Consider the following 72,089-nt stretch of genomic DNA (forward strand, 5'->3'; position numbering starts at 1 on the left):
AATTACATTTATGTCCCTAACATTTATTATTAGCTAAAAGTAATCTATCGAGGACTGAACAGTCTTTTCCTTTTAAGTCGGTTTCATCCTTCATCATCGTTCTTGCATTGAGCCGAAGCTTCTCCAGCCACAGCTTCGGAACTGGTTCATCCTTCTTCCAGATCGCGCCTTTCATACTATGTTCACCTTCAACTCAAAGTCGAAGCCACCTGTGATAGTATATTATACTGGAAAATATGTTAGTCGTGTTTTTGAGAACCTTCGGAAGCCGAAGGCCCCCAACAGTAGCCCCTCGCAGCATTAATTTGTTCTTGTATCTAACAAATTCAGACTGCAACGTGAACGATGGCCTTTAGCCGAAGCTCCGAAAAAACACCTTCCCTTCGCTAGAATAGCGAAAGTCAATGACAAATGGGGCCCACCAAGTTGCAATGCAGTAGACATATAAATATAAACCCACAGCGACAACATCTGCTGCGCCATTTCAATTGCTTGTGCTGTTTTCTCAAGTTTTAAATTTCTTGCTGTCAGATTTCACTTGTTTTTCGAGCTTCGGCATTTGTTTGATTTTCCACCAAATGGCTGACGAGAAGAAGGTTTCTGATCCTGCCCTGGCTGGTTTTTACAAGGCCATGGAAAAAACAAACACAGAGAAGATTACAAACGAGATACTAGCTGATTTTTTTGAAGATTCTGATGATAGCGGGAGCTTTGATATGGAAAGTGAAGACAAAGATGCAGAAAATCAGCCCTGGCGACCAAGTCACACTATCTTCGGAAAATCATCCATTAAGCAAAGTCAAATAGATGCTATGAAAGGGAGGTATTTCTGAGATATTTCAATTGTGAGAGCTGGAGGAGATAGCGCTGCACCTGCTCTCGAAGAGGATGAGGTGGTAGTTTACAGGAGTTTTATGAAGGCATTGCTTCGTTTCCCATTAAGCAAATTCCTGGTCGAAGTGCTAAAGACCTTCGAAATTTTCCTACATCAAATTACCCCCGAAGCCATTATTAGAATGGGGGTTTTTATTTGGGCTGTGAGGAGCCAAGGGCTGGAGCCGAGCGCGAAGTGCTTCTACAACATGCACGAACTACTGTACGAGACAAAGACCACTGGTAAAGAGCAATATCAGAACAACTTCGGTTATTATGGCTTCGTTCCTCGCTCCGATGTGAGTTATCCCGTCCCAACCTTTCGAAAAAGGTGGCCCGGGGCCTAGATGGAAGGAATGGTTTTATGTCAAGAATAATCTAATCGAAAGAGAAGACATAAAGGGGATTATCCAACGCCCCATCTGGTCTTGCTTCGGCATCAGGATGCCAGCCACCGCTCTTGGGAACGATATCGAGACATGCCAGAGAAGCTTCAACATTGTGTGTACTTTTATTGGTACAAGAGACCTGGTTGAAGAACATATCGCCTACAGAGTATGGCCGCTTGTGAATGAATGGGAGATGCCGAAGGAGGCTGCTGCCGGGTCTAGTCAGTGTGGCTTGGTCTATTTAAAATATACTTTAAGATATAGAGGCGAGTTTGATGAGCCAAATGATGAATGGTTAAGCAGTATTGAGGCAACTAGTGATGAATTGCTTGGGGCCTACACAAGGGCCGAAGATGATGCAATGGCATTATCCTTCGAAGGCCGAGGCAAGAAAAGATTGAATAGAGTTTTTGATGTCATAGGTTTCGTATACCCTGATTATTGCTATCCCTCGTGAAAGCAGGGAAAGAAAAGGAAAATTGCCGCTTCGGCCATCTCTGCTTTGCCGAAGGGCAAAAGGATTAAGGTCTTAACTCACCGGCTGAGAAACATTGAGACGGCCATAGTGCCGAAGCTTGGTGAAGGGACATCCTTCGCTGCTGCCGAAGCAGAGCAACCTGCTCCCACCATCCCTGGGGAAACCTAACTAAGTTGCCGAAGATTCCTGAAGCCGGTCTAGCCGAAACAACAGAACATGATGCCGAAGCCAAAGATAAGGCGGTCAAAGAGCTAGAGCCAAAGCTGCCAAAAATCTTGAGCCCGCCAGCAGAGGCGGAATTGCCGAATGTTGCAAAGGCTCCCACAACAACTCCCAAGAGGAGAAGAATGGCTAGCGTACTAGACGCTGTCATGGAGACAACAAGGGCGCTGACTCCTGCCCCTGTGAAAAAGGTTGCCGAAACTGCTATGACTCGTGTTGAAACCAAAGTTGTACCCTCAGTGCCCACAGGGACAGAGCCAGCTGCCACTGAATAAAGAGCTGAGCAAGAATCTCCAGATACTGGCATGGCTCTAGAAAAGAAGGATGCGCCTGAAAAAGCTAGATCTCCTATTCCCGAAGCACCGTCCGAAGATCCTGACTTTATTATTCGACATGCTTCGGGAAAAAAGCTATCGGAAAAAGAAATTACGGAAGCCAAGCACTACGCCTGGGAACTGAAATACCTGAAGGGGGCCTTGGTGTACAATGGCACGGATGAATATGATTTCCTATACTGCCTTCTAGACAACAAGGAAATATCCGTCTCCCGAGAGATGGCCAGAAATATGGGTTTTCCAAAGCTTGAAGCTGGCCTCTCCGCCATGTCAAAAGATGATCTCGCAGACAGCGTTGCATACAACAGTCTGAAGGTACGGAAGTGATGAACTTAAAAATAGATTATCTTGTCTTGTATTCTCATGCTGATCCTATCTTTTTGCAGGGCTTGATTATTAGCAACGATTTGAGGGCGCAGAAGATTGATGAAGATGAAAGCTACATGATAGCCCTCAGCAACCTTCGATCATAAGTTATCGAGCTGAGAAATGAAGCCTTGGAAAATGATAAAATTCTACTTTCATTGGTGGATAAAGTGAAGGAAGGTGAAGTGAAATTTAACGCTCAATCTGAAGCTCATAAAGCCGAAGTTGAAGACCTTCGGAAAAAGCTTGCCGAAGCAAATGAAAATTTTGAAGTTGCAAAAGCTAGTCGAGAAATAAGTGAATGGTCTAACACTAAGCTGGAGAAAAATGTTGAGGAGCTTCTTGAATCTAAGGAGAGATGCTTCGAGAAATCCTTGGATTGCGTGAGAAAATTGAAGACCAACTTTGCCAGGATGGGTGCATTTTCTTCTGAAGAGAACTTCATTCGAGGCGACCCTGAGGGTGTTATTGATTGGATAAGCGGGGAAGCCGAAGCTTTTGAAGAGATTCTCAGCGATCGTGGGGATATTTGTGCTTTCACCGGCGCTCGAGGGATTACGACAATTCTGGAGAAGGCTGGTTGCGACCATGTTAAAGCTGCGGCTCAGACTGAAGCCACCTTTTCTACAGACGACACGAGAGACCCTTCGGCCGAAGCTACTTTAGTGGGTGGAAAGTTTTACTCCGATGTTTGGGTGAACGATGGCCGAGAATTGGCCAACGAAATCATAAAGAAAAATGAAAAAGAAACCCATGATGCCCGAGAAGAAGCTAGGCGAGCCGAAGAGGCTGCCGAGCGCGCAAGGCGTATAGGTATTATTTTTGAATTTTAGCTTCGGTGTTTATTTTGTCTTCGAACTAACAGTTTGCATATTACAGCTGAACTGTCACCGCTGACCGAGCCATACAACCCCCTAGCCGATCCGGTCATGAAAGAAGCGCTGGATATAATGAGCGTTGCTAATCCATCGTCGACGAAGTCATCGATAAGCTGCTGAACGAAGCCGCCGAGAAAATCCTTAAGGAAGATTAGACTTTTATTGTAATGATACAATGTAACATTTGGTGTATGGAACAATTAATCAGACATGTAAATTATTGTAATATATTTCTTTACGATGCATGAAATTTACTGACATACCGTTTTTTAGCCTTCGCCGAAAAAACACCTTCCCTTCTTTTCATGCTTCGTAAAGAAAGAAGCCCCTTTTTATGGCAAGTCTGTTGTGATAAAATTGTATTGGCCGAAGGTTTGCTTCGTGCCTCAGCACAACAAATCATTGCCGAAAATTTGCTTCGTATCCAATCTTTTTGCCGTTGATGCGATATGATGTAATGTTATGTGAAATGATGCAATGATATGATGCAATATGATGGTTATGTCGATCACACACACACACACACTGGAACACCCAAGACTCTGCATCCCCTTGAGGACGTCTTTGGAGTCTTTAAGCTCGGCATCCCCTTAGGAATGACTTTGGAGCTTCTTCACCTTATATTTCACTGGTATCTAAGCTCTGCATCCCCTTAGGAACGACTTTGGAGCTTCTTCACCTTCTATTTCGGTGGTATTTAAGCTCTGCATCCCCTTAGGAACGACTTTGGAGCTTCTTCACCTTCTATTTTGGTGGAACTTTTGGCTCTGCATTCCCTTAGGAACGACTTCTGAGCTTCGGAACTTACTCTGCGCTCCCTTAGGAACAACTTTTGTATCTTCGGAACTTACTCTGCGCTCCCTTAGGAACGACTTTTGTAGCTTCGGAACTTACTCCGCTCCCTTGGGAACAACTTTTTAAGCTTCGGAAATCTGTTAGGAAGGCACATCTTACTCATTGATACCGACATAATTATTACATGAAATTAAAATTCAATCCTTCGTGGCTTGTTTTTCATACAAAAAATAAAATGGCAGGAAAGATAAAAATACACCAAGAGTAGGATATTCTTTTAGTAGATGTTCTTGGATTCAGGCACAGTGCTATTAACTGTGCGAGCTTCGGGCTCCTCACGGAAGTCGCGCTGCTGTTGAACATGCTGGTGCCCTTCTGGCTGCTAGCTCCGGGTTAGAGTAGGTGGTAGTGGTGGTGGTGGTGGAAGTTGAGCCCAGGAAGCTTGAGAATGGCTCGCCGAAGCAATAGAGGTCGTAGGCTGTTGATTACCCACATTTTCTGGGACATAGGGAGAATAGCATGAGGCAGTGTGTAGGACCTGCTTCGGCTGATTCTGTCGTGCCTCAGCTTCGACAATCTCCTTTTGCTTTTGAATTGTGACTTGGCATTTTCTTGTGGTGTGGCCCTTGTCTTCGCAACAAAATAAGCAGTATAGTCTTCTAGGCTAATCTCTGTATCTTCCTCTGAAGCTTCTGCCACCTCTACCCCTTGGGGCTGGAGGCCTGAAGGAGCTTTGCTCTAGCCCTGAAGACTGGGAGCTATGTTGCTGCCTTTGAGGTTGACTTCCTCTGTCATCACATGGGTTGGAATTATGAATCAATCTGACATGCCTGGGGTGAATTCTTCCTCCGAAGCCGTAGTCATCTCAGAAAACATGTATGCTTCTTCCATTCTTTGGCGGAAATCATTATCAGCCCGGATGTATCCATCCATCTTTTGAAGAAGCTTCTCCAGAGTTTTGGGGGTTTCTTGTCAAAGTACTGAGCTGTAGGTCCTGGCCGGAGCCCCTTGATCATGGCCTCAATGACAATTTCGTTGGGCACTGTAGGCGCTTGTGCTCTTAGACGCAAGAACCTTTGGACATACGCACTCCTCATGGTCCTGCGTGCACTGAAACAAAGCATGAGCAGTGAATGGCTTCGTCTGAAAGCCTTGGAAGCTAGTAATTAGCATATCCTTGAGCTTCTGCCATGATGTGATTGTCCCTAGCCTGAGAGACGACTACCAAGTTTGAGCTACACTTTTGACTGCCATGACGAAGGATTTCGCCATGACGAAGGATTGCCCCCATATGAAGATATGGTTGCCTCGTAGCTCATTTCGAACTGCTTCGGGTCTGAGTGCCCATCATACATAGGAAGTTGAGGTGGCTTGTATGATGGGGGCCATGGGGTAGCCTGCAACTCTGCTGCTAGAGAAGAAGCATCATCAAAAGCAAAATTACCATGATGGAAATCATCATACCATTCATCGTTGTTGTACGAATAGTCTTGACAAAGCTCTCTGTGTTGAGGCCTTCGGTCTTGGTCATCTTGGGTGAGATGACGCATCTCCTCAACGGCCTCATCAATCTTCCTCTAAAGATTGGTGAGACGAAGCATCTTTTCTTTCTTCTTCTAGACCTATTGATGAATGGCTTCGAGGTTCCTGATTTCTTGGTCCAACTCCTCCTCCTAAGGTGTCGGATTGGTAGCCTTCCTTTTTTGGCTCCTAGTTTCGCGTAATGTTTCTTGATTAACATCCAGTGGCTGCAATGCAGCCCATGGCTCTGATGACTGTAACACCCCGGGATCCACAGACACCCCGGAATGCTACTAAACTACACATCTAACATTCATATATAAAATTTCGACAGCATCTCTTTTGAAAATTTGCATAAACGTGGAAACAACAGTGTATAAATAGATATCATGATAAGAAAACATACTAGACATTAGTAATCTGCTAGCAATGGGAAGATAACAATAATGACATGAACTGAATTAACCAGTGTGCACAACTAGTTAAAAACAAACATCCTTTGACAAGAAGTTTCTAATTAATTCATGATTGTACCTGGACAGCGTTATTATGAGAGTGAAGGTGGACGTGCTGCTACTTCCCTCATTCACAACATGAATCAAGCACCTGCATTGAGTAATGCAAGAGTGAGATGAAACATCTCAGCAAGCAAATTGTTTTGACGAGATATTTAAACCACAAATTGAATTAATCAACATTTTAAAGGAATCACAATTAAGATCAGAAATACGTGTAGATATAGAACTCAATAGTCCCAATATAACCAATACCATCTTATTTCCTCGAGCAACCACAATAGGTTGTATACCACTTCCCTGCGTCAACAATACCAGCAAATGTCACTTCAATGTATGCATAGGAATGCAATGTGTAGGTCCTCTACCTTCATACCTCTGGGAGTATAAAACCACATCATATGCAAATATCACTTCAATGAATGCATATGAATGCAATGCATATGTCCTCTGCCTTCATACCTTTAAGGGTATGAAGCCGCATCGTACCCCTCCTCGGGCAACGTACGATGCTAAGTTGTACCAGTACGGTCGGACCATAGGTCATGACAAAACTTCAGATGCAAGTGAATCATGCAATGTATATGACACGCTGCATTTGTCAATATACTTCACTTCCTTCACATACAATACTAACCTCAAACGATACTTCGTTTACCTTTAGATACAATACAAACCTCAAATAATACTTCATTTACCTTCAGATACAATACAAACCTCAAATAATACTTTATTTACCTTTAGGGGTGTGAATTAATCTCATGGGTCATACTCGAATCATCATCATCATCAATATATGATTAAGCATCATTATAATACAATCAAGTAAAGCATCACCATAGAGTTCAATTATGAAAGAATTCGATGATTCTGAATATTAGAGTGTAGGCGATAAAACAAGTCAAAACAGTAGCAACCACCGCTACATTCACTTGCCTTCATCGAAGAAGAAAAATGTACTAGGCATGATCAGAGTGTAGACACCTGCTGCGGGGCATAAAACTTAGTATAAATATCTCACAAGCATTTGCCAACAATCAACAAATCGTTCCTACACTTGAAACCAAGACTCGGTGGAATGACTCTCACCCTGAACCACATGCCAAACAGCAGCAGCGCTGTTTGTTAATTTTGTATCTTTAAAATTACAACAGTGGTGATATCAAACAAATACTCTAGGAGTTTCTACACAAAATACTCTACAACTTTGGTATTCAATGGATAATTAAATTTTGTCATCTATAAGTTCTAAAACATCTGACAAGATAACTGACTGAATCTGTTTTAGACAGCAGCATAGTTAATTAAAAATTTGATATCTCCCAAACTACACAACCAAAAATTATTAAATTCTGCTGGAAGTAAGAACTTTTATCCCTCTACAAAAGTATCCATAGTTGGAAGAGCCAATTCGGCCATTTACTAGATGAAACCCACCAGTGAACAGACCCGCTCATTTTTCCTAGGGAAACAGAAACAGCCACAGTAAAACAAACATAACTGGATTTTAAAAATTCATATGAATACACTCTTTATCAATATGGAAAGCTTATGAAATTATCTACAAGTTTTCTTACAAACCCAAGGTTTAATTCTGTTGATAAAATTGCCTAAATCTTAAGAGAATAGATTATGCATAGAATTATGAGACTGAAAAACTGCTATAATCAAACTGCAATAACTTTCTGATCTGATGTCCGATTGAGGTGTTCTTTGCGGCCACGGAAAGATCTACAAATTATCTATGACTCATGTATAGACTTTTTAATTTTTTGAGACCACTAAGACTACAGAAAACTGGCAGGAACAGAGACTGTCAAATCTGCCATTCTGCAGATAACTAAATTCGAGATCAAAACCTAACCCCACATCTAATCCTTTAATCCCCATGATCCACAACCTCCAAAAGCACATAATTATAGGGGGAACAAGGATCCCATCCATACCTAGGGTTTTGACCAAGAAAATCTGCAAGAAGAGATGGGGAAGAACATGTCCATGATCCTCTCTTCCTCTTCAATTCAACGTGCTCCTCCTCTTCTCGATCCTTGCTGCGTAGGGGGAGATATAGGGAGGAGGTAGCAATAGAGGGCGGCTGCCATAGGAGGAGAGGGGCGGCCAGCCAAGGGGGAAAAAAGGGGGTGGCAGCCAAGAGAGGGGGGAAAGGAAAAAGGGGTGGCCACCTAGGGTTTTGTGGGAGTAAGAAACGACGCCTCAGATGACTTCTAACTTTGCATCCAACGGCCCACAACCCTTTCCCTCATCCACGCACCAAAGATCAACTTTTGGTCAACATTTTTTTTGGGATATTACAATGACTTCTTCGGTGGCATGACGATGGTCGAAGCTTGCAGAAGGTGGTTAAGTGAGTTCACCGGAGGTGGGCGCCAATGTTGGCCACTTATTCTCAAATGCTATGAGTTAAGAACTAGGCAACACAAATGTTAACGGTTAAAGACCTTCATCCTTCGAAGCATTATCTCCCTTAGGATATGATCTTCAGACGAAGGTCATGAAGGACATACCTTCATCATTTCAATGTGCAAGAATATAAACAGGGACATATGAAACATAGAAAGACCATGAATAATTATATTAAATCATTAGATTATTCATATTATCATTATATAATCATGAGCAAACATTAATGATATTAAATTACATTTGTACCTTCGGATTGACAGAAGGTAAAAATCCGAGAGTAACGTGCAAGGGATTACCAGTCAGCGTGAACAGTACGGTGTTACTGTTCATCTATTTATAGGCACAGGACGTAGCCTGGGTAAAATTACATTCATGTCCCGGACATTTACTGTTAGCTAAAAGGTAATCTGTCGAGGACTGAACAGTCTTTTCCTTTTAAGTCGGTTTCATCCTTCATCATCGTTCTTGCATTGAGACGAAGCTTCTCCAGCCACAGCTTCGGAACTGGTTCATCCTTCTTCCAAATCGTGCCTTTCATACTATGTTCACCTTCAACTCAAAGCTGAAGCCACCTGTGATAGTATATTATACTGGAAAATATGTTAGTCGTGTTTTTGAGGACCTTCGGAAGACGAAGGCCCCAACAGTGACAGAATTGGTATCAGAGGAATGTTGACTGTAGGACGTGACATAGATAGAACTGGTCAAACCCTTACATACTTACCTTACTCTGATTCTTTTAAACTTTCCTCAATCTTTTCTCACCTATTGCTGCTTTACTCTTACTATTCTTATCTCTTCTTCTCTAAAGACAAAAGAGGATTTAACACCTTGGAATCCTATACCCAAATTGTTCCTTAGGAATAAGAGTCCTAATCATAGAAATAAAAACTATTTTTATAGGTATCTATACACTTGCATGTTTGTTCATTATTCTTATGATACCTGCTTGATTTGGTTCTATGATTGAGTGTGATGAGTTGTGGAGTAATGTCCTCAGTTGCATCTTTGTATAAATCAACTAATAAAATAAAATAAAATGGCTATTTAACTTAAAATTATTCTGATTATAAAGAGATAGATAAAAATGACTTGCCTTAATAATCACCTTATCTTAATAGATCTATCTATTCCTAATAGATGCATCTTATCTTAAAGGATTCTATCTCATCCAAATAGGTCTATTTTACCATGATAAACAGACTTATATCACCCTAGAGTAACAACCATGATCTAATCCAAATTAATTAGATCCTTTCTCGTCTAATCTAGTTATACCAATCTAATCTAGATCCCATCTAATCTAATACAATCTAATGTAAAGTAATCTAATAGATTAATCTAACCTAACCAAGTCTAACCTTAAGTCGATCTAATCCAATGTGAGCTACTTAACAGGTTAGTTAATACTGATGAAATAGATAAGACCCTATTTCTATAAACATGTCTTATCCTAAATTGGTGCCTTCGACCAACTCGGCCATGAACAAACGACCTGACCAACATGTTCATGATGACCATCCATTTCAACCTAACAACAAACTAGATCTTGACCTACTTAATGTAATCTATCCTACTCACAACTATCTTAGCTATATGTCCCTAAACTCAAATGGAAAACACCAAAACCAAATGTTCCTAACCCCGATGGAGACACCAAGATCCAAGAAAGAAGAAATCAACCTCGTCAAGGAAGAAAAGAGTCAAATCAGATCTTCAGATGCGTCACCACCCAAAATAGAGTCTTTCCATACCATAATCTTCCTTATCCCAAGATTTTGTTACCCCAACCTATCCATCTCTTATCCCACGTATCAGGTGGCTAGATACCTATGCTCTCCTAATGACACACTAATGATTATAACTCTTGATTTTCGAACCCATTTCGAAACTAAAAGCTAAATCACAAACCAACTTCCTACATCCCTTTTCTTACTAATATCGAGGATGAGATTAAATCTAAGGGGGTAGAATTGTAACACCCAAAATCTTATTTTGAGATTTACAAAAGCTTCTCCACAAGATTTGAGATAAAATGACTTCTAAATGAATTCTTCCTTATAAAGTATATCTCTCTAAATTAAATAAACAATAGTAATTAAGAATTTGGTAGTCAAAACTTAGGTCCAAAACTTAAAACTAAAGGTTGGAGTATTCCTCTCCTAAACAATGTGAATAGAAGTACTTATAAAATATCCAAATTAAAGTAACCATTATTGATGAATGTTATATGATAACTTTCCCTAAAGTAGAAAACAATGAATATTAATTCAAGAGTATGTTATAAGTTTGGCTACACATTCACATAATATTTTCCTAATATGAATGAGTTCTGAAATATTCTTTATTAATTTATATGTTTCGAAGCATGGATAAAAGAATTAATATAAAAATATGAATATAATTAATCCTTGCACTCATGCTGGTTTTGCCCGTGCGCATATAATGTAACCACTAATACAAACTCAACTTTGAATTCAAATTTGAAATTAGAATTGAAATAAGAAAAGAAACAAAGTAGGAAATAGAAAAGAAAAATAAAATGGAAAAGAAAACCTGGGCTAACAACCCCTTTCTCGACCCATACCCTCATCCCTATTCGACCTGACACCCCGCTCAGCCCACCTCTCCCTTCCCTATTTCTCTTTTCTCCATGACACTACCGGGTGGGCCCCCTTGTCAGCCACCCTAGAACAACACGTGCCATCCCTTCACCGCACGAGGACAATGACGCGTGGGACCCTGTAGTCATCACATACCTTGATGCCGAATCAAGCTCATGTTGTGGCCGCCGCAGTAGATCCCAGGACGTTGCAACCATTCGAGGTTTGCGTGGCCGTGCTTGCCATGCACACCTGGGCATTGCCCCTCGCCCTTGGTATAAACTCCATGGCCAGCGCCTCCTGGAACCCAAACCAAGCCACCGTCGCCGGGGGTGGGTGTGATGGCCGCCGCGGTCGGGATCGGGCAGGGTTGTGGCGCAGACCTCGATAGAAACCGAAGAATGTCATCGGGAAGAGTACGGCATGTACGGGAGCATTGCCGAGCACGGAGCCTAGAATCGGTGCCAATTGCTCACCGTGAACCCGAAACCGTTGCGAGGCATCCTTTGTCGTGGATGGATCTCTTGTCGCCTTAATTCATGGTAAGTTGGCTAGACTCGAGTTCATGAGACCATGAATTATGTTTTTGCATGTCTTCTAGAATGATTTGATCATCGGAACGAGAATCAGATTGTCGAAAGCGACGGTCTCCACTGTGGGGGCTATTGGTGTCGCCAGATCGTGTGGCGAGGGATAGGAGATGGGTCCCTGGCCATGGAGCTCTTAGGAAATGGCTGCGATTAGACGATACATACCGCTTCGATAGGATTAGATCAGCGCCGTTGGTGTGATTGGATGATCGAGATTGGATCTCGGCTCATCCAATCTAGGACATTGATTTCTGATCCGATGGCTCACATAGCGTATTGGTTCAGTATTATGAAGATTTAATCCTAGCCATAGATCGAGATTTGGACGGTTCACATGATACGATACCCCTTTAGCTAAACCATCTTTCAAAAGAAACCCCGATAAAACTATCAATCAACCCGCCATCCAGTTACACCTAGAAATAATTAGAAATAGGTCCTTTTATTTATGTTTTAGCCCCTAATCTTTTACAAAATAGCACCCACAATACTGAAGTCTACAGGTTATGTAAATAAAATCAGTAAATTGAGTTTCAATATAAAAATAAATCGAAAACACTAGAAAGTCCATAACTTATTCATTTTAACCCCGATTTACACACCAGTAGATGATCTCTAATAAAGTTATGGTTTAGATTAAAATTGAATTAATGATTTCTTAGATTAGCTTTCTCATATAATTTGTAGAATCAACCTAAGGCCTAGTATTAATTATTTAAATCACTAAAATCTTCTGAAAACCATATCTTCTTAACCGTAACTCTGATTTTAGTGGTTCTTGAGCCTACAATCTCATAGTAACGCATAGAGTTATATTACATAGATGTTTTCTATTTTAGGGTAATGTTATTCTTACCTATTCTTTGCCTATCTATATGCATTGCTACGATAGAAGCGAGGTTGCGGGGCACCTATAGTTTACATTGGAAAAGTACCTGAAGTGGCACCAAAAAGGCAAATTGTGCCCTTGATCACTCTTCTTCACCCAATAATGTTTCTGTTAATCATTATGATCTGCATAGGTTAATTTTGATGGGGCCCAACAGGTCACCCTAGTTTGGTCTTCTTTATACCTTGTTCACCACTGAACTTTTGTGTAGTATATGTTATTGCTCTATGTGGTTTTGGGAATTAAGATACATATTATTCATGATCATGCTATTTACTGCTATTGAGTTGTTTATTGTTCATGATAAGACCATTGTGTGAATTGGAACATGGAGCTTAATTTGAGATAACCGTGCTACCACAAGGGTGGTATGGAACGCCCTTTACTGACTAATTAGGAAATATAGTGGAAGACTACCTTACCCGAAAGGGGCAAGGGTGGTAGGGGGTTATTGGAATAGGGAGGTTCTCGGGTTTATCATGCTGCGATGGCTTTTCAGATGAGGGATTCCTATATCGCTCTCCTCAGAAACCGTAGTGGGTTTTCTAAAGCTAGTGGAACTTTGTAAAGGCCCGGTAGTGCTACCCTGCCTCATCTCCTCGGTAGAGATGAATTGGAAGTCATGATCCCTTGGAAAATGGGTAACACGACTTGTGGGTAAAGGGCGCAACCTCTATACAGTGTAAAACTGGTATATCAGTCGTGCTTGCGGTCAAGAGTGACTCAGGACTCTCGCATGATTAACTTATGGAATTAAACTTAATCTGTCATTTGCATTGCATTGTGGGTTTTATTATGAATTTTGATCTCTTATTTATTTGGGTTGGTATCTACTTAAACTTAGTAACTACTAATAAAATTTTGACCATTTTTAAAAGCAATGCTTAGCTTCAACCATCTTCTTTGGTAAGCCTTATACTTCACATGAGCTCCCACCGTAAGTGAGCTCATGCACATTAATCCCCACAACTTGTTGAGCGATGAACGTATGTGAGCTCACCCTTGTTGTACTCACATCCCTCCAAGGTCAAGGACATGTACCACAAGATAAGGAGCATGAAGGATGTCACGATGAGTTCGTGAGACGTCTAGATCGTCGTCTCCCAGTCAACTATCGTTGCGGAGGATCGTTGTCTTTGTATGATGTAATTATTTAGCTATTTTGTATATAACTTATATTATATAGTAAAGATGTGACATTTGTTTCTATACTATGAGTCATCATTTGTGTAATACTTGATCCTAGCATACATTTGATTCATGCTCGGAATTGCCCTTAAATCCGGGTGTGACAATTTTTGTGCTTTACATGAAGGAATTAAAAGTGAGCGTGAGGAGTGTTATCACATTGTGTTGAGAAAATTAAATTCAATTGAAATGCTTCACAATGAAAATGCAAATGAAATGTACTCACGCTTGAATATTTTTGTAGAAGAAGTGAATGGCTTGGGGCTCACACAACTGGATGTTGTGAGGAAGATTCTTAGTGTGTTGCCCATCAAGAAGTATAGCCATATCGTCACCGTGATTCACCAAATGGATCTTTACACCGACGCCAACTCAAATATTGGGAAAGATCAATGCTCATGAAATGTAAATGCACATCAATGACAAAGATGACTCTTCCTCCCAAAAAAAGATTTGGCGCTCAAGGCAAATCAAGTGAAGAAGAGCAAATCTAAAATTCTAGTAGAAGAAGAAACTACAAGTGATGATGATCTTGATGATGTCAATATTTCTTTAAAGGTGATGAAAACAACAAAAATGTTGAAGAGGCTGAATCTTGAAGGCATCAAATGTGATTAAAAAAGAAGAAGTTTTTTCTAGTAGCAAGAGAAAGCGAATCTCATTTTAGCGCATAAAATGGTATTAAGTTAGTAGTGGTTTAAGTATAAGTTTTACTAATATAAGAAAAAGAAAGAGGTATTGGGCCCCATCTTCTTGGTCATGTTAAAATTTGGATTTTTACTAGTCATGATAAATGTGTTCATACGTATAGCACTTAATTACTTAGAATTAGTAAAATATCTATTTATGTCAAAATAACTATGATTATGGTACTAAAGTCCAAAATTAGTAGTTTATATTAATTCTTAGAATATTAATGTTATGTGATTTATAAATAAATATTTTAGTAATGCGTATCATTTCTGTTTAGAAAGGAAAGGATAAAACCCAAAGGATTATTATTAGTCATAAAGAAAATAATTAATAAAGTTTGATAAGTTATTTTATCTGCGTTATATTAGATAAACTAGCTTCTTAGTCACCTGCTCATATATTTTCACCAATGATAACTCAAAGTGGAAAATCTAGTGGATTAATAAAATAGTTATGATTTATACATTATTTACAAGTATCATTGCGTGATATGTGATTGTTTATGTAATGGTGAATGTTACCCATGTAATGGTGTATGTTTATTTATTTGGCGTACGTATTCTTTTGTATGTACGATACGTGAATCGATGATTAGAAGTTGACAGTGGGGTAGACGAACCAAACTCGTTCGAGGACGACCCACAGGACACGTTCGATCAAGGCAAGTGGATTCTCCCTTTGCATTTCTATTTGTACCCAAATAATGCATATTATAATGTTTACTTTTCGGATATTGTATAATTTGATGGGATTTGCCTAAATAAGGATTTCCTAGAATTACCAACGCTATTCCTTGAATTACCCTGGGATAACTGCTATGCTTAGCAATTTTTTCTATTGCTCAACTTGATAAATATGATGTCACTCTTTTAATGATACTATGTTTCGGAAATGAAGTTTTATTTATGATGTTAACCTGATGGTTAAACAAGAATATTTTGTATTAAATGGAACATGAAGTGACCACCCAGGATAACAGTGCAACAACGAGTGCTATAATGGCTCTGGCTTTGGTAATTAGCTCTATAGACTTAGTGCTTAGCAACCCTACCTGCAAGAGGGGGCGGCAGTGGTTTGCATGGTGGCAGCTCATGTTAACATGGGGTGGTAGTCTTGGCTAAGTTACCTCACCTAGAGGTGAAAGTCGTCTAGAGGGGGGGTGAATAGGGCGAATCTGAAATTTATAAACTTAAGCACAACTACAAGTCGGGTTAGCGTTAGAAATATAAACGAGTCCGAGAGAGAGGGCGCAAAACAAATCGTGAGCAAATAAAGAGCGAGACACAATGATTTGTTTTAACGAGGTTCGGTTCTTGCAAACCTACTCCCCGTTGAGGTGGTCACGAAGACCGGGTCTCTTTCAACTCTTTCCCTCTCTTAAACGATCACTTAGACCGAGTGAGCTTCTCTTCTCAATCAAACGGAACACGAAGTTCCTGCAAGGACCACCACACATTTGGTGTCTCTTGCCTTGGTTACAATTGAGTATGATCACAAGAAGAATGAGAAAGAAAAGAAGCAATCCAAGCGCAAGAGCTCAAATGAACACAAATGTCGCTCTCTCTAGTCACTATTTGATTTGGAGTAATTCCAGAGTTGGGAGAGGATTTGATCTCTTTGGAGTGTCTAGAATTGAATGCTATAGCTCTTGTAATGTGTTGAAGGTGGAAAACTTGGATGCCATTGAATGTGGGGTGGTTGGGGTATTTATAGCCCCAACCACCAAAAATGGCTGTTGGAAGACTGTTGTCGCATGGCGCACCGGACAGTCCGGTGCGCCAGCCACGTCAGCCAGCCGTTGGGGTTTGACCGTTGGAGCTATGACTTGTGGGGCCTCTGGGCTGTCCGGTGATGCACTGGACAGGTCCTGTAGACTGTCCGGTGCGCCAACTGTGCGTGCTCTGACTCTGGAGCGCACTGTAGCGCATTGAATGCGGTTGCAGTCAACCGTTGCGCGCGTAGTAGCCATTGCTCCGCTGGCACACCGGACAGTCCGGTTAATTATAGCGGAGCGCCCTCTAATTTTCCAGAAGGTAGCGAGTTCAGCGTCGAGTGCCCTGGTGCACCGGACACTGTCCGGTGGCACACCGGACAGTTCGACGCGTCAGACCAGGGTGCCTTTGGGTTGTCTTTTGCTCTCTTTGTTTGACCCCTTTCTTGGTCTTTTTATTGGCTTATTGTGAACCTTTGGCACCTGTAGAACTTATAGACTATAGCAAACTAGTTAGTCCAGTTATTTGTGTTGGGCAATTCAACCACCAAAATCAATTAGGAAAAAAGGTGTAAGCCTAATTCCCTTTCAATCTTCCCCTTTTTGGTGATTGATGCCAACACAAACCAAAGCAAATATAGAAGTGCATAATTGAACTAGTTTGCATAATTGTAAGTGCAAAGGTTACTTAGAATTGAGCCAATATAAATTCTCATAAGATATGCATGGATTGTTTCTTTATATTTTCATCATTTTGGACCACGCTTGCACCACATGTTCTGTTTTTGCAAATTCTTTTGTAAATTCTTTTCAAAGTCCTTTTGCAAATAGTCAAAGGTAAATGAATAAGATTTTGAGACACATTTTCAAGATTTGAAATTTTCTCCCCCTGTTTCAAATGCTTTTCCTTTGACTAAACAAAACTCCCCCTTAATAAAATTCTCCTCTTAGTGTTCAAGAGGGTTTTAAGATACCAATTTGAAAATACTATTTTCTCTCCCTTTTGAATGCAATAAGATATCAATTGAAAATTTCATCATTTCAAGATTTTTTTTCAAATTTTTAAAATTGGTAGTGGTGTGGTCCTTTTGCTTTGGGCTAATACTTTCTCCCCCTTTGGCATGAATCGCCAAAAACGGATACTTGAGTGAAATATAAGCCCTATTAACTACTTTCTCCCCTTTGGCAAATAAAATATGAGTGAAGATTATACCAAAGTTGGAGAGTTGCTCGGAGCGACGGCGAAGGATGAGTGATTCAATGGAGTGGAGTGGAAGCCTTTGTCTTCGCCTAAGACTCTTTTTCCCTTTCAATCTATGACTTGGTTTGAAATTCACTTGAATACACATTAGTCATAGCAAATAAAAGAGACATGATCAAAGGTATATTTATGAGCTATGTGTGCAAAACATCAAAAGAAATTCATAGAATCCAGAATATTTAGCTCATGCCTAAGTTTGTTAAAAGTTTGTTCATCTAGTGGCTTGGTAAAGATATCAGCTAATTGTTCCTTGGTGTTAATATATGCAATCTCGATATCCCCCTTTTGTTGGTGATCCCTTAAGAAATGATACCGAATGGCTATGTGTTTAGTGCGGCTATGCTCAACGGGATTATCCGCCATGCGGATTGCACTCTCATTATCACATAGAAGAGGAACTTTGGTTAATTTGTAACCGTAGTCCCTAAGGGTTTGCCTCATCCAAAGTAATTGCGCGCAACAATGGCCTGCGGCAACATACTCGGCTTCGGCGGTAGAAAGAGCTACGGAATTTTGCTTCTTTGAAGCCCAAGACACCAAGGATCTTCCCAAGAACTGGCAAGTCCCTGATGTGCTCTTTCTATTAATTTTACACCCCGCCCAATCGGCATCCGAATAACCAAATAAATCAAATGTGGATCCCCGAGGATACCAAAGCCCAAACTTAGGAGTATAAACTAAATATCTCAAGATTCGTTTTATAGCCGTAAGGTGTGCTTCCTTAGGGTCGGCTTGGAATCTTGCACACATGCATACGGAAAGCATAATGTCCGGTCGAGATGCACATAAATAGAGTAAAGAGCCTATCATCGACCGGTATACCTTTGGATCTACGGATTTACCTCCCGTGTCGAGGTCGAGATGCCCATTGGTTCCCATGGGTGTCTTGATGGGCATGGCATCCTTCATCCCAAACTTGTTTAGAATATCTTGAATATACTTTGTTTGGCTAATGAAGGTGCCCTCTTGGAGTTGCTTTACTTGAAATCCTAAGAAGTACTTCAACTCCCCCATCATCGACATCTCGAATTTTTGTGTCATGATCCTACTAAATTCCTCACATGTAGATTCGTTAGTAGACCCAAATATAATATCATCAACATAAATTTGGCATACAAACAAATCATTGTCAAGAGTTTTAGTAAATAAAGTAGGATCGGCCTTTCCGACTTTGAAGCCATTAGTGATAAGAAAATCTCTTAGGCATTCATACCATGCTCTTGGGTCTTGCTTGAGCCCATAAAGCGCCTTAGAGAGTTTATATACGTGATTAGGGTACTCACTATCTTCAAAGCCGGGAGGTTGCTCAACATAGACCTCTTCCTTGATTGGTCCATTGAGGAAGGCACTTTTCACGTCCATTTGGTAAAGCTTAAAGCCATGGTAAGTAGCATAGGCAAGTAAAATGCGAATTGATTCTAGCCTAGCTGCCGGTGCATAGGTTTCCCCGAAATCCAAACCTTCGACTTGTGAATATCCTTTGGCCACAAGTCGGGCTTTGTTCCTTATCGCCACACCATGCTCATCTTGCTTGTTGCGGAAGACCCACTTGGTTCCTACAACATTTTGGTTAGGACGTGGAACTAATTGCCATACCTCCTTCCTAGTGAAGTTGTTGAGCTCCTCTTGCATTGCCACCACCCAATCCGAATCTTGAAGTGCTTCCTCTACCCTGTGTGGCTCAATAGAGGAAACAAAAGAGTAATGTTCACAAAAATGAGCAACACGAGATCGAGTAGTTACCCCCTTTTGGATATCACCGAGGATGGTGTTCACGGGGTGATCTCGTTAGATTGCTTGGTGGACTCTTGGGTGTGGCGGTCTTCGAACTTGTTCATCTTCCTCATCTTGATCATGGGCATCTCCCCTCTTGATCATTGCTCTCCTCTTGAGGTGGCTCAACTCCTTGATCTTCTCCTTTATCATTTTGAGCCTTATCCTCATCTTGAGTTGGTGGAGATGCTTGTGTGGAGGAAGATGGTTGATCTTGTGCATGTGGTGGCTCTTTGGATTCCTTAGGACACACATCCCCAATGGACATGTTCCTTAATGTGACACACTGAGCCTCTTCATCACCTATCTCATCAAGATCAACTTGCTCTACTTGAGAGCCGTTAGTCTCATCAAACACAATGTCACAGGAAACTTCAACTTGCCCAGAGGACTTGTTGAAGACTCTATATGCCCTTGTGTTTGAGTCATATCCTAGAAAAAGCCTTCTACAGCCTTAGGAGCAAATTTGGATTTTCTAGCCCTTTTGACAAGAATAAAGCATTTGCTACCAAAGACTCTAAAATATGATACATTGGGCTTTTTACCGGTTAGGAGTTCGTATGATGTCTTCTTGAGGATTCGGTGTAGATACAATCGGTTGATGGCGTAGCAGGCGGTGTTGACCGCCTCGGCCCAAAACTGATCCGAAGTCTTGTACTCATCAAGCATGGTTCTTGCCATGTCCAATAGAGTTCGATTCTTCCTCTCCACTACACCATTTTGTTGTGGGGTGTAGGGAGAAGAGAACTCATGCTTGATGCCCTCCTCCTCAAGGAAGCCTTCAATTTGAGACTTCTAGAACTCCGTCCCGTTGTCGCTTCTAATTTTCTTGATCCTTAAGCCAAACTCATTTTGAGCCCTTCTCAAGAATCCCTTTAAGGTCTCTTGGGTATGAGATTTTTCCTGCAAAAAGAACACCCAAGTGAAGCGAGAATAATCATCCACAATAACTAGACAGTACTTACTCCCACCGATGCTTATATAAGCTATCGGGCCGAATAGGTCCATGTGTAGGAGCTCGAGTGGCCTGTCAGTCGTCATGATGTTCTTGTGTGGATGATGAACACCAACTTGCTTCCCTGCCTGACATGCGCTACAAATCTTGTCTTTCTCAAAATGAACATTTGTTAGTCCCAAAATGTGTTCTCCCTTTAGAAGCTTGTGAAGATTCTTCATTCCAACATGTGCTAGTCGGCGATGCCAGAGCCAGCCCATGTTAGTCTTAGCAATTAAGCAAGTGTCGAGTTCAGATCTATCAAAATATACTAAGTATAGCTAACCCTCTAACACTCCCTTAAATGTTATTGAATCATCACTTCTTCTAAAGACAGTAACACCTATATCAGTAAAAAGACAGTTGTAACCCATTTTGCATAATTGCGAAACTGAAAGCAAGTTGTAATCTAAAGAATCTACAAGAAAAACATTGGAAATGGAATGGTCAGGAGATATAGCAATTTTACCCAATCCTTTGACCAAACCTTGATTTCCATCCCCGAATGTGATAGCTCGTTGGGGATCTTGGTTTTTCTCATAGGAGGAGAACATCTTCTTCTCCCCTGTCATATGGTTTGTGCACCCGCTATCGATGATCCAACTTGAGCCCCCGGATGCATAAACCTACAAAACAAATTTAGTTCTTGATTTTAGGTACCCAAACGGTTTTGGGTCCTTTGACATTAGATACAAGAACTTTGGGTACCCAAACACAAGTCTTTGATCCCTTGTGTTTGTCCCCAACATACTTGGCAACTACTTTGCCGGATTTGTTAGTTAAAACATAAGATGCATCAAAAAATTTAAATGAAATATTAGAATCATTTGATGCACTAGGAGTTTTCTTCTTAGGCAATTTAGCACAGGTTGATTGCCTAGAGCTAGATGTCTCACCCTTATACATAAAAGCATGATTAGGGCCAGAGTGAGACTTCCTAGAATGAATTCTCCTAATCTTGCTCTCGGGATAACCGGCAGGGTACAAAATGTAACCCTCTTTATCCTGAGGCATGGGAGCCTTGCCCTTAACAAAGTTAGACAATCTTTTTGGAGGGGCATTAAGTTTGACATTGTCTCCCTTTTGGAATCCAATGCCATCCTTGATGCCATGGTGTCTCCCACTATAGAGCATGCTTCTAGCAAATTTAAAATTTTCATTTTCTAAGTCATGCTCACTAATCTTAGCATTAAGTTGAGCTATGTGATCATTTTGTTTCTTAATTAGTGCTAGGCGATCATGAATAGATCAACATTAATATCTCTACATCTAGTGCAAATGGAAACATGCTCAACGGTAGATGTAGAGGGTTTGCAAGATTTTAATTCAACAACCTTAGCATGTAATATGTCATTTTCACTTCTAAGGTTAGAAATGGTAACATTGCAAACATCTAATTCTTTAGCCTTAGCAATCAAATTTTCATTTTCATTTCTAAGACTAGCAAGAGAATCATTCAATTTTTCAATCTTAGCAAGCAAATTAGCATTATCATTTATAAGATTGGAAATTGAATCATCACATACATTTGAATCAACCTTAGTAATTAAACTAGCATTCTCATTTCTAAGGTTGACAATAGTATCATGGCAAGTGCTTAGCTCACTAGATAGTTTTTCACATTTTTCTACTTCTAGAGCGTAAGCATTTTTAACCTTAACATGCTTCTTATTTTCCTTAATTAGGAAGTCCTCTTGGGTGTCCAAGAGTTCATCCTTCTCATGAATAACACTAATAATTAATTTAATTTTTCTTTTTGTTGCATGCTTAGGTTGGCAAAAAGGGTGCGCAAGTTATCCTCCTCATTTTCACTAGAATTATCTTCATCACTATATGAAGCATATTTAGTGGAGGATCTTGATTTTACCTTCTTCCTTATGTCGTCCTTTGCCATGAGGCACTTGTGGCCGACGTTGGGGAAGATGAGTCCCTTGGTGACGGCGATATTGGTGGCGTCCTCGTCGGAGGAGGAGTCGGAGGAGCTCTCATCGGAGTCCCACTCGCGACACACATGGGCATCGCCGCCCTTCTTATAGTATCTCTTCTTTTCTCTCCTCTTTTCCTTCTTGTCATCGCCCCTGTCACTGTCACTAGATAGTGGACATTTTGCAATAAAATGACCGGGCTTACCATATTTGTAGCACACTTTCTTGGAGCGGGGCTTGTAATCCTTCCCCCTCCTTTGCTTGAGGATTTGGCGGAAACTCTTGATGATGAGCGCCATCTCCTCGTTGTCGAGCTTAGAGGCGTCGATGGGTTGTCTACTTGATGTAGACTCCTCCTTTTTCTCCTCCGTTTCCTTGAATGCAATCGATTGCGCTTTGGGCGCGGAGGGGCCATCTAGCTCGATGATTTTCTTTGAGCCTTTGATCATCAACTCAAAGCTCACAAAATTCCCTATTACTTCCTCGGGAGACATTAGTGTATATCTAGGATTTCCTCAAATTAATTGAACTTGCGTAGGGTTAAGGAAAACAAGGGATCTTAGAATAACCTTGACCATCTCATGGTCATCCCATTTGGTGCTCCCGAGGTTGCGGACTTGGTTCACCAAGGTCTTCAAGCGGTTGTACATGTCTTGTGGCTCCTCCCCTTGGCGAAGCCGGAAGCGACCAAGCTCCCCCTCGATCGTCTCCCGCTTGGTGATTTTGGTCACCTCATCTCCTTCGTGCGCGGTCTTGAGTACGTCCCAAATCTCTTTGGCGCTCTTTAGTCCTTGCACCTTGTTATACTCCTCTCGACTTAGAGAGGCGAGGAGTATAGTGGTGGCTTGGGAGTTGAAGTGCCAGATTTGGGCGACCTCGTCCGAATCATAGTCTTCATCCCCCGGTGATGGTACCTGTACACCAATCTCAACAACATCCAAAATGCTAGTGTGGAGTGAGGTTAGATGATGCCTCATTTTATCACTCCACATATTATAATCTTCACCATCAAACATAGGTGGTTTGCCTAATGGGACAGAAAGTAATGGAGTACGTTTTGGAATGCGAGGGTAGCGTAGGGGAATCTTACTAAACTTCTTGCGCTCATGGCGCTTAGAAGTTACGAACGACGTGTCGGAGCCGGAGGTGGATGGCGACGAGGAGTCGGTATCGTAGTAGACCACCTTCCTCATCTTCTTCTTCTTGTCACCGCTCCGATGCGACTTATTGTGTGAAGGGGATCCCTTCACCTTGTTGGTGGACTCCCCGGATGGAGCCTTCCCATGGCTTGTGGCGGGCTTCTCGCTGGTCCCGAACTCCCTCTTGGCGGATGCTCCCGACATCACTTCGAGCAGTTAGGCTCTAATGAAGCACCGGGCTCTGATACCAATTGAAAGTCGCCTAGAGGGGGGTGAATAGGGCGAATCTGAAATTTATAAACTTAAGCACAACTACAAGCCGGGTTAGCGTTAGAAATATAAACGAGTCCGAGAGAGAGGGCGCAAAACAAATCGTGAGCAAATAAAGAGCGAGACATGATGATTTGTTTTACCGAGGTTCGGTTCTTGCAAACCTACTCCCCGTTGAGGTGGTCACGAAGACCGGGTCTCTTTCAACCCTTTCCCTCTCTCAAACGATCACTTAGACCGAGTGAGCTTCTCTTCTCAATCAAACGGAACACGAAGTTCCTGCAAGGACCACCACACAATTGGTGTCTCTTGCCTTGGTTACAATTGAGTATAATCACAAGAAGAATGAGAAAGAAAAGAAGCGATCCAAGCGCAAGAGCTCAAATGAACACAAATGTCGCTCTCTCTAGTCACTATTTGATTTGGAGTAGTTCCGGAGTTGGGAGAGGATTTGATCTCTTTGGAGTGTCTAGAATTGAATGTTATAGCTCTTGTAATGTGTTGAAGGTGGAAAACTTGGATGCCATTGAATGTGGGGTGGTTGGGGTATTTTAGCCCCAACCACCAAAAATGGTCGTTGGAAGACTGCTATCGTATGGCGCACCGGACAGTCCGGTGCGCCAGCCACGTCAGCCAGCCGTTGCGGTTCGACCGTTGGAGCTCTGACTTGTGGGGCCTCTGGGCTGTCCGGTGGTGCACCGGACAGGTCCTGTAGACTGTCCGGTACGCCAACTACGCGTGCTCTGACTCTGGCGCACACTGTAGCGCATTGAATGCGGTTGCAGTCGACCGGTGCGCGCGTAGTAGCTGTTGCTCCGCTGGCACACCAGACAGTCCGGTGTGACACCGGACACTGTCCGGTGCTTCACCGGACAGTCCGGTGAATTATAGCGGAGCGCCCTCTGGTTTTCCCGAAGGTTGCGAGTTCAGCGTCGAGTGCCCTGGTGCACCGGACACTATCCGGTGGTGCACCCGACACTGTCTGGTGGCACACCGGACAGTCCGGTGCGTCAGACCAGGGTGCCTTTGGGTTGTCTTTTGCTCTCTTTGTTTGACCCCTTTCTTGGTCTTTTTATTGGCTTATTGTGAACCTTTGGCACCTGTAGAACTTATAGACTAGAGCAAACTAGTTAGTCCAATTATTTGTGTTGGGCAATTCAACCACCAAAATCAATTAGGAAAAAAGGTGTAAGCCTAATTCCCTTTCAAGAGGGCCATCAATACTGACGTGGAAACCTTAGCGGGTGGCTTTGTACTAAGGATATTTTGTGAAAGCCTCATAGTGGATCCCTAGCCATTCACCTAGGCAGTGTTTATGGGTCTGATCAACCTAGGCTAGATGGGATACACGACTTGTGGGTAAAGTTGTACCACCTCTGTAGAGTGTAAAACTGATATGTCAGCCGTGCTCATGGTTAAGAGCAACCTGGACCCTCACATGATAATTGAACTTAAATATGGAAAATAAATCATGATCCAATGATCTACCAGTGGTTTGCTAAAGTGATTCCACTTAAGTGTTTTTGAAATAATCTTATGCCTTTGATTAATTAAGATATTTGGGACACACTTATTAGTAAGACAGGTGTTGCTAATAAAATATTGACCAACTAAAATGCTTACCGCTTATCCATAGCCTACCTTGTTATCTTTGCATTATTTCCCCCACTTGCTGAGCCCTGACCATAAGTGAGCTCACCCTTGCTAACATTTTGATCAGAGGGTGATAACGATGACTTCACAGATGACGTTGATGAGTTTTGAGTCTAACGATGCGCTAGTCACCTTCCTGTGGAAGAGTGTCCATGTTTACTTCCGCCGTACTTTGATTATGATACTTGTTAAGATACAATGTTCTAGATGATGTAATAAAGTTACTCTACTGCCTTTTACACCTTTATTGCATTGTCTTTTGATATATTACACTTGTGATGTCAACATATGTGTGGAAAATGGATCCTGGCCCACATATGCTATTCATTAGGTTTTGCCCCCATAACCGGGTGTGACAAACATTGAGGTACTTAATCGATTTAGTTATATTGACAACATTGACTCGGTCCGAAGCTTTCTAAGAGATTTCTATTGCATAAGGCAGTAATTGCTGTTCTAAAGAGATTTAACATATACCTTCATCGACTTACACCAAACGCCATAGTGTGCTTAGGAATTTTCATTTGGGCTGTGTGAAGCCAAGGTGATGAGCTAGATGCCGAAGCCCTTTGCAAGGCCTTTTGTTAGATACATGAACAACACTTTCAAATGGAGGAAACTAGGGGCCTTCACAACAACTTCGAGTGTTGTAATTTTGCTTATCGGAGAGGTGCTATGTTTCCAGCTCTTGCATACCGAAGCAAGTTGTTGAATGAGTGGACGAATGAGTGGTTTTACATGAAGAATTATTTGAATGAGTGACCTAATATAAAGGGAATCATTTAGACCCCTATTCACACATGCTTCGGCTATAAAAAACTTACTTGTTATATCAACTTCGAAGCTCAAGCTGCTATAGTTGCATTCAATGTCGTTTGCACATACATTAGGACAAGAGATCTTGTTCAAGAATTTTTAACATTTAAAATATGGCCACCGAGGGTTGACTGAGAGATGCCAAAGATGTCTGAGAAACATACTTCAGATGCGGAGCCTGGACTAGTTAGGCTTCAGTATAAGTATATGTTCGAAGAGGAGTTTGGGGAACCTTGTGATGAATGGTTAGATTCTATTGAAGAAAAATGCAATGAGATTCTCTGAAACTTTAGCAAGCCAGAGGTCGAAGCTCCGCACCGGGCTTTTGTAGCACGAAAGAGACGTCGATTAAACCGTGTTTTCGACGCTATTGGTTTTTCTATCCTGATTACCCTAACATGTTCAGGATTTGAAGAAAAGGAAGAAGAGCAAGGTGACATGATGCGTCACGATGCCCGATCTTCACGACGTAGGATCAATCTTCAGATAACTAGCTTCAAAGAAGCCAAGATAACTTGCTGCAAGCAGCGATAACTAGTGCAACCTGACAAATAAAACTCGAAGCCAACCACCGTCTTTAACCGGCAGCCTGAATCGAGGATTCGCCCAACCACACTCTCAAAGAACCAACCAACACAGCCTACAATCAATCGAGGAGACCTCGAAGGGAGTAGGAGCACCAATTGGGAGCGGATGAAGCCGCCGCTTCTGCAATCCCGCGAAGGAATTCACAAGAGCAAAGGGATAGAGATCACTCTCAATATTTGTTAGCACACAGCTGAACAAAGGGGTTCTGTTTTAGATTATCATAAGCTGCCTTACATCATAGACATAGGGAAGTATTTATACTAGTAACAACCAGCCTTAGCGAGGTATAAACACAAAACAAAAGTATTTTCACGTGCTAATGTGAAAGGAGCCTCTTCGGGAGATCTGCAGAGCTGATTTCCATGTGGTTGTTTGACTTCTGCGCAGCCTTCAGTATTTTGACAATAACTTCTTCTAGGAATCTTCAAATGACGTGGGACTGGTTGCATTGGAAAGCTAACTTGATAATCTTTCTCACCATATATAGCATGCTTAATGAAACTTCATAGAATGATGCAGTTTAATACGAAAACTTGGTCATCAAGCATACTGTTGACCTTCTGACCAGTCAGCACTAAAGTAGGTCGGCTGCCTTACTGGTAGATGTGGTTAAGTCGGCTGTAGAAGCATTGGAAACTAGACTTCAAGAGCTTTCCAAAAAGTACTTATGGGCCTTCATAGCTTTTGGGAATCAAAAGTTATGACTTTTTCTTCTGGACGGTTCTGTAGCGCTGGACTAACTCGGACGTAGCTCTTCTTGCTGATTCGCCTTTGATATGTTTTGTCCTTCCTCTTGGTGAACCTAAGTAATATAAACATACACGACTTAGGTAGCATAAAGTTTGCATTAGTGTTTAATTGAAATTCATAAAGTAGCGCGTGCACCTCTTGTTGTAGCTTCTTAGCTCGGCTACGTGTAATTGGTCCATCAAAGACTAGCGCGTGCACCTCTTGCTGTAGCTTCTTAGCTCGGCTACGTGTAATTGGTCCATCAAAGACTCGGGTTGGTGACGATGTTGGTTGTACTTGAGTTGATGTAGTATAACTTGAGGGTTGTAATGTGTTGCTTAATGGCGTGGTCGTATCATCCTCCTCCCCTTGAAAAGGAGTCGTCCTCGACTCTGAAGTGTCTTCACTTGTAAATGGTAAGAGGTCAGCAACATTGAACGTGTTGCTCACGCCATAGCTCGGTGGAAGATATATCTTGTATGCATTATCATTGATCTTGGCAAGAACACGAAATGGATCATTCCCTTGTGGCTCCTGCAATAAAAGCAATCTAACCGAAGAATTTGGTACACAAAGTTTGTTAGCTCCAAACAAAAATCCATCATGTATATGATATTTCTCCCAACCTTTTCCATCTTTACAACGAATGTATGGTTCTGAAAATTCAGGATCATCATTATACATTTCTTTCAAATTTTCAAGACCCAAAACTTTTACCTCTAGTTGATTCAACAACACATTCCTTCGAGACAAGGCATCAACAACCACATTGTCCTTACCTTTCTTATATTTCACAATGTATGGAAATGTTTCGATAAACTCAACCCATTTGGTATGGCGACGGTTCAGTTTGGCTTGCCCTTTCAAATACTTAAAAGCTTCATGATCGGAATGAATAACAAACTCTTTTGGCCATAAGTAGTGCTGCCATGTTTCAAGCACTCGGACCAAAGCATACAATTCTTTGTCATACACAGAATAATTTAATTGAGCACCTCCCAATTTTTCACTAAAATATGCTATAGGTTTTCCTTGTTGCATTAAAACTCCTCCTATCCCAATCCCACTAGCATCACATTCTACTTCAAAAGTTTTAGTGAAATCAGGAAGAATAAGTACAGGTGCTTCAGTCAAACGTTTCTTCAATTCTTGAAAAGCATCTTCTTGTGAGTTTCCCCATTTAAATTCAACACCTTTCTTTGTCAATTCATTTAAAGGAGAAGCGATGGTACTGAAATCTCGCACAAATCTTCTATAAAACCCAGCAAGACCATGAAAACTTCTTACTTGACTTACATTCGTTGGAGCTGGCCAATCCTTGATGGCTTTCACCTTGGATTCATCCACCTCTATTCCTTTTGCTGAAACAACAAAGCCAAGAAACACAACATGGTCTGTGCAAAAACTGCACTTCTCAAGATTAGCAAATAATTTCTCCTTTCTAAGCTCATCTAAAACTTGTCGAATGTGTTTCACATGTTCATCAAAAGACTTGCTGTAAATTAGAATATCATCGAAGTAGACAACAACAAATTTTCCAATGAAAGTTCTTAAGACATGGTTCATTAATCTCATAAAAGTACTAGGAGCATTAGTCAACCCAAAGGGCATCACTAACCATTCATACAACCCAAATTTTGTTTTAAATGCAGTCTTCCATTCATCTCCGGTTTTCATTCTTATTTGATGGTATCCACTTCTCAAATCAATTTTAGTAAAAATTGTGGAACCACTTAATTCATCAAGCATATCATCTAGCCGTGGAATAGGATGGCGATAGCGAACGGTAATATTATTTATAGCTCTACAATCAACACACATCCTCCAAGATCCATCTTTCTTAGGTACTAAAATCACAGGAACAGCACAAGGGCTTAAGCTTTCACGAACAAAACCTTTATCAAGAAGTTCTTGCACTTGCCTTTGTATTTCCTTAGTTTCTTCAGGATTGGATCGATATGGTGGACGGTTAGGAAGTGCAGCCCCTGGAATGAGATCGATTTGATGCTGAATCCCTTGAATTGGAGGTAGTCCAGCCGGTGTTTCTTGTGGAAACACGTCTTCAAAGTCCTGCAAAAGATCAGCCACAACACTAGGAAGAGATGTTATATCGTTAGGAGAAATCAAAACATCCTTGTTCACAAGTACAAAGAGTACTTGATATGGGTTGTTCCTCACTTCTCTCAGCTCAGATTTTGTGGCTAGCATAACTAGATGTTCTCCCTCTTCCTTCCTTTTATCTCTTGAATTTGGCTTGTAGCACTCGCTCACCGAATTGTGGATGGCACTCAATTTCTTTTGCTCTTCTCCTCCTCTACTTGCTGCACTAATTTTAGTTTTCTTTTGTAAATGTTCAGCCATGATTTGTTGAGGGGTCATAGGCTTGAGTACAAACTTTCTCCCTTTCAGATCTAGCGTGTATTGATTTGTTCTTCCACAATGCTGAGAATATCGGTCATATTGCCAAGGTCTTCCTAGCAGCATGTGACACACAGACATGGGTGCAACATCGCACTCCACTGTGTCAACATACTCTCCAATCTTGAACGGAACTTTCACTTTATAACCAATCTTGATATCTCCCGATTCATTCAGCCATTGGACATGATATGGATGAGGGTGTCGCTGCAACTTCAAACCAAGCTTTTCAACCATCTCACGACTTGCAAGATTATGGCAGCTCCCTCCATCAATGATCACCTTTACTACTTTGTCTTGCACTTTTGCTCGTGTTTGAAAAAGATTATGTCGCTGTCCAATTTCAGCTTCTTTCATTTGAACACTCAAGATTTGTGTAACCACAAGAGTAGTACCATGCTCAAATTCACATCCCGTATGTTCTTCAGATTTATCAATGTCATCTTCATTTCCTGCTTGAGCTTCCTCTTCACTAGCTGATGTATATTCTCCATCATCAGTCACAAGGATCACACGATTATTTGGACACTCCTTTATGACATGACCACGACCTCCACACTTGAAGCACTGAATACCACTACTCTTGGCTGTTGAACCCACTGATGTTGAAGTGGATGCTGGTGGTTTATAACTCGTGTTTGGAGCAGCACCGTTCTTTCCACTAGAATTGCCTTGAATATTGGATCGCAAGCCTCCAGTTGAACCTTTTGTTGCTGAGGATGCAGCAGTAAACCTTGAGATCGATTTGCTTCCTCCAGTCATGGTTCGTGCACCATATGACAAGGGCTTGCTGCTCTTAGCATCTTGTTGTAGCTGGCGTTCAGCTTTGGTGGCTTGATGTACCAAATCAATAAGACTTTGGTACGGCTGAAACTCAACAATACGCTGAATGTTGCGGTGTAACCCAGCCATGAAACGTGCAATGGTTTGCTCTTCGTCTTCATACACATTGGCTCTAATCATGGCCTTCTCCATCTCCTTATAATACTCCTCAACAGAGAAACTTCCTTGCCTCAAATTCTGCAATTTATCAAAAAGATCACGCCGATAATGCTTCGGCACAAAACGAATTCTCATTTCTCGCTTCATCTCTTGCCAAGTAACAATAGGGTCCTCTCCATCTTCTTCACGATCACAAAGAAGTTGTTCCCACCAAATCAGAGCATATCCTTCAAACTCAAGAGATGCCATTGCAAGTTTCTTCTCCTCTGAATAATTATGTAGGCGGAAGATTTTCTCCACCTTCAATTCCCATGTGAAATAATCTTCGGGATCAGATCTACCATCAAATTTTGGCATGGTAAACTTAAGCTTCCCAAATCTCTCTTCTTGGTTGACACCTCTATGATGACGACGACCATAGCGATGTTGAGACTGATCATCCCCAAATTCAGATTCTTCATTGTCATTATTTCTTCGATTCCGACCTCTTCCTCTACCATGTGCAGCACCTTGATTTCTCCTCCCATGTTCACTTGCTCTTCTAGAATAATTTCCTTCATCTTCTTCCCCATCTTCATCATGGTTTCTTACACCGTCGGGGAGTCGACGACGACCTCTGATTTCAGCCATAAGTGTCTAAAGATCTTGTGCCAACAGATCTTGCTTGGCTTCTATGCTTTGTTTGAGCTCATTGAATTGTATCAGGGTGACACATTCTTCAATCTCAACGTTGGGATCCATCTTCCTGCGAAGTTAGTGGCAACAAGGCAACAAATGTAGGTGGAATATGAAGCTATATAGAATCTCACAACCTCACCTCTCTTGCCAACCAAAGCTCTTATGAGGTCCCTGCGGGTTGCAAGAAAAATGTGTGGTGGTAACAAGAAAGTGATGGTTAAGCGAATACAAGACCAGAGTACCGATTACGATGGCTTATATGTGGAGCTTGGTGGGGGAATAGTAAACAAGGAATGCAATCTGAATCCAAGTTGTTGTAAAGTTAAATAACCATCCAACTAGAAGTTCCCTGCCTAGTGCTGACCACAAGATACGAGGGATGCAAATAGATCAAACACACGCGCAAGAAATTTCAGATTTGATGCAGACAAGGAGTATGATTGGAATGCAAGTGTTGCAATCAGATCCAACCAAAATTTTGCACCAAATGATAATAGCAAACTGGTTGAACAACTTGATAAAATTTTCAGCACTTGTGCACATAAACAAACTGGTTGTTCTACTTTTCTTTCACAATCTTGTTCAACACTTTTCTTTGGTACTTTTCTTTCTTCTCTTTTTTTTGATACTCTTTTTTTTATAGAACTAAACACAGAGATCTGATATGATATTGCACACTTTATAATACTTAACAAAGAACTCAACCAGCAGCTGTAACTTAAATAGGAGCAAAGTTAACGCGAAGGAAATGATGAGGGTTTTCAGATTTTTCTTTTTGTGGATATTTTCAGATATATATATAAGAGGCTCAAAGGAAACACGAAGGATAGAGTGACCAGCAACTAAACAAAGACTCTAAGGACTGAAACTTAACAAAACTCACTAGAAAAATAGATTGAAACAAAGGGCTATGGCAGAAATATTTTATGGCTTTTTGGTGGATAGGACGAACACAAAATATATGTAGCTAAGGGTAAAGAATCCTACCGTGGCAACTGAGGCTTTGATACCAGATGATGCGTCACGATGCCCGATCTTCACGACGTAGGATCAATCTTCAGATAACTAGCTTCAAAGAAGCCAAGATAACTTGCTGCAAGCAGCGATAACTAGTGCAACCTGACAAATAAAACTCGAAGCCAACCACCGTCTTTAACCGGCAGCCTGAATCGAGGATTCGCCCAACCACACTCTCAAAGAACCAACCAACACATCCTACAATCAATCGAGGAGACCTCGAAGGGAGTAGGAGCACCAATTGGAAGCGGATGAAGCCGCCGCTTCTGCAATCCCGCGAAGGAATTCACAAGAGCAAAGGGGTAGAGATCACTCTCAATATTTGTTAGCACACAGCTGAACAAAGGGGTTCTATTTTAGATTATCATAAGCTGCCTTACATCATAGACATAGGGAAGTATTTATACTAGTAACAACCAGCCTTAGCGAGGTATAAACACAAAACAAAAGTATTTTCACGTGCTAATGTGAAGGAGCCTCTTCGGGAGATCTGCGGAGCTGATTTCCGTGTGGCTGTTTGACTTCTGCGCAGCCTTCAGTATTTTGACAATAACTTCTTCTAGGAATCTTCAAATGACGTGGGACTGGTTGCATTGGAAAGCTAACTTGATAATCTTTCTCACCATATATAGAATGCTTAATGAAACTTCGTAGAATGATGCAGTTTAATACGAAAACTTGGTCATCAAGCAGACTGTTGACCTTCTAACCAGTCAGCACTAAAGTAGGTCGGCTGCCTTACTGGTAGATGTGGTTAAGTCGGCTGTAGAAGCATTGGAAACTAGACTTCAAGAGCTTTCCAAAAAGTACTTATGGGCCTTCATAGCTTTTGGGAATCAAAAGTTATGACTGTTTCTTCTGGACGGTTCTGTAGCGCTGGACTGACTCGGACGTAGCTCTTCTTGCTGATTCGCCTTTGATATGTTTTGTCCTTCCTCTTGGTGAACCTAAGTAATATCAACATACACGACTTAGGTAGCATAAAGTTCGCATTAGTGTTTAATTGAAATTCAAAAAGTAGCGTGTGCACCTCTTGCTGTAGCTTCTTAGCTCGGCTACGTGTAATTGGTCCATCAAAGACTAGCGCGTGCACCTCTTGCTGTAGCTTCTTAGCTCGGCTACATGTAATTGGTCCATCAAAGACTCGGGTTGGTGACGATGTTGGTTGTACTTGAGTTGATGTAGTATAACTTGGGGGTTGTAATGTGTTGCTTAATGGCGTGGTCGTATCATGACAACTAAGTGGAGTAAGGTCCCAAAGATACAGTTTGAGGCTACACCTTCTCAGGCTTTTGAAGAAACATTACTGGTAAGATAAGCTTTTTTTGAAGTCTTTTCTACTTCGATTGTACATTACTTAGTTGTTTTTCAAACTTCTGTACGCCACGCTCGAAGTTGCTACACTACCCACCATAGAGGAGACTCCTTTGATCATCACGACTTCGGTGACTCAGGAAGCAGAGATCGAAGAAGTTGTTATTCTGAAGGTTCAAGGGGTTGTCGTTCTTGCCTCTCTTTTAGGGAGTGAGGAAGAAGAGGATGAGGAGCGCATAGCTATAGTAATGAGTTCATTTTTCTGACTTTGACGAACATGAGGATGACAAGGAAGAAGACACTGCTACAACTGCTTTAGCGGTGAAGGATGCTGCGTTGCCTGCTGCAATTGAAAGGAGGCCAATGAGCTCGAAGGCTGAGCCAATGCTCCCAATAACAACTCCCTCGATGATGATAGTGGCCAAAGAGAAAAGTTTTCTCTACCAAGCTTGTTATAGGAGAAGACAAAGGCAAGGGGCTCGCGATTGAAGAGGGTAAGATGGTCATTGAGGATCACACGCCACTTGGCAAAGGGCCCTTCAATCAAGAGTTCAGGGGGCAAAAATATAGAGTTCATCCTGCAGCTGTGAAGATCACGGGTGCGAAGAAGCTAGCCAAAGCCATTGGCTTTGCTAAACAACTTGGATACCCTTCCGGGTCCACCATCTTTGGGGAGGGTCAGACGATTATCTATATTACTGCCGGGATAATCTAGAGACAGAAGTGTGCCGCCACATGGCGAACAATATTGGTTTTCCGATGCTAGATGCCATGCTTTCAACCATGTCCTCCGAAAACTTCTCGGACTGACTCTCTTACATGCATCTGAAGGTAACTTCTAATGGTTTGATTCTAAGCTTTGAGTTATATTGTAACAATAGTTAGTTAACTTTTTTGACTTCTCATAGGGGTTGTTCTGTAGCAAGGCTCTGAGGAACAAGAGAAATGTTGAGGGTGAAGCTGCCTAAAGGGAGATAATTAAGCTCAGGTTCAAAGTGTCTGGGCTTTGGTTTGACTATGAAGAGAAGGAGAAATCTTTTAAGATTGTGGAGAAATATTTTATTGAAATTCGAACCGAAGTTCAGGCTACATCTAAAGATCAAAGCAAACTCAAGGAAATAATGTGGAAGAAGGTGTCGGAGCTTGAAGCTTCAAGTGCTGAAAAAGACAAGCATATTGCATCACATGAAGTTGAATTAAAACGCGCAAAAGAGGAATACGAAACTGAAATTTACAAGATAAGGCAAGCATCTGCCAAAACAACTATTGACATTAGCGCTACCCAAGTGAAGATAGGGGACCTCAATGATGAAGTAAACCACGTAAGGCAGCTTAATGACAACTATCGGATTCTGGAAGCTACCTGCTACACCCTCGACAATAGGTGCTATAATGAATTGATGAAAACCTTTTCTTCTGTCGAAGCTACATCTTGGGAGAAATTTTTTGCGAATGGTGACCTACTCAATGAAACTCATGCCTACAAAAGTGTTCTCTAAGCGCGAGAGGACTACTGGGCATGGATAGGCGCCTGAAGCACTACTTTGGTTCTATTGAAGGTCGGGTGTAATAATGTGAGGACTTGCACTGACCCTGACTTCAAAGTTTCTATCGACCATGTCCGAAGGTCAACCGTTGAAGCTTCAGAGTGGTCCAAAAAATTATTATCTGATATATGGAAGAAAGGCGGAAAGGAAATTAGCATTGAAGAATCTATAAAAACAGGGAGAAGGTTCGATTACTACCTTCGTGTCACGTTGCGCAAATTATATATGTGTTCTAATGACCACCCTTTTGAAGGCTGCCGAAAAAGCTACAAGTATTAGGAAAAATTTGCAGACCAAGAAGGCCAAAGGTACTTTCCTTTTTTAACACTACTGAATTTCTTTGTGCTCATGATGACAGCTTGTCCTCTAACTTTTGCTGGGAAGTTTCTACTTCGCAGGTGATAATTGAAGTAAAGCATACCAACGCTGAAGCCAAGGATGTTGCTATTGAAGCAGAAGTAGTAGCTGGCAGGGCTACAAAGAAAGCTGCGGACGAAGTTATCTTCAAGATTTGCGAACAAATTTATGATGAATGATGCAAGGATAGGGCACAATTGTAATATTTTTGTGGTACGAAGTGATTTGAACACTCAAAGCTTTTCTAGTAGCTTTGTTGTAATATAACCATACTTTCTTCGGTTCGCTTTTTATTGATTTGCTTTCTTCCTTTGTGATATGTGAAAGTTTACTTAACACCCATTTTTGAGCCAAAGGCGAAAAACACATGCCCTTCTTTTCACACTTTACAAAGGAACACTCTTCGTAGAGGTAGCTTCAGGGCATTTTCAGTATTACTTAGGCGATCAAAATGAAACTCTACATTCCCTTAGGAAATTCAGAACTTATTCACCGTTACTTAAGTGAATAAATCGGAGCTCTGCATTCCATTATGAACGGCTTTGGAGCTTTTTCACTGTTACTTAGGTGAATAAATCAGAGCTCTACATTCCCTTAGGAACAACTTCGAAGCCTTTTCACCGTTACTTAGGTGAATAAATCAGTGCTCTGCATTCCCTTAGGAACAATTTCAGAGCTTTTTCACCGTTACTTAGGTGAATAAATCGGAGCTCTGCATTCCCTTAGGAATGACTTTGGAGCTTTTTCACCGTTACTTAGGTGAATAAATTGGAGCTCTGCATTCCCTTAGGAACGACTTCAAAGCCTTTTCACCATTACTTAGGTGAATAAATCGACATTCCCTTAGGAACGACTTCAGAGCTTTTTTCATCGTTACTTAGGTGATTGAGACACTTCGTCATTGCACTCGAAGGTGCCAACTCACTTATTATATTAAATTGCAGATAAAGAAAAGTTTTGCAAATAAACAAAATTATGAAATAGCTTCTCCTCAGTAGCTTCGGGTCTCCTTTACCCAGCCCCTTGGGGTCTTTAACATATATGCTTCGTCTCCATGACCATACTATTGACAGTATGAGTTTCAGATCCTTCCCTTTCATCGCTTTGCTGCAAATCTTGCATTGGGAACTTGGGATGACCAGCAGGAACTTGGTCATAGGGAGGTGGTCCCAGACAAAAGAGGCAGATGGTGACCATGAGCTCATCACTAGATTGCTTGAAGCATTTGAGGCCGAAGGCAAATGTAGCCTTGGCTCCTGTGACTGAGGTTGAACATAATGCGGGACATATGGTGAACATTACGAAGATGTACTGAACACCTCCTTCGGCTGGGAAGGTTGAGCAGCTGACGAAGCAAATTCTTTTTGCTTGTTGATTGTATGGTGGCAATTTTTTGTCATGTGGCCCTTGTCGTCACCACAAAACAAGCAAAATGGCTTCCTTGGAGGCACATTAAACCCGCCACTAAAGCTTCAGCCTACCCTTCCCTCTCTCAGAGCAGGCGACAAAATGTGATGTGGGAAGGCTGCTGTTGAGAGCTTGTCTTTTGTTGGCCTGACTGACCCTGAGATGGAACTGTCTTTTCTTCACCCTGCACCAGGTTGTGAATGCTTCGTACATACCTCGGGTAGAATCTTCCTCCGAAGCCCTTGGCGACTTCGATGTATCTGTGCAGCTCCTCTCTTCTTTGGCCAAAATCGTTGTCGGCCCTTATGTATTCACCCATCTTCTGTAATAATTTATCTAGAGAGTGCGGAGACTTCCCTGCAAAGTATTGGGTTGCTGCATAGCCCACATCCTAATGTGTCACCTGTTTGTCACTTTTTAGAGCAAAGGGTCATCCAATAGTAGTACCACCCAATAACCAAAACAAATTTGCATAGATGTAATGCAGACTCATCTTGGTTAGCCACAGTATCAACTTGTTTAGCACTGCTTGTTCCCCCAAATTTCGCACTGAGCAAACAAACTGCATCATTTCCCCCAGATCCCGATAAAACCACCAATGGCACGAAACTAACTCGAACAGGATGGATAACATCAAATACGTTATCAAACTGGCCACTTTTGATCAAAAATAGACAAAAACAATAGACACAGGCAAAGCAAAAAAATGGACAGAGAAAAGGTTAAGGCATTAGAAAATAGAAGCAGAGCAATCCCAAAATTTTAAAAAACGGAGTGGATCAAAAATAAAGTAAACAGAAACAAAAAATGGACAAGGTTCACAAACGAAGTGGATCAAAAGTAAAGTAAACAAGAATAAGAACTGGTCAAAGTTTAAAAAATTAAAAGTGAAGATGCAGGGTATCAATCCCCGATCCCCATACATTTTATTTTACATGTTAAGTGAGAGCTCTACCATCTGAGCTACATCCAATTTGTTGTATAAAGTTTAACTAGTTTGATATTAACTTTACAACACAGATCGTAGGTTTTCCCTCCAACCATGTTTAAGTAACATTACACGAGCTGTATTAATAGTGGTTCGCATGTGATATAAACAAACCATGATTAAGGGTCAACAACTCTAATTAATCTACTAGACAACTTTTATCGAGGCTATCTATATTAGTTGTAGGTGCACACGGAGGTGTAAGGGTATAAAAAATAACTCTGTTACATTTCTCTATATCGCAGATTTATCCATGTTGAAGACTACCACTAAATCGTGTACAAGAAATATTTATTCAGATGTCGAGGAAGAATTTAATCGACAATTCTGTCCCACGCAAATTGTTACAACCTGACTACATGAGGGGACGACTATGACTTACAAGATGATCACCAAGTAATTTGAAGATGAAGCAATAATCCTCCTTGATTATTCTGCGGATATGACTGTTGGTTACTTGTTTTTTATTGCTGTGAACCAGAAAAAGGGCAACACAATTGTTAAACGTTAAGGACATTCGTCCTTCGAAACATTATCTATTTCCGGATATAACGAGCCTCGGACGAAGGTCATGAAGAACAAGTCTTCATCATTCACAAATATAAAAACATTTTTACAGATGTAACATTATGTTATTTACTCATTTCATATCACATGTTAAAACAATGCTATAATCCACTTCATATATTAATAAAGTGATACAAAATGTATGACATTTGTACCATCGACTTGTTCGAAGGTAAAAGACGTGAACACAATTCCAATCCAGCATGAACAGTATGGGGGTACTATTCATCTATTTATAGGCAGTAAACACAGTCCAAGCAAAAGTACATTTATGACCCTGATACCTACATATTATCCTAATACAAGTATCAAGGATTAACGAGTTTTTTCCTTTCTGGCTCAATGTCACGTCTGACCTTCATAACCATCTTGAACCGAATATATAATCATTCGACGCTTTGCGGGTGCTTGTTGCAGCTTCGACGCTTTGGTTGTAGACGATTCATTCGTCCTGAGGACCTTCGACAGAGAAGGAGATCCCCAACAGTAGCCCCTTCGCGGTGCTAGATTGTTTTTTCTTAATGAGCTCGATACGTGAAACACACGAAGGGTTATGAATGCCGAAGGTCTGAAAAATACCTTCCCTAAGCTTGTTGTTAAAAAATGAATAAAGAGTTACGACATGTGCCGATCTACCGATCAGTCAGTATGAGCAATACGGCGATTTGCCTTCTTCACCCGCGGGACTATATAAACAAATGAGTTGGTAAGAAGTTACCACAATATTCATTGTTATTACATTATTGTGCTGTTGAAATTTTTTACTGAAGCCGAGGCTTTTCGCGCTCTGTGCACTTGCTGTCTAGTCTTCAAACAAACGTCAAGTTTTTGAAAGTTAGCTTCGTCTTAGAGACCAAAATGGCTAGAATCAGATCTACTGCAAGACTGACAAACAAGGGTGGGGAGACTGAGACCGTCGAAGCAGCTCCGATTTCAGAAGTCATGAGATGCTGTAGGTTGGTTATTCAAGAGGAAAGAGAAGCTTCTCCTGAGAAGGATAATCGTAATGCCGAAGCTGAAAATATTATTGCCAAAGTTGGAAGTGATGACGAAGAGGATGATGGTATAATGAGTCCAAGCAAGCCTAGCCATATCAAGTTTGGCAAATCCACCGTGAAACCTGAGGACTTAGTTTTGATGAAAAAACTTGGTTATTTTGGAAAAAACGATGATAACTTGATAAGGTTCGCGGGTGAAGAGATAGTTCTAGAGCCGAAGGATGATGAGGTGGTGGTTTTTAAAAGCTTCTTCTGTGCCAGGCTTCGATTCCTGTTGTACGAGATGATTGATGAAGTATTAAAAAGATTTGAGATATATCTTCATCAGGTGACACCAAACGCTATAGTCAGGCTCAGTGTCTACATATGGGCTCTCCGAAGCCAGGGAAGGAGTGCCAATGCTAAAGGATTCTGCAAAGTCCATGAACTCCATTACCAGACCAAGGCAAGAGCAAATGGTCTGTACAAAAGCTTCGGATGCTATAATTCTGCATATCGAAAACATACGAAGGCCCCTATGATTGGATACTGCACTAAATGGCCTACTGGCTGGAAAAATGAGTGGTTTTATGTGAAAGCTGACGAGAAGAGAAAGGAGAAGCTTAAGAGTATGGTGATGAGTCCCTTGAAATTAAGCTTTGGCATGACAAGACGACTATGCAACATGAACCTTGGCTCCCCATGCCAACTGGCCGAAGTAGAATTCAGAGTTGTGGCTGAGCACATCAGTACTTAGGACTTAGTGCAAGAATACTTGGCCTACAATACTTATGCCACATCAGGTGGGTGGGAATGTCGAAGAAAAAAAGACGAATGAAAGAAATTTGAACTTGTGAGACCGCCATACCGCTTTAAGTTTCAGAACACCTTCAGCGGCCCTTGTGCCGAATGGTTGGAGGTCATTGAAACAATGTGTAATGAAATCCTTGGGAATTACACTAAGAAGGAGGACCAACTAATGATTGTTGCCTTCAGCACACAGGAGAAATGAAGGCTAAACCGAGTGACGGATGCCCTTTGCTTCGAGTATCCCGATTATGATAGACTTGACGAAAAGGTCAGGGGAGTGAAGAAGAAAAGAGTTGCATGCATCCTGAAAAAGACAAGCATAGAGATATGTCGAGAAGGACAAAAAGGAAAGGTTATAAAAAATACTAAAGTTTTCGCCAGAACCTTCAACATCTAAGAAACAGAAGATTGCAGAATCGAGTCGTGATGACGAAGAGAAATCTTCTCCACCGAAGCACTCTGTCGATACCCCTTCGGCAACTTCTATTAGCGTAATGGAAATTTTAGAGATAATGACTGAACCCTTGCCTTTACACTAAGAAGCTTATTACAGCCAAAGAAGAAATATGCTAGGGACACTGCCGAGCACAGATAGAAAAGGGGCCTTCGGCACCCAGTGCAGGAAATGCCCAGAAGAAGCGTCATATGATGACTGTGATGACGACTGTTCTTGATACCCCCCACTGGCAATTCAAAAGAGGACTGCCCCTTCTGCCGCTGATGAAGCTACTGAAGTGCCTCAATAGACCGAAAACAGTAGCGGTCCCCTCGGGACAACTTTATCAGAGATTAATAGACTTATTGTTGACGTGGTGCCTGAGAAGAATACCAAGGCAACGGTTGCTCATCAGTCCTCAATGTCAAAAGGGAAGAAGACTAAAGAAGCCTCTTCGAAAAATAAAAGCTTCGACTTATGGCACCTGGGAGGCAAAACAACTTTCCAAAGGAAATATATTAGAATTGAAAGAATTTGCTGTGTCTGGTGGTTACCAACTTGGATCCGTTCTCTTCGGCGGCATAGACAAAGAAATCTTGGGATGCATTCCTGACCACGTCGGAGCAAAAATTGTGAATACCCTGGCTGTTGGGGGCCTTCTTCCTTCGAAGGTCCTCAAAAATGTGAATGTGGAACAAAATCGAGTGCAGATTAGTGAAGTTCAATAAGTGTCCAAAGCACAAGTCACAATTGCTGGCTAAGACGTGTCCTATCGGAGCACAACAAGATAAAAGTAATAAACTAGCAGAATGGCAGTTCTGTAAATAGCACAGATTTTCAGCACTAGTAGAAATCAAAGGCGCGTTTCCAAAGGAGTACCAGCAAACGAGCTCGAAATATTCTGAATTTTTTATCACTGATCCAAAATCATAATTTATGGAAGCACACAAAATTTCACTTGAAACAGAGTTGTATTGTGGCCTAGAGAAATTCACAAAGGATCTCTAAAATTCCTGAAAACACTTAAACAATTTTTTTAATTATCTTCCTAATTTTTTTTTGAATTTTTTGACCGAACCAAACAGGCTGTAGGCGAGTTTGGGTCACCCTAGAATTGAGTCAGGAATCTGCTGTAAAAATTTGAGCTCAAACGGAGCACCGAGTGAAAAGTTATGCCCGTTTTATGGAAGGTACCTCAAGTTATGGTTTTTCAGGGCACAAATTGGTAGGAACCATAGCGGCGACTATAGAGCACAGGGGCACAAACCTCCCTGGTATAAGCAATAAGTAAGCGCTAGATGATGAAACAAGGAGGGGTTGCAATGCAATGCGACTTGCAACCTAATCTAGGGCTAGCATGGCGAGAATTCACACAAGGCGGCTAGCGAGGGCAAATCGAGTAATGTGGTGTCTCGACTTGTAATCTGGGTAAGGTGGATGGGATAGCGGCGGAAACAAATAACAACGATGGAGCGATTGAACTACGATTACGACATGACCTAAACCAGCAACAAGACTCGACACGGACACAAACTCAACGAAGCAATCTGAAACGAAATTGCAAGGCTAAACAAGGGTTCTAAGACAGCGGAATATATTTTTTTGTATGGCAATTATCTGGAGTTATAGGATGAAAAACCTAAACTAAACTAGGGTAAGCCTGACGGTAATACCTGAGTCTTTGAATACCACTTAATAGGAACGGGGGTGCCCGATCTTTCGTCAGGTGAAGATAACTATCGATTTGGTGGAGATGTCACACAAACGATCTGGCTTCCAATCAACACGACTAGAACCCCGCAATCGCAGCACCACTTCTCCTCTGGTTATCAACCGTGCGTTGCGCGATTGACCTCGCCACGAAGGCTAATCCTTGCCTACGAATCGAAGACACAAGCAAGAACAAGAAAGAACACAATCTAGAATATTGCGGATGAATGATTAAGCTCACAAGTTGGGGTCTCACAAACCGATCTACGACGACTGTTCTCGACAGATCTAAACTTAAGCAAAACCCAACCGTAATGTGACGGCGGCTGCTGAATAAATAGAGTATTAGGGCGTGCGTGACCCCTGGACTCGCCCCTAATGGGCTCGGACGCGATACACGGGCCAACGGCCCAACAGACGGTGTCGTAGCACCAAAACAGAATTTGAACTCTGACTTGTTTCGACGATTCCCGTTGACTCCGGACGAATTTTAGGGTGGAACCAGTTGGGTTGGTTAAATAATCTCCTTATCTTTCAACCATATCAAGTCCGTCGCAATCGGAGTCCGGATGCATCTTGGGCGTCCATTTTAGTGCATACTGGTCCTGAAACCCGAGATGGAGTCGCAGCCGAGTCAGACTTGATCTCCTTCCTGTTGTGGCGCCCTTGCTACTCCTCCTCAACACCTAGGCCTTTCTCAAGTTCTTGCTGGTCCTCTACAAAGTTCCTAATCATCAAAACATCCATGGACCCAAGCATAAGCTCTGAAACACAATTGACTAGGGTAGAACGTACCTGGAGATTTAGTTGTCGTGCACGCGATCATGTAATCGGTCCATTCATTGTATGTTTAGAAGTGATGTCCTCATCATCCTCCTCTTGAACTGGAGTCGTCCTCGACTCGATCTCATCTTCGTCACCCATATATGGCTTCAAATCTGAAATGTTAAAGGTGGGACTAACCCAAAAATCTGGAGGCAACTCAGGTGGTAATCTAGGGGGTATCTCAAAGGGAAACACATCCATGTCCTCTTCACCATATGTTTTCAGTATGACATAGATTATTACAGGGGGCTTTGGCTTCGGGATGAAGGTTCTCTCTCATAACAGGGTGAAGATGTAGCCCGAAGGTGATAAGAATGGACGACGAAGTTGTAGCCAAAGAGCTTTGGCTTGCTGTGATGACAAAGGCCAAGTATCATGATGACTGAAAAGGGACAAAGACTACTCGGTCCTTAATGTTTTGTGTTATGATAATAGATGAATGTCAGGGATATAAATGTACTTCTAATCGGGCTGCGTCCCATGCATATAAATAGATGAACAGTAACACTGTACTGTTCACGTTGGATTGTAATCACTCTATCGCATCCTCACCTTCGAGCAAGCCGAAGGTATCAATGTAACATTAATCCTGTTAATATTCATACGTGTTTTATGGAATACGAATATGAATGAATTAATAAGGTGCAGTTACTACTTTTATCCTTTTGCATTCTTATTCACATACTAAATGATGAAGGTATGTCCTTCTTGACCTTCGTCTGATGAGCATTATGCCCATGTGGAGATAATGCTTCGGAAGACGAAGGTCTATAATAATTAACATTTGTGTTGCCTTGTTCTTGATACACAACATTTGAGAACAAGTGACCAACATTGGTGTCTGGTGCACCAGCGGAGCAACAGCTCCTTTGCGCAATGGTTGACTGCACAGTGCCCCTGACAGCACTACAGTACGCGGCAGAAGTCAGAGCAGAGGTCAGCGGCGCACCGGACAGTGAACAGTGCCTATCCGGTGCGGCACCAGACTGTCCGGTGCCACCAGACGTCAGCGCTCCAATCGTCGACCGCGTCAAAACCCTAACGGTTGGGTGACGTGGTTGGTGCACTGAACAGTGTCCGGTGGCGCACCGGACTGTCCGGTGCGCCCATCGACAGCAGCCACCCCCAACGGTTGTTTTGGTGGGTGAGGGCTATAAATACCCCTCAACCACCTCCACTCCAACCATCCAAGCATTCAACACTCCTCATTCAATACAAGAGAAAAGTGCAACACTCCAATACACAAATCAAAGCCACCAATCCAATCAAAGTCCCCAATTCAATTCTAGTGCTTTAGGACTTGTGAGAGGATCGTTCTTGTGTTTCTTTGTTGCTCTTGTTGTTTGGTTGGCTTTCTTCTTTCTCTCATTCTTATTCTCAAAGCCTTGTAAGCGAAGAAAGAGACACCAATCGTGTGGTGGTCCTTGCGGGGTCTAAGTGACCCGAGAAATCAAGAAAGAAAGCTCACTCGGTCTAGTGACCGTTTGAGAGAGGGAAAGGGTTGAAAGAGACCCGGTCTTTGTGACCACCTCAACGGGGACTAGGTTCTTTAGAACCGAACCTCGGTAAAACAAATCACCATGTCATCCGCTCTATTTCTTGGTTGATTTGTTTTCCCCCCTCTCTCCCGGACTCGGATTTAATTCTAACGCTAACCCCGGCTTGTAGTTTGTGTTTTAAGTTGTAAATTTCAGATTACGCCTATTCATCCCCCTCTAGGCGACTTTCAATTGGACAGTCCGGTGAATTATAGCGGAGCGACGCCAGAAGAAACCTGAGACTTGCGAGTTCGTTTGTGTATGGTCCTGGTGCACCGGACACTGTCCGGTGGCACACCGGACAGTCCGGTGCGCCAGACCAGGGCACACTCAAGTTTCTTGCTCCTTTGAATTTGAACCATATCTTCAATCTTTTATTGGTTTGAGTTGAACCTTTATGCACCTGTAGAACATATAATCTAGAGCAAACTAGTTAGTCCAATATTTGTGTTGAGCATTCAACCACCAAAATTAATTATAGGAAAAAGGTTAACCCTATTTCCCTTTCAATTAGCGCCCACCTTCGGCGAACTCAAACGACCACCTTCGGCAAGCATTCAACTTCACTATGTCGTCGAAGAAGATAACAGTGCCAGGGGCTTCTCTACAGCCACTAGACACAAACCAGAAGACATTCCCCCTACAAGAAGCTAGGAGCCAGAAGAGAAAGGCTACTAGCCCAATACCTCAGGAGGAGGAGTTGGATCAGGAGATCAGGGATTTAGAAGCCATTCATCAGCAAGTACAAAGGAAGAAGGAAAAGATGCTTCGGCTAGCCGACCTTCAGAGGAAGCTCGACGAAGCAGCCGAGGGAATGCGTCATCTCACTCAGGATGACCAAGATCGAAGGCCCCAACATAGGGAGCTTCGTCAAGAGAGCCCAATCATTGATGATGAATGGTACGACAATTTTCACCATGGTAACTTTGCTTTCAATGATACTTCTCCTTTGGCAGCAAAGTTGCAGGCTACCGCATGGCCACCATCTTACAAGCCACCTCAGCTCCCCATGTATGATGGGCACTCAGATCCGAAGCAATTCCTGATGAGCTACAAGGCAACCATATGCTCGTATGGGGGGCAATACTGCCGTCATGGCGAAGTCCTTCGTCATGGCAGTCAGAAGTGTGGCTCAGACATGGTATTCTTCTCTTCGGCTGGGGACAATTACATCATGGTAGAAGCTAAAGGATATGCTAGTCACCAGCTTCCAGGGCTTCCAGACGAAGCCAGTCACTGCCCAAGCTCTGTTCCAGTGCACGCAGGACCATGAGGAGTACCTGCAGGCGTACGTCCGAAGGTTCTTACGACTGAGAGCTCAAGCGCCTATAGTGCCCAATGAGATTGTCATGGAGGCCATGATCAAGGGGCTCCGACCAGGACCCACAACATAATTGTTTGCAAGGAAGCCACCATAGACCTTGGAGAAGCTTCTCCAGAAGATGGATGAATACATCTGAGCTGACAATGATTTCCGCCAAAGAAGGGAGGAAGCATATAGGTATTCTGAGATGACTAGGGGCTTCGAAGGAAGACTCCACCCCAGGCACGTCAGAACAATCCATAATCCCAATACAAATAATGACAGGGCCAACCACACTCAGAACAGCCAGCACAGCTCACAGTCTTCAGGAATGCAACAAACTTCCTATAGGCCACCAACCTCGAGAGGCAGAGGGGGGAGAAGCTTCGGAGGAAGGTATGGTAATCAGCCCAGGAATTTGTTCTGCCTATGCTATAGCGAAGACAAGGGACACACCACAAGGACGTGCCAAGTCACGATCCAGAAGCAGAAGGAAATCGCTGAAGCCGAAGCAGGTCTTGCATACTGCTTTGTGCTACTCTACGTATATCCCGGAGTACGTGGGCAATCAACAGCCTACGACTTCTATTGCTTCGGCAAGTCATTCCCAAGCTTCCTAGGCTCAGTTGCCACCACCACCACCACTAGCGCCTGCCCCGATTCATAATCAACAGCCAGAAGGGCATCGTCAGGTTTAGCAACAGTGTGACCTTCGGGAGGAGTCCGAAGCTCGCACAATTAATAGCATTGTGCCCAAGTCGTGGCATATCTACTAAAGGTGGCACAACGCTTACGCTAAAAAGTGTTTTAATCCAATGTATTCTTACTCATTTTTTGTCTTTACATTTTCCTCTAAAAAGACAATACAAGAAGGTTTAACCTTCAGTCTGATATAATAAGACTGTGGTTACACCATCGAGTGTAACAATAACGGCTCACAAACATCTAAAGTCGTTCCTAAAGGTGTAACACCCTGAATTTGGGGGTATAAAATTTCTTTCTAATTATCACCCAAATTCATGTGTTACTCTTCTCTCTCGAGTTTCTATCTATCTCTAGATTGTCTCTCTCTCTCTTCCTTTTAAGTAGAATTAGCTTAAGTTAGTAGCGGTTAATTATTTATTTTTGCCAAAACATTATGGGTCATGACATGTTGCATCATGTTGAGCTTAAATATACTTTGAATTGTTGCACATGTTTGAATTAGTTTGAATTTGAAACCTAATTTGAATTTGGAATTGAAAATCCTAGAGAAAAGAAATAGAAAAGGAATTAGGAAATTCAGGAAAAAGGAAAAGCCATTCTCGCCCAAACCAGCCTAGCTCGGCCCAGCCAGGCCACGCGCCCACGCGCCTACCGTCCCTGATAGGCGGGCCCCGCCTGTCAGCGGCAGTCTATCCCGCGCTCCCTTCCCTCCCTCTCACTCGCTGTCTAGTGGGGCTGACTTGTCGGCACCAGTTGCTTCGCCCACGCGTCCCTCTTCTTTCTCTGTCTCGCGAGCCCGTTCTGCCAGGCGCTGAGCCGTTGCCCCCGCACCCCTTCTCTCTCTCTCTCTGCGCCGTGGGCCTTCCCAGTCAGCTCCGCCCTCCTCGCACCCGCCGTGGACCAGCGAGCGCGCACTCGCGCACGTCGCCGGGATCCTCGACCACGTCGCTCTGCCCACACCCCAGCTCCTTTTGAGCCCCCGCCCATGCCCGCACTCACTCCCCCGCCTCATTTCACGCAGTCCCACCCTCGCTCGCGCTCTGCTCAAGTCGCCAGACCTCGCGGGAGACCTGCGCCCGCCTCCCCGACCATCTACTTCGCTGGAGACCGCGCCAAGCCACTCCGAGCTCCGCCCCGAGGTGAGACACCTGTACCCGTGCCTAGTTTCCCCAATTGTGCTCTGTGGTCAGCCAATTTCGGCTTCGCCGGAGTTCGGCCGTGGCGGTCCGCCGCGCCCACGCGGTGACCGGCCAAATTAGCCTGGCCTAGTGCCTCGGTGTTAGTCCCTAAGGTACCCCTCCCTCTACTGAAGCTATCCCAGGCCTTAGCGCGCCTCAAGCCCCCTCCCCGCGGCCAGAATCCTTCACCAGAGTTCCTTCGGTCCGCCTGAGGCCTTCTCCCCGCCGTTCTCCCCTCTCTGTCCTAGGATTCGTGGCCTTTTCCCCGCCAGTGAGTTCGCCGTGGCATTGGCTCCCTCTCTGCCCAATCCCGGTGACCCTGGAACAACCCTAGCACGCGCCTGCCCCAACTCCGGCGACTTCACCGCCGCGGAGAGGAGCAGTGCCGCCTGCAGCTGTTCACCCTCCCTTGGTCTGATCTCCCTCGTCTGATCTTGATCGCACAACCCAGATCGCGGGATAACGCTTCACGCACGCGCGCCCTGTGCCCCTGGCCCGCCTGTTAGCGCCCGTGTCCCCTAGCGCTGGGCCCGCTCGGTCAGTGCGCTCACCCCTCGGTCGCTGACACCCCCTGGCCCGCCTGTCAGCGCTAACCCGCCCGCGCGCGCCCTCGGCCACAGATCTAATCTTGGCCGTTGGTTTCTGATCTAACGGTTTGATTCACCCGATACCCCTTCGCGAGGTAGTTTTATTAAAGAGAACCTCGGTTTATTCAGAATCAACCTGTCGTCCCTGGTTTTCGCGCGCAGGCCGCTGTATTCTTACAGATTTAACCCTAGACTTTTAAATAGAATTAGACATATTTTCATAATTTGAATTCCCAAACTTGGTTATTTCATATCTTTTGCATATGAACTCCAAATTTAGTGATTCAAATTGCAAAATGTTCATAGGATTATTCTCTGTTTAAATAAATTTGTTCCATTTACATTCTGTGCATTCTAATTTTTATGGTTAATTATGAACTAGTATAGGTGTAGATTTATTTATTTAATAAAATAAATAAAAGGAAAACCCTAGAGATTAAAGTGTATTTGATCTTGTGAAGATTAATAATATGTATTACATGAATTTATCTCTGGTCTAACTTTTAGGTCACAATAAAATAAATTGAACTAGGTTATGTAATTGTGGGCAATACTTAAATGAATAATAATCTATTTCTAAATGAAGTTAGTTTATGTTATACTTTGATCTCATTATCCCTTATGTAGTATTGTGTATTTTTAAGATGTATTCCTATGTTTGTACATGTTTGGTGTGCTGTTCATTTGTACTTTCCAAATGTATTGAATGCATGCTCGCTTTATTTAGATAATGAGCAGTCTGAGGTTCCTGAGTGTGTTGTTGGACACCTCCCTGAGCAACAACCTGGTGAAGGCAAGTGTCCTCTGACCTATTATGTCCTACATACTCTATAATTCATTGTCCCACATTACATTATGAAACCTAAGGATGGACTAGCTTTGTATCTACCCTATCCTTGAATTACCTTTTGGGTTATCTTGGTTAGAATCTTGCTTTTGCTTTACTTTAATCAATGAACATGATGTGAACACTTATGATATGATACTGTTATCTTGATTATGTTGATGATCTTGTGATACTCTAGGGGGCTCAGGCCTTTTTCCTGAGTACCTCTCGGTAAGGACCTGTCCGTGGACTGACCACCCCGGATAACAGTGCAACCTTGAGGGTGGAATGGGACGCCCTTAGCTGATTAATTAGATGAACATGGGGGTGTAGTTGGCTTTGCCGGAGGGCCGTCAATGGGGGCCGAGGCGTAGTGCTCGCTTTGCCAAGGGAGGTGCAGAGGTTCATTCGATTTGGTTTTGTTAGTCACCCACCTTGGAGAGGTGTACTGCGTTTGTACGACTAGCGAAACCTAACGAGCAGCTATGCACCAGGGGAGTCTTTGTAAAGGCTACATAGTGTATCCCTAGCCATTCACCTCGGTAGTGAAGATCGGGTCTGTAAAACCTAGGCTGGGAAGGGATCATGACTCGTGGGTAAAGTGTGCAACCTCTGCAGAGTGTTAGAAACTAGTATATCATCCGAGCTCACGGTTAAGAGCAGCCTTAGGATCCTCTTTGATTAGAAGAACTTTGGATACTTTTATGATGATGGTTAACAATGATGTTATAAATCTGATCTCTTGTATTTCCTCTTTTTGAGGGAGTACTTTTGGGTAATAACTGGGTTGTTACTAAAACATGGCTCTACTACAAATAATAAATAATTGACCAACTAAAAGCAACTGCTTAACCTCAACCCCATATATAGCTAGTCCACTTTAGCCAAACGGGACATTTGCTGAGTACGTTGATGTGTACTCACCCTTGCTTTACAAACCACCCCACCCCAGGTTGTCCCCATTGTACTCAGTGCTCAGGAGGTGATGCTGGCAACATGGAGGACTTCGAGGAGTTCCAGGATTACGATGAGTTCTAGTTTATTATTAGTGGCAAACCTCTAGTCAGCTGCATGTGTAGGCTTATCATCAACATTTCGTTTCTCAGCACTTTGATAGTTATGCTAAAGACAATGGTTATGTAATAGACTTTGTGGATGTCTTGGACATCTTGTTGTAATAAAGTACCTTTCCGCTATTTATTTCGAGCATTGTGTGATGATGTCCAATTATGTAATTGCTGTGTACGTGAGTTCTGATCCTGACACGTACATGGTTTGCATTCGATTTGCCTTCCAAAACCGGGTGTGACAGAAGTGGTATCAAAGACTTGCTGACTGTAGGACCGCTAACCTAGACTAGAATGGTTGACCTAAGGACTCTTACCTTGTCCTTAGAGTTCTTTCAAAAGTTGGTCATCTTGACCAACTCTATGTTACATACTTATCTCAAAAAGTTTTGTCTCACTTTTCTTTCTATTTACTTTCTGGTCTCATAGTTCTACTCTTACTCTTGTGCTTACGATGTCTTTTGTAGATGGCTCGTATTAGGTGCACTGCACGTAAGTCTGTGATCCCCTTTTTGCCTTCTCGCCTGGCGGAGCGTCCACTACGTCGCACGGTGCCAGGTCAGTCCAGTCACTTGGAGAGACTGCATCGTCACCTGCACGAGGAGCAGGAGTGCCGACGCCAGGAGCAGGACCAGGAGCAGTAGGACTCTTCCCCCTTGCCTCAGTAGGAGGTGGAGTCTGAGAGGCCACCTTCCCCTGCGCCCCAGCTAGAGATGCCCCCTGCACCACCACAGGGCATCCCGGCTACTGGAGGAGACCCTGACGGAGACGACAACGACACCGGTGGTAGTTCGAGCCACGGTACGAAGATCACGGAGGAGCCGGAGCTGGATGAATGTATTGCTAGACCCATCACTCGTGACGCCGCTCGCGGGAGTCACTTCTACGACGTTCTCGACACCCTGCTGCGTCGGGCCTTCGACTGATACACTTGGTCCATCGAGTACCGTTGTGTAGTCTACCAGCATAGTCGCGGGTTATACCCGGACCAGTGGGAGGCTACTTGCTTGGTGCACCGTCCGGACGATGATCTTCGGGGTGCAGAGGCCTTCTCAAAGCACTATTCTATTACTGAGAGGGATACTGCCGAGGCAGCCATGCAAGATGCAGCACGACGGGCACTTTTTCAATATTGCTCATTGTTCAGCGGGGTAGCTAATGGCCTCGACCTGAAGTACTACCCTCGTCGTTCGACCGGCAGTGCTGGAGGTGTGATTGCCTCGCCAGTTGGTGAGGGCAATCCTAGGCTGAACAACATGGTCAATCTGGTTGTCGTGCTCAACACAGAGTTGGACCACGCCCTTGACGAGTTGGGAAAGGTTCGGGCGGAGGTTGTGGAATTGCGTGTTGAGTGCGCAGCACGCCACTATCTGGATGGTGGTTCTCTCGCCCCTGTCGAGATTCATCACCCTTACCGTTCACCGCCCCATGGCCGCTTCGACTATGGTACCCCAGACTGCAGGACCCGGATAGATTTGGATCCCTAGATCGACAGAGTTGGAGTCTGTAATAATGCTAGTTTAGTGTCTTAGCCTAAGTCAGTTTTAGTTAGAGTTAGTTTATTTATCATATGTTGGATGCTTGTTATGATGGACATGTATTGAAGTTGGATCTTTGTAATGATTGTCACCAAGGTGTGGGTATCCCCTACAACTTGGTGTAGTTATTAATAAAGTCAGTTATTTAGTTGGGTAATCCATTTATTTCCACTTTCCTATTTATCTGAGAAGCTGTCAGCGAAGATGGTCATTTGTTCAGTGCTATGAAGATTTTCTATACATCTTTTCTTATGCTGAAAGACTGCAGAGTCAGATTTGATATATGTGTGTGATTTCTACAGATGTCTGAGAATAGGCGCAGAGGTGCAAGGCATGCTCAGCCAGAATAGCAAGCACCCCAAGAGGAGGCAGCCCCGTAGCAGCATTTGCCACTGCCACCACCGATGACCATTGAGCAGATGTTCTTGATGCAGACTCAAACAGTCCAAGCAATTGGTCAGACCCTAGCAGCTATGCAGCAGGTGCAGCAGCAGCCACCATCGCCTTAGCCCCAGGTGCAAGTCCAGATGCCTCAAGTGCCTAGAGACAAGCGAGTAGAATTCATGAGGGGCCATCCCCAGTCTTTGCTCATTCTGCTGATCCTATGGACGCTGAAGATTGCCTGCGTACCGTGGAGCGTGAGTTACACACTGCCCAGTGCAACGATCATGAGAAGGTGTTGTACGGTCCCCGACAGCTCAGGGGAGCAACCTAGTCTTGGTGGGAGTCTTACCTCGCCACCCATGCCAACCCTGAAGCCATCACTTGGGAAGAATTCAAGTACAACTTCCATTGCTACCATGTGCTCGAGGGACTGATGATAGTGAGGAAGGAGGAGTTTCTTGCTTTGAAGCAAGGTCCCCTATCCGTCAGCGAGTATAGGGACAAGTTTCTGCAGCTGTCACGTTATGCCCCAGAAGATGTCAACACGGATGCCAAGAGGCAGTACCGCTTCTTGAGAGGATTAGTTGATCCCCTCCACTGTCAGCTGATGAACCACACCTTCCCTACCTTCCAGCATCTGATCGACGGAGCAATCATGCCTGAAAAGAAGCGTCGGGAGATGGAGGACAGGAAACGCAAGATTGGTGGATCTCAGGCCGGGAGTAGCAGCCATCCTCGCTATTCAAGCAACCCACCTCAGCCATTCAAGCAAGGTCACCAGCACTAGCATCAGCATTAGAACCAGCAGCAGCAGTACTAGAGGCAGTTTCCTCAGCAGCAGCAGTACCGTCAGAATAACCAGTAGGGAGGGAATCAATACCAGCGTCAAAGCAACCAGGCAGCTCGTCTTCCTGCCCCAGCAACCAACTAGAACAACCAAGCAGCGCTAGTGTAAGGAGGAAGTCGTGCATGTTTCCACTGTGGGGAACAAGGCCATTGGGCGAATCATTGTCCAAAGAAAGCAGCTCAACAGCAGCCAGCTCCCAATGCCCTAGTCAGGCAGAATGCAATGCAGCAAGGAGGCAACAACCATGGGTAGCCTCATGCCCAGTATGGAAAGGTGAACCACTTGGAGGCCGACACAGTCTAGGAGACTCCAGGAGTGGCACTAGGTACGTTTTCAGTCGAGTACCATTTTGCAAATGTCTTATTTGATACTGGAGCAACGCATTCTTTCGTTACTGCATCATGGGTAGAATCACATAATATACCAGTAGCACCCATGTATCCACCTATGAGGGTTAGTTCAGTTGGTGGAAGGACCCAAACGGATAGATTTTGCCCTAGTGCAAAGGTTCAAATAAGGGGATAGAGTTCCCCGCTGATTTAATAGTTATGGGTAACCAGGATACAACTATAGATGTCATCCTAGGGATGAATTTGCTAACCAAGTATCAAGCCAGTCTTAGCTGTGATAAGAGAACGGTGAAGTTAGTGTCCTTATCAGGAGAAGAAGTGTTAGTGGAATTGGTCTTGTCTGGACCAAGAAAAGGAAGTTGTCACCAAGTCACCGCCCATATTGAAGAGATTAAACCATCAGAGGCTATCAATGTAGTATCAGAGTTCCCAGATGTGTTTCCCGAGGAGTTACCAGGTATGCCACCTGAAAAGAAGGTTGAATTTGCCATAGAGCTTATACCAGGCACCGCCCCTATTTCCAAGAGAGCCTATCGGGTGTACGGACCAGAATTGGTGAAACTCAAGAAGCAGATTGATGAGTTGTCGGAGAAAGGCTACATCAGACCGAGTACCTCGCCTTGGGCAGCCCCAGTGCTGTTTGTGGAGAAGAAGGATGGCACGAAGAGGATGTGCATCGATTACCGAGCCTTGAATGAGGTTACTATCAAGAACAAGTACCCCCTGCCTAGAATTGAAGATTTATTCGATCATTTGAGAGGAGTCAGTGTGTTCTTGAAGATAGATCTGAGGTCAGGCTACCACCATCTCAGAATCCGACCTTCTGATATACCGATGACAACATTCATCACCAAGTATGGACTGTATGAGTTCACGGTCATGTCATTCGGTTTGACGAATGCGACTTCATGTACTTGATGAACAGTGTGTTCATGGACTACCTCGACAAGTTCGTGGTGTTGTTTATTGACGACATTCTTATATGTTCCTAGAATGAGCAAGAGCATGAGGAGCATTTGAGGAAGGTACTTCAGAGGCTACGAGATTGTCAGTTGTATGCCAAGCTCAGCAAGTGCGAGTTCTAGATCAGTGAAGTCCTGTTCTTGGGTCACATTATAAATCGAGAGGGATTGGCTGTAGATTCGAAGAAGGTAAAACCTATCTTGGACTGGAAAGCACCAAAAGATGTCCAAGGAATCAAGAGTTTCATCGAAATGGCCGGTTATTATCGGCGTTTCATTGAAGGTTTCTCCAAGATTGCCAGGCCAATGATAGCCTTGTGGGCAAAGAAGGTTGAGTCCAAGTGGACCCTAGCATGCCAGAAATCCTTTGAGACATTGAAGGAGAAGTTGACAACAGCACCAATACTGATTCTGCCAGATGTTCACAAGCCATTCTCAGTATATTGTGATGCTTCTACACAGGACTTGGATGTGTGTTAATGCAGGAAGGGAGAGTAGTGGCATACTCGTCCTGACAGTTGAAGATTCATGAGAAGAATTATCCTACTCATGATCTGGAATTAGCAGTCGTGGTTCATGCATTGAAGACCTGGTGGTATTATCTTTATGGGAAGAAGTGTGATATCTACACTGACCACAAGAGCCTCAAGTACATATTCACTCAGTCAGAGTTAAACATGAGACAGCGAAGATGGCTAGAATTGATCAAAGATTATGAGCTGGAGATTCATTATCACCCAGGAAAAGCAAATGTGGTTGCAGATGCTCTTAGTAGAAAAAGTCAAGTTAATATGTTGGCAGCTCACCCGATGCCGTATGAGCTAGCGAAGGAATTCGACAGATTAAGTCTCGGATTTCTGAACAACACCCAAGGGGTGATAATCGAGTTGGAACCCACTCTAGAGCAAGACATCAGGAAAGGTCAGATGGATGATGAGAAAATTAACGAGATCCGGCAGATGATCATAGATGGAAAAGGCAAGGATTTCCGTGAAGATGTAGAAGGAGTAGTATGGTTCAAGGACAGACTGTGTGTCCCCGACATCAAATCGATCCGGGAACTGATTCTCAAGGAAGCTCATGAGACAGCATACTCTATACACCCTGGTAGTGAGAAGATATACCAGGACCTAAAGAAAAGATTCTGGTGGTACGATATGAAAAGGGAAATAGTAGAGTATGTAGCTGTATGCGACAGTTGTTAAAGGATTAAAGCGGAACACCAGAGACCTGCAGGTTTGTTGCAGCCGTTGCAGATTCCTCAGTGGAAATGGGATGAGATCGGAATGGATTTCATAGTCGATCTGCCTCGCACTTGTACTGGTTATGACTCTATTTGGGTAGTAGTGGACCGTTTGACAAAGGTGGCCCATTTCATACCAGTCAAGACCACCTACAACAGTGTGGTGTTAGTCGAACTGTACATATCTCGGGTTGTGTGCTTGCATGGCATTCCAAAGAAGATAGTATCAGATAGAGGCACTCAGTTCACCTCTCATTTTTTGCAGCAGTTGCATGAAGCTTTGGGCACACACTTGAAGTTCAGCTCAGCTTATCACCCATAGACAGATGGTCAAATAGAGAGAACCAATCAGATTCTGGAGGATATGTTGAGGGCTTGTGCTTTGCAAGATAAGATAGGTTGGGACAAGAGATTACCATATGCAAAATTCTCTTACAACAACAGCTATCAGGCCAGTCTGAAGATGTCACCATTCGAAGCACTTTATGGGAGGAATTGCAGAACCCCATTGCATTGGGACCAACCTGGTGAAAGATAGGTGTTCGGTCCAGATATTTTGCTTGAAGCCGAAGACAACATCAGAATGGTCCGAGAGAATTTGAAGGCAGCACAGTCCAGACAACGAAGCTATGCTGACACCAAAAGAAGGGAACTCAGTTTTGAAGTGGGAGATTATGTCTATTTGAAGGTGTCACCCATCAAAGGAACCAAAAGGTTGAGTCAAAGGCAAGCTAGCACCTCGATATATTGGGCCGTATCAGATTCAAGCAAGATGTGGAGAAGTGGCTTACCAACTCTGCTTACCAGAGGATCTGTCCACTGTGCATGATGTGTTCCATGTGTCTCAGTTGAAGAAATACTTGAGGGTGCTAGAAGAGCAGTTGCCAGCAGAGGATCTTGAAGTTCAAGAAGATTTGACTTATATTGAGAAGCCAACTCAAATTCTGGAGACAGCGGATCGGGTCACCCGAAGAAGTACCATCAGGATGTGCAAAGTCAAATGGGGTCACCACTCAGAAGAAGAAGCAACCTGGGAAAGAGAAGATGATTTGAAAGCCATGTACCCTGAGCTCTTTTCTAGCCAGCCTTGAATCTCGAGGGCGAGACTCTTTTAAGAGGGATAGGTCTGTAACACCTTGAATTTGGGGGTATAATTTTTTTTCTAATTATCACCCAAATTCATGTGTTACTCTTCTCTCTCTAGTTTCTATCTATCTCTAGATTGTCTCTCTCTCTCTCTTCCTTTTAAGTAGAATTAGCTTAAGTTAGTAGAGGTTAATTATTTATTTTTGCCAAAACATTATGGGTCATGACATGTTGCATCATGCTGAGCTTAAATATTCTTTGAATTGTTGCACATTTTTGAATTAGTTTGAATTTGAAACCTAATTTGAATTTGGAATTGAAAATCCTAGAGAAAAGAAATAGAAAAGGAATTAGGAAATTCAGGAAAAAGGAAAAGCCATTCTGGCCCAAACCAGCCCAGCTCGGCCCAGCCAACCACAGAGCGCGCACGTCGCCAGGATCTTCGGCCACGTCGCTTTGCCCACGCCCCAGCTCCTTTTGAGCCCCCGCCCATGCCCGCACTCACTCCCCCGCCTCATTTCATGCAGTCCCGCCCTCGCTCGCGCTCTGCTCACACCACCAGACCTCACCGGATACCTGTGCCCACCTCCCAGGCCATCTACTTCGCCGGAGACCACGCCAAGCCACCCCGAGCTTCGCCCCGAGGTGAGACACCTGTACCCGTGCCCAGTTTTCCCAATTGCGCTCTGTGGTCGGCCAATTTCGGCTTCGCCGGAGTTCGGCCGTGGCGGTCCGCTGCGCCCGCGCGGTGATCGGCCAAATTAGCTCAGCCTAGTGCCCCGGTGTTAGTCCCTAAGGTACCCCTCCCTCTGCTGAAGCTATCCCAGGCCTTAACGTGCCTCAAACCCCCTCCCCGTGGCCAGAATCCTTCACCGGAGTTCCTCCGGTCCACCCGAGGCTTTCTCCACGCCGTTCTCCCCTCTCTATCCTAGGATTTGTGGCCTTTTCCCCGCCACTGAGTTCGACGTGGCATTCTCTCCCTCTCTGCCCAATCTCGACGACCCCGGAACCACCCTAACACACGCTTGCCCCAACTCCGGCGACTTCACCGTCGCGGAGAGAAGCAGCGCCGCCCGCAGCCGTTCACCCTCCCTCGGTCTGATCTCCCCCGTCCGATCTTGATCGCACGGCCTAGATCGCGGGATACCGCTTCACGCACGCGCGCCCTATGCTCCTGGCCCGCCTATCAGCGCCCGTGTCCCCTGGCGCTGGGCCCGCTCGGTCAGTGCACTCTCCCCTCAATCGCTGACACCCCCTAGCCCGCCTGTCAGCGCTCGCCCGCCCACGCGTGCGCCCTCAACCACAGATCTAATCTCGGTCGTCAGTTTCTGATCTAACGGTTTGAATCACCCGATACCCCTTTGCGCGGTAGTTTTATTAAAGAGACCCTCGGTTTGTTCAGAATCAACCCACCGTCCCTGGTTTTCGCGCGTAGGCCCCTGTATTCTTGCATATTTAACCCTGGACTTTTAAATATTCATAGAATTAGACCTATTTTCATATTTTTAATTCCCAAACTTATTTATTTCATATCTTTTGCATATGAACTCCAAATTTAGTGATTCAAATTGCAAAATGTTCATAGGATTATTCTCTGTTTAAATAAATTTGTTCCATTTACATTCTGTGCATTCTAATTTTTATGGTTAATTATGAACTAGTATAGGTGTAGATTTATTTATTTAATAAAATAAATAAAAGGAAAACCCTAGAGATTAAAGTGTATTTGATCTTGTGAAGATTAATAATGTGTATTACATGAATTTATCTCTGGTCTAACTTTTAGGTCACAATAAAATAAATTGAACTAGGTTATGTAATTGTGGGCAATACTTAAAGGAATAATAATCTATTTCTAAATGAAGTTAGTTTATGTTATAATTTATGTAATACTTTGATCTCATTATCCCTTATGTAGTATTGTGTCTTTTTAAGATGTATTCCTATGTTTGTACATATTTGGTGTGCTGTTCATTTGTACTTTCCAAATGTATTGAATGCATGCTTGCTTTATTTAGACAACAAGCAGTCTGAGGTTCCTGAGTGTGTTGTTGGAGACCTCCCTGAGCAACAACCTGGTGAAGGCAAGTGTCCTCTGACCTATTATGTCCTACATACTCTATAATTCATTGTCCCGCATTACTTTATGAAACCTAAGGATTGACTAGCTTTGTATCTACCCTGTCCTTGAATTACCTTTAGGGTTATCATGGTTAGCATCTTGCTTTTGCTTTACTTTAATCAATGAACATGATGTGAACATTTATGATATGATTCTGTTATCTTGATTATGTTGATGATCTTGTGATACTCTAGGGGGCTCAGGCCTTTTTCCTGAGTACCTCTCCATAAGGACCTATTCGTGGAGTGACCACCCTGGATAACAGTGCAACCATGAGGGTGGAATTTGACGCCCTTAGCTAATTAATTAGATGAACCTGGGGGTGTAGTTGGCTTTGCCGGAGGGCCATCAATGGGGGCCAGGGCGTAGTGCTCGCTCTGCCAAGGGGGGGATGCAGAGGTTCATTCGATTTGGTTTTGTTAGTCACCCACCATGGGGAGGTGTACTGCGTTTGTACGATTGGCGAAACCTAACGAGCAGCTATGCACCAGGGGAGTCTTTATAAAGGCTACGTAGTGTATTCCTGGCCATTCAACTCGGTAGTGAAGATCAGGTCTGTACAACCCAGGCTGGGAAGGGATCACGACTTGTGGGTAAAGTGTGCAACCTCTGCAGAGTGTTAGAAACTGGTATATCAGCCGAGCTCACGGTTAAGAGCAGCCTTGAGATCCTCTTTGATTAGAAGAACTTTGGATACTTTTATGATGATGGTTAACAATGATCTCTGGTATTTCCTCTTTTTGAGGGAGTACTTTTGGGTAATAACTGGGTTGTTACTAAAACTTGGCTCTACTAATAATAATAAATACTTGACCAACTAAAAACAACTGCTTAACCTCAATCCCATATACAACTAGTCCACTTTAGCCAAACGGGACATTTGTTGAGTACGTTGATGTGTACTCACCCTTGCTTTACAAACCACCCCACCCTAGGTTGTCCCCATTGTACTTAGTGCTCAGGAGGTGATGCTGGCAGCATGGAGGACTTCGAGGAGTTCCAAGATTACGATGAGTTCTAGTTTATTATTAGTGGCAAACCCCCAGTCAGCTGCCTGTGTAGGCTTATCATCTACGTTTCGTTTCTCCGCACTTAGATAGTTATGCTAAACACAATGGTTATGTAATAGACTCTATGGATGTCTTGGACATCTTGTTGTAATAAAGTACCTTTCCGCTATTTATTTCGAGCATTGTGTGATGATGTCCAATTATGTAATCGCTATGTATGTGAGTTCTGATCTTAGCACGTACATGGTTTGCATTCGGTTTGCCTTCCAAAACCGGGTGTGACATAAGGAATGCAGAGTAAGTCACGAAGCTCCAAAGTCGTTCCTAAGGGAATGCAGAGCTTAAATGCCACCTAAGTCAAAGGTGAAGAAGCTCCAAAGTCGTTACTAAGCGGATGCAGAGCTTAAATACCACATAAGTAAATGGTGAAGAAGCTCCAAAGTCGTTCCTAAGGGGATGCAGAGCTTAGCTCCAAAGTCGTTCCTAAGGTAATGCAGAGCTGCAATACCACCTAAGTAAAAGGTGAAGAGACTCCAAAGTCGTTCCCAAGGGGATGTAGAGTCTGGGTGTGTATTCGTGTGGGTTTTTACTTTCGGCACAAACATCATTTTGCATCATACCATCATATCATATTGCATAGCATCGCATCATACATCATTTTGCATCAGCAAAAAGCCGTGGAGAAACAAGGAAAAGTTGTTTCTTCGAAAATATTTGTCAGATCATGAAAGAACATGCTATAGCACAAGATATGCCTTCAGCAGATATATTTTTACATAGGAAGAGAATCTTCGTTAGCAATATTACTAAATGACAACTGTGGCATAATACCCAGTATTGAATCGACAAAAGGGGAATCTTTTCTTCGTGAAGCATGAAAAGAAGGGAAGGTGTGTTTTCGCGAGCGGCTCAAAAATGGTGTGTACGAAGGTTTCATGCATCACAAAGAAATATATTACATTAACACACATGCAAAAACTTGATGTTTGGTTCTTACAAAAGACGAAAGCCATGTACAAACATTATACTCTCAAATATACAAAGTTTTAATCTTCTTTCAACACTTACTCAACGGCTTCATTTAGCAATCTGTTGATAGCTTCATGAATAGCTTCATTAGCAATTTAATCATATCTAGTGCTTCCTTCAAGGCCGGGTCACCTTCGGGGTTGTATAGCTCCGGTGGGGGTGAAAGTTCAGCTACATCAAAAAAATGTTTATTAATCCCGAAGCTGAAAACGAATTTCGAAGCTCATCCCTTGCACGCTCAGCAGCTTCTTCAACTCGTTTGGCTTCTTCTTGAGCGTCGTGAGATTCTTTTTCATTCTTTCTAATAGCTTCATCATCTGTCTCACGGCTGCCCTTCATCCACACCTCGGAGTAAAATTTCCCGCCTAGTGCAGAAGCTTCGGCTAAAGGGTTTTTAATGTCATCCGTTGAAAAAACAAATTCTGGCTGAACTACAGCCTTGGAATGTTTGCATCCAGCTTTCTCTAAGATCGACATGGCCCCCCATGCACCAGCAAAGGCGCAGAAATCTCCTCAGTCACTTAAAATTTCATCAAAAGCTTCGGCTTCCCCGCTGATCCACTAGACAACTCCATCAGGGTCGTCGCGGATGATTTTTTGCTCAGAGGAATATACCCCAACCCTAGCAAAGCTGTCATTTAATTTCTATCGCACTCCAAGGATATTTCATAACATTTCTCTTTCGAAGCACGAAGCTCATCGGCATTCTTTTGTGCTCTTGACCTTTCAATCTCACAAATTTCATTTTTCACCGCCTCAACTTCAAATTTTTCGGTTCCTTCAGCAACCTTCCTTTTTAGTTCTTCCACTTTGACTTTATGAGCTTTAGCTTGTGCTGCAAGTTTGCCTTCGTTAGATCTCAGTCTATGCACTAAGGAAAGTAATATCTTATCCTTTTCGAGAGCTTCGTCCCTTAGTGTGATAACTTCTGAGCGAAGATTCCCAAGAGCTATTCAGCAGCTCCCATGTTCTGCTTCCTTCTGTGACTTTAGAGCCTTGCTTAGAATTAAGCCATAAAAAACGAAGAATGAGAACATAATGATAGAAATAAAAGCTATAAAAATAATTTATTTTACAACAAGTCAAAGTATACACACCTTCAGACTATTGTAAGCAAGGCTATCTGCAAGCTCATCCTTCGACATTGCAGATAAACCAAGTTCAAGCTTCGGATATCCTATATTGTCCATAATTTCCCGGCAGACATGTATCTCTTTGATGTCTGGCACACAGTAAAGGAAGTCATCTTCGTCACTGCCACCATACACCAAGGACCCTCGGGGGTACTTCAGATCCCTGGCATAGTGTTGCACTTCGGCAACCTACTCTTTTGATAGCTTCTTTCCTTAAGCATGTCGAACAATGAATTCTAACTCTTTAATGGGTGCTTCAGGAGCAGGAGATTGGATTTCTCAGAAACACTCTCTTTCTCTAGAGTTACCGGTGCAGTTTTCGAAGGTCTAGCTTCGGCAGGAGCTTCTGAAGGTCCAGCTTCAGCAGGAGTGTGGGCTATGTTAGCATCAGCAGTTTCCCTTAAATCTTTAGCCTATGTGCCAAGAGCTTCGGCAGAGGCAGGAGTCGATGTCTTCACGAACTCCATAATAGCATCTAGCACACTAGACATTCTCCTTTTCCTTGGAGTCGTTGCAGGGATGCTTGATGGCTTCGGCAGTTCCGTTGCGCACGGTGGACTCAGTGCCTTTAACTGTTCTGTCGTCTTCTCTAGTTTCAGCTCTTCAGTCAGATTTGTCCTAGCTTCGACTGGCATAGAGCGACCTGGTTCTGTGACAAAAGCAACCCCTTCATTTAGCTTCGGCACGTCAGCCGTTTTAATGCGCCTGGGTCGATGCATCAAAACTTTAACCTTTTTCGACCTCGACACACTAGAAGTTGTCGAGGTAGCAGCTTTCCTCTTCTTCCCTTGCTTTCGTGTAGGATAGCAGTAGTCTGGGTACACAAACCCGATAACATCAAACACTCTATTCAATCTCTTTTTGCCCTGAGCACCGAAGGTAGTTGTCATAGCTTCATCTTCGGCCTTCGAGTATGCTCCAAGCAGCTCATCGCTAGTTGCCTCTATAGCATCTAGCCAGTCATCATTTGGTTCATCAAACTGGCTCTTGTATCGAAAGATATACTTCAGATACACCGAACCATTTTGGCTGGAGCAAGCGGCAGCCTCCTTTGGCATTTCCCATCAGTTTGCAAGTGGCCACACTCTGTAAGCAATATGCTCTTGGACCAAGTCTCTTGTGCCGATATAAGTACACACTTTATTGAAAGCTGCCTAGCACGCTTGCACGTCGTTTCCAAGTCCAATGACCGACCTCCTAATGCTTAAGCGAGACCATATAGGCGCTGAATAACCCCTGCTATATCTTCCCTCTGACTCAGGTCAACCTTCACATAAAAAAAATCTTGCATCCAAGAACCTGGCCACTTTTTCTGAAATGTTGGCACAGGATAACTGGCCTTAGCGCGGGGTACGAAGCTGTAGCAGCCAAAATTGTTGTGGTATTGCTCTTTCCGAGTCGCCCTCGTCTGATATGATAACTCGTGGATATTGTAGAAACACCTGGCATCTGGCTCTAACCCTTGGCTTCTCATGACCCATATAAAAACCCCTACTTTGATAATAACTTTGGGGGTAAGTTGATGAAGATGAATTTCACAAGTTTTTAGAACTTTGACCAACATCCTATCCAGGGGGAACCAAAGTCCAGCTTTCATGAAGCTTCTGAAAATTACCATGTCGTCAGCTTCGGGAAGAGGAACATTATTCTCCCCTCTGGCCCTCACGATTGAAATGTCACGGAAGTATCGCCTCTCATTGCTTCGATCTGCCCTTGTTTAATAGTCGACTTTTTGAAAACAACATGGCTCGGTCTTCATGGCCTATCTTCGGCATCTTCATTTCCACTTTCCATGTCGAAACTCTCACTATCGCTGGAGTTTTCAGATAATCCAGCCAACATCTCATTGGTTATTTTCTCCATGTTGGTTTTTTCCATAGCTACGTAAAATCCGGCTAGCGTGGGGTCAATGATCTTATTCTCCTCAGCCATTTAGACAATGGTTGCTAAAATGTCGAAGCTCAAAATTCAATTAAACTCGACGAAGCAAGGAAGGTTGAAATGGCAAACACAATGCAAGTAGCTAAAATAGCACGAAAAATACTCACAACACAGGCTTATATATATACTCAGAGCCCCATAGATTGGTGGGTCCCGCAATTTAGTGTGATTCACTATTCTAGCAAAGGGAAGGTGTTTTTTGGACCTGTGGCTAAAGGCTTTCGTTCATGTCGTAGTCTAAATTTGTTACAAAGAAACAAATCAATATTGCGAGGGGCTACTGTTAGGGGCCTTTTTCCTCCGAAGGTCCTCAAAAACGTGACTGACCATATGTATTCAGTATGACATGGATTATTACAGGGGGCTTTGGCTTCGAGATGAAGGTCCTCTATCATAACAGGGTGAAGATGTAGCCCGAAGGTGATAAGAATGGACGACGAAGCTGTAGCCGAAGAGCTTCGGCTTGATGTGATGACAAAGACCAAGTATGATGATGACCGAAAAGGGACAAATACTACTCAGTCCTTAATGTTTTGTGTTATGATAATAGATGAATGTCAGGGATATAAATGTACTTGTACTCGGGCTGCGTCTCGTGCCTATAAATAGATGAACAGTAACACCGTACTCTTCATGCTAGATTGTAATCACTCTCTCGCATCCTCACCTTAGAGCAAGCCGAAGGTATCAATGTAACATTAATCCTGTTAATATTCATACATGTTTTATGGAATACGAATATGAATGAGTTAATAAGGTGCAGTTACTGCTTTCATCCTTTTGCATTCTTATTCACATACTAAATGATGAGGTATGTCCTTCTTGACCTTCGTCTGATCAGCATTATGCTCATGTGGAGATAATGCTTTGGAGGACGAAGGTCGGTAATAATTAACAATTGTGTTGCCTTGTTCTTGATACACAACATTTGAGAACAAGTGACCAACATTGGCCAAGAGTATCAGATTCTCAAAGCTTGAAAGGGACATTAGTAACTATAGAAGACAACATATTACCGACAGCTTGTTTTATTCAAATTTTAAGGTACAATTTTCTGTTGTTTCTCCTTCGTCCAATTAACTCTTGTGTTTTTAAGAGTGAAGATCTAATAGAGCTTCGTCTTTTGTCATAGAGTCTACTCTTGAGCAAAGCTTTAAAATTACAATAAGAAACTGAAGACAAAAAGAACGAATTTATCATGAGTGATTTAGAGAAGAAGATGAGAACCTTAAAAATTCTTTAAAGGAAAAAGACTCTTTGCTCATTATAGCTCGTCTTCAAAATGAGAAGCAATGTATTCAAATTTCAAATTAAAATGCAAGAATTGAAAAGTTGGGTAAAGAGCTAAAAGAAACAAAAACAACTTTGGAAGAAAGCACGAGTCGATTCAACCATGAATCTGAATCCTTAAATATGAAAGTCAAGGCCAAAGCTGAGAAAAATTTAAGCTTAGCAAAACACTGAAAACTCTTCGGAACAAATGTTTCGGCTTTGCGACACAATGTTCCTCTCGGTTGAAGGGCATTTTCAATTTTTTTGGAGCTACATCCGAGGAAGTTAGTCATTCTGCGAAAGATATTCCAGGGGCACTCGGATGGATTGAAAAAAGAGATTGAAGATCTTGATGAAGTTATAGTCGACCACGATGACTTCTGTGCACTAGTGGTTGCCTGTGGAACAGCTGTTGTTTTCGCTAAGGCTAGATGCAACCATCTGAAAATTGTCAATAAACCAACCTTCGGCCTTTTAGCATTAGACTTGGACAATATCCCGGCTAAAGCTAGAAGTGTAGGCAATAGATTTATCACTCAGATCTGGACATAGGGTGGCCAGGATGTTGCTAGAGACGAAGCATGGGCATTAATTAGCAAGTTATGAAGATTTTCCTGCTTTCATACTTCTTCGCGTTTTATTCACATTATGCTTCATAATTCCTTTTTGACACACTTGCTATTTACAGGTAGATACTGATGAAGATTGACAACCCGAGGCGTATCCCAATAGTCTTGAAGAATGCTACCGAGGCTGTCTTGTAATTTTGTCGGTAGACCTAAAATATGCTCTTAGAGCTCTTTTTTGTAATTGAAAAACATTATATCCGGGAAAAAAATTTCGAAGAGTGTAATATCTTATAAACTTTTTTGAATACCTTGCAATATTACCTTTCTTCTATCGTTACTTGCTTTGCTATGGACAGAACCAATGTTACCGTTTTTTGAGCCGAAGGCGAAAAACACCTTCCCTTCTTTTCGTTCACATCGAAGCATTCTTGAGCTAAAGGCAAAAAACACCCTTCCTTCTTTTTCATTAGTATCGAAGCATACATGAGCCAAAGGCAAAAAAAACACCTTTCGTTCTTTCTCATTAGTGTCTCATGCAATGTGTCATGGTGCGATGAAGCTAAGAGATGTCTAATGAATGCTTGTAGGAATGCGAAGTATGATGTGATGAAGTATGCAAGCGCATGCCAAAGATAACAAAACCCACACAAACATAGACTTTGCATCCCCTTAGGAACGACTTTGGAGTCTCTTCACCTTCATTTGGTGGTATTTTAGCTTTGCATCCCCTTAGGAACGACTTTGGAGCTAAGCTCGACATCCCCTTAGAAATGACTTTAGAGCTTCTTCACCTTTTACTTAGGTGATTGAAGGAAATAGGTGACGCCTAAGAGGGGGGTGAATTAGGACTTCTAAAACTTTCTCTAAACTAGGCTACAAATGAATCCCTAGAGCAAAACCTATGCAAATAAGCAATCTAGAATGTGCAAACTAGGTTTTGTCTAAGTGTTGCTATCTCTACCGCAATGCCTAAGTTTCAATCATAAACAATCTAAGTGTAAAGAAAAGATTGAAACTTAAATGCTTAATATAAATGCAGAAGCTAAAGAGCAAGGTAGAGATGCAAACTCTCATGGATGATGCCAGTATTTTTACCGAGGTATCCGGAACCATGCAAGGTCCCAACTAATCCTTTTTGGTGTTGTAACACCCAGTGTTACCTAGGGTTCTTCTTAGTGCTAACTCAAGAACCATTATCTCATGTTAATCAAATTGAGCAAAAGACACCAAAAACTTGGGAACACAAATTCAACTAAGTCTTTTTTGTCTTAAGAATCATGCCTAAATCATATCATGCACTCAAAGTGGGAAAAAATGTCTAAACCCTAGAATAACCTTAAATGGGCCATTTAAGTAAAAAGGAAGAAATTGGTAAAAATACCATGAAAAACATGGAATCATGGCTTAGGCAAATTATAAAAGTTGAAATACACTAGTTAAGCTACAATAACTATTAGAAACGTTTGGCCAAAATAATTAATTAAAATCCCCAAAAAGGCCATCCAAGTGGGAGCTCTCTATGGAAATATGAAAATTCAGATTTCTGAATTTCAGCCCTCACCTAGAACTCGAGCACGTTCACCTTGATCCCTAGCTCAAATCCTTAAGCTCCCATTGACAAAATTGTGCTAAATTAACCCCTCTACAACGTGTGTGAAGATGGCATCGAGATTCGTGCCCTAGACACGTCAAATCTAGAATTTCATCTCGGGTTTCAGCAGTGAGACAAACCAGATTTCATCACTCCATATCTTTGGCTCCAGTCAGCTAAACCCATAAGCCTCCACACATAAACGACAAAGGAAGGTCAGGTGAAGAGATCTCTCAACGGGATCATGGCCATAATCGCGGAGATTTGGAGCCAATTCGCGCTTGAACTTGACCACTCTCTGCGCTGCCTCGTACTCGATGCCATGCCTAGGCGCCAGAGCGCGCATTGGCGCTCGGCCGCGCACCCCCCGAGCGCGTGTTAGAGCCACCCTCGGCCGTGCTCGCTCGCGCCCTTAAATACCACCCCCGGATGCGCCACACCTCACTCCACACTTACCCTCGCTGACCAGACCCCGTCAATAGCTCCGGCGAGCTTTCCGCCGCCCGCCCGAGCCACCTGAGCGCCGGCCACCATGGCCAGCCATTTCCAGAGACCCCTAGCCTCACTCAAGCCTCTGGACAGCTTCCCCGAGGAGCCGTGAAGCTTCTCCAAACAAGGATCGAGGCCCTGCCCCACCGGAACAGTGAGATCACCGTCGCCGGACTTCGGCCGCCCGCCACCGCACGTAGACCGAGCTATCAGGTGAACCATTCTTCAATTCCTCGTGTCCATGCCTCCCCTGGCACCTAGTGAAGCTCGCTGACCGGTTTAATTGAACTCTACCGCCCTGGATAGGCCGGAGCCCTCACCGTCGACGAGCTCCCCCGCCTGCGCACGTGGACCGGCCTACTCCGACCATCCCCGGTGACGATCCGCACATCGATGTGACCGTCATAACCTCCCCTATGCCCTCGACCACCTCACCAGAGCAACCTCGCCGTCGGTAAGCCCCTCCGCCCTTTCCTCCGCCGTGGGCACTGTTTAATTGGGGGAAGGACCTCGGGTTAGGTTTAGTAAAACCCCAGGGGGTTTTCTAAATTGTCAGTGGCATGTTTGAATAGTGACCCGAGGACAAGTCTGTAAGGAAAATTAGAAAACACACGCCAGGGACCCCGATGCAAAGTCATTTCCCATTTAACCATTTCTGATTATTCTTTTTAATGAACAGAGAACTTAGGAAATTCATAACTTGAAAAATATTTAACCAAAATTTGTCAAACCTATTTTGCTGGATTCAAAATAATATGAACTATCAGGCAAAAATAGTAAACCCCATGTTTTCTGTATTAATTTTTAGAGTTTTGAATTAAATAAGGAAACTGCCCAAACCTTATAAATACAAAGAAAAATAGAAATGCTTCTGTGTTAGGCTTAAGAAAATTTGTGGAGATGCATACCCAACATATACACTGTTTAAAAATACTAAGCACCCCAGTATACAAGATTAACTCAAGTTTTACTATTAAAGACTATATCTATCCAAAACTTAGAAAATCAAGGAAAGTAGTGGAAAATAATAAACAGGGAAGGAACACATTTTTCTAGTATACTTAAGTGATAGGGATCATAGAAAAAATACAGGAAAACCTAGTCCAGAGTTGTTCCACGGTTAAATATTTATTAGGCACTAAGAAATCAAGGAAAACCATGATTAAAAATACAAGGACCACTATAAAAAGGGTAAAGAAAATTCAGTGGACTGCTAACTGCTAGAACACCACTACAAAAATAATAGACACCCCAACCCCTCACAATAAGTGAGCTAAACATTTAAAATATGGAATTGGCCCATATTTTAATTAAATCATAAGGAAGCCTAAAATTGTGCAACAGTAGGCAAATAAATTTTTACCCAACTATTGATGAAGTAGACCACCAGAGAAAAATATGAAACCTATTTAAAAATGTAAGGTAACACCCATTGCTCCCTACCCCATGAAAAAGGCCATATAATCCAAGAATTTCTACCCCTTCCCTTAAGCAAAAAGTTGCCAAATTCTAGAATAATTGCTCTTGCACAAAGAAAAAGATAGGAAAAATTAGAGATATGTTGTTTGACATTTTTCAAGTAATAGTGGTAGTAGAAAGCACCCCATTGGCCAAGAACATTAGAAAATCACAGTAAAATGACCCATAGGTGTTAGTGGCAAAAATTTGGTACAAAGTCATATTACTACACGTAAATGCCAGCAAAAATAAGCTTTAAGGAAAAATCCACTGTTGGAGAGTTGTAGTTCAAAGCACACCCTCTGCCCTACAACTTGATAATTTTGTACAGAAAGAACCCTTAACATTTTGAACCTAAATTTTTAAGACTAAGAGTTATACACCAGTGAGAAGCTATTGTAATTTTTACAGAATTTTTGGAAATTTACAGAGCTAGGTTGTAGTTCAAGCCCACCTTAAAAGCATAAAAGAAAAGGAGAAGAAGAGATAAATTGGAAAGAATAATGAATCTCACCCCAATAAATTCAGTTGTAACACTCGGATTGAAGGTACAAAGCCAGGTGCATCTGATATATGCGTCAGAGAAGACAACACATATAATAACAGAGTGCATAGAGATAAATGTCATAATTATCATAAATGTACTTATTACATAGCGGAAGTCTTACAAAAATAAATGATAAATAAAGCGAACTAAATATTATTCCCTGGCGCCACAAAGCTGACTGGGAGACGCCACCTAGATCAAGTCAATAGCCTCAGTGCAAGGCGGCTCCACTTTGACCACCAGTTCTTCTCCTGTGGGGGGGTGTGAGACAGCAAGGGTGAGCTCACACATCTTCATCGCTCAACAAGTTGTGGGGAATAATGTGCATGAACTCACCAAAGGTGGGAGTTCATGTGATATGTAAGGCAGATCAATGTAATAAAGGCTGAAGCTGAGCATTGATTTTATAAGTTGGTCAAAGTTTTATTAGCAGTTACTAAGTGTAAGTAAATACCAAACCATAGTAATAATAAGTAAAAGTAATAATAAAATAATTCCAAATGCAATGAAATGACAAATTGAGTTTAATTCCATAAATTAATCATGTGAGTGTCCGAGCGGCTCATGCCCGTGAGCACGGCTAGTATACCAGTTTTACACTCTGCAGATGTTGTGCATCTTTACCCAAAAGTAATGTTACCCATTTGCCACGGAGTTGATCAGACCCTATACACCTCTACCAAGGAAGTGAGGCATGGTAATACTACGAGGCCTTTACAAAGTTCCACTAGCTTCAGAAAACCCGCTATAGTTTCTAGGAAGCTCCAGTGCAGGAATCCCTCTCCTGACCACCATCGCAGCAAAATCAACCCAAGAACCTCCCTACACTGACCACTCCCCTACTACCCTTGCCCCTTTCGGGTAAGGTAGTCATCCACTAGCTTTCCTAGTTAATCAGCCAAGGGCGTCCCATACCACCCTTGTGATAGCACTGTTTTCCCGGGTGGTTCTCCATGTTCACATTAACATAATGATCTTATCATGAACATTAAATAATAACTGATAACAAAAGTGTAACAATGAGTGATGTATATCTCCATACCCAAAACCACATAGAGCAATAGCATATACTACCCAAAAATATTCAGTGGTAAAACAAGGTATAAAGATAGCCAAAACTGGGGTAACCTATTGGATCCCATCAAAATTATCCTATGCAGATCATTATGATTAATAAGAACATGACTGGGTTAAAAGGAAGTGATCAAGGGCACAACTTGCCTTTAATAAGCTCCTGCTCAGCAACTTCTATCTGCTGAACCTCAGGATCCACAGTAGCTTGCTCGTCTACTCGCATCAACACAATACATACATAGTATAGCAAAAATTAACATCACACCAAACATGTAAATAAAATACACAATAATAATCTACACATTAAAATAAGATCCTAGGAATAGGAATCATTAATTTTGGAGTTATAGATCTTAAGTTATGAATTTCCAAAGGTATTATGTATTTGATTCAAGATTAACTAATCAATAAATTTTATTACTGTTTTCATGCCAAAACAAAGACACTAGATGATAAACAATAATATTATAAAATTTTAGAAACTGAAATGAATCAATTTGGAATTCATATGAATTTTCTACAAATTAAACAAGTTCTAACATTTATTTATGCATTAAAAATCAATTTCTGTGATTATTTCCTATTTTCCTTAGTCTCTGGATCGGGCATCAAATACTGAGAAGTGCAGG

The sequence above is a fragment of the Zea mays genome, chromosome 6, assembly GCF_902167145.1.
Source record: "Zea mays cultivar B73 chromosome 6, Zm-B73-REFERENCE-NAM-5.0, whole genome shotgun sequence".
Taxonomy (NCBI): Eukaryota; Viridiplantae; Streptophyta; class Magnoliopsida; order Poales; family Poaceae; genus Zea; species Zea mays.